We start from the raw sequence: 72,089 nt of genomic DNA on the forward strand, positions 1-72,089 counted from the left end.
GATACCCACAGAAACAGCTGATCTGAACTAGTGGGAGCTCACTGGCTCTGGACGGACAGTAGAGAACCTGCATAGCACCAACCTAGGCCTTCTAAATGTTGGTGACAGTTGTATGGCTTGGAAGTCTGTGCAGCCACTGGCAGTGGGACCAGGATGTATCCCTAGTGCTTGAACTGACTTTTTGGAGCCCATTCTCTTTGGAAGGATGCCTTACTCAGCCTAGATGTGGTGGTGGTGGGGGCTTAGTTTTGCCTCAAAATGATGGGCAAGACTTAGTTGACTCACCATGGGAAGCCTTATCCTCTCTGAGGAGTAGATGGGGTGGGGGATGGGTGAGGGGAAGATGGGGAGAACAGTAGGAGGGAAAGGGGTGGCAACTGTGATTTGTGTATAAAATGAGAAAAGGTTGTTTTAAAATTAAAAAAAGAAAAAAGTAACTATGAACAAAAAGCCAACAGAAAACCAAAGTGGGGTGGTGGTGGTATGGAAGTGGCAGTCAGAATAAAACTGAGTTGTCCACAACTCTTCCCCAGTGCTTGAGAACCATGGTTTCTGCTGCATTTTATCCCAGTTGTCCAAGGAGGACTCAGATGCTCTTAAAGATCCTTCTGTGTGGGCAACTTTCTATTTGTACTGGGTGTTTTCTTGTAGAATAGAGTCCCAGAGCATTGTTTTCACTATTTTGGATTGCATCTTTGAATTTCTTCATGGACATTTCAAAAATGTTTAACCTGCTAATTGGTTCTAGAGAAAATAATTGGAATGTGGACATATTGTAATTACCATTTGAGGCTAGTATCTAATTTTTGCATCTTCAGTTTATCTACATTGAGAGAGCAATGACAAAGTAAGTCTTTCCCTCTGACCTTGGAAGTGCTTCCCCCATCTACTTGAGCCCAGTGTGTGACATTCTGTATATAGTATCACAACATGATTATCAGCTTCAAAAGGAATTTGCCTCGATTGTTTTGTGATATATATATATATATATATATATATATATATATATATATATATACATACCTGCAGGGAAGTAATATTGCCGTTACCCAGCAGCTTGTCATTATTGTAAGTCCACACCTACTCTAAGTCCTGTACATCGGAATTTGCATGTTAATATTATCTGTAGGTATTTAGTAAGCATATTCAAGTTTGAAGTAGTGCTATAGAGCATTGAAGGAACATGAGGTGTGTGTTTGTCTCAGTAAGCTGATGGGCATTCAGAAGGCCCCTTTCCTGAGAACCAATCCTGATGTGCTTCTAGCAGAATGAAAAGCTTGTTACAGAAAATAATTCCTCCAAGCATGGATGTCCCATGTTTTCTGCATCCTGGCTCTGCTTTTGCTGTTCTTGTAAATACAAAACCTTGGAAAGTGTACTCCGGCAAAATGATAGCTGCAACCACTTCCCAACTCTTCAATCAGTCAATTAATGTACTAGTTTTGTTATATTTGGAAGAGACATACCATAAAAGAAAGTTTGATTGTGGTTTTCTGAGATGTTTGAGGTCATCCTAATGAATCCCAAGAAAACTAAGCTTATTAGATGTGGATATTTATTATGTAAGGTTGTTTTCAGCCCTTTGGCTGTTTTTGGCAAATGATTGCCACTGTGTTTTTTTTTTTTTTTTTTTTTTTTTTTTTTTTTTTTTTTTTTTTTTGTGTGTGTAGACTCTGCATCAGGGTTATGGAAATGTACATAAGATTAAATTTGTGTATTAGCAGCTTAGATTCTTAGGTTGTAAAAGCTTATTACACAGGCAAGCTAAGGAATGCAAGGTTAACTGTGACACTCTACTCTAGACCATGATTTCTGAGGCTCAAGGAGAAGAATTGGAGATAAAGGTTATAACCATTTTTTTACCCCTAACATGGACTCTTCTACTAAGTAAACTATGTAAATATGTATTATAAATTTTTGACATCATACAGAATGACAACTGGAGGTTTGAACATCTTTTTCTGTATTTGTTTTGTGTGTGCAGAGTCTTTATGCACTGTCTGAGGCTACCAGGGTCATGTATACTTAGGCAGAGTCTCATATAACATTAGTTCACGTTAATTGCCTTCTCCTGTGAGACACCTCAAATTTGTTGACTTTTCTCTGTGTAGACAGTAAGCAAAAGGGACAGAGTTGTTTCTTTCACTCAAATGATACTAGATATTAATTATAATTATTGTTAACCCATATGGTATATAACAAAAATTTTAAAAACCCTAGGCAATAACTTCTCAGTCCATATTCCCATGCACAATGATTCAGAATCCTAAGGCAGGACTTGCATATTTGATCTTTGTTAAATTCTAGCTAATTGTGCTTCGAAGATTGTGGTTAGTATTCAGTTCTGAAGCAAACATATCGAAGGTTAAGACACTATGATTTCAAGGATTTTAAGTTGGGTTGGACAGCCAAGCATGTAAATGATATACCACAGAAGAGAGGCAAGCACAGAGGACTCTAGAATGATTGTTGCCAGAAAAAGGCATCAAATTATTTATGGTCATATCTTTCTATGTTTTTTTGTGTGCTCTCAGCAAATTTGAAGCCTCTCTGAAAATTGGTGTGAGCTTACCCCTTTGAAGTCATACACTAACTCCTGATGGAGCCTGTATTTCTCTCCACAGCCACAGTCTCTAAAGTCATCTGATCTGCTTATTTCTGCTCTCACAGTTGTCCAAGGTCATGTCCTCTGTGTCATAAGCCTTATTGTTGAGAAATAATCTGCTTAAAAGTCCTATATTGTCTTCTCATGGAGATTTTTTGTTAGGAGACTTAAGAATGAAATTGGTCTTGGAGAGTGTCTGCTGGGACAGGGAGGCTCAAGTGAGTGTTTGTGTCTTGAGTGTGCATATGTGTGTATGCTCTACCTATATGCAGGAATGAGGATCCAAAAGCTTGTTGCAGTCCCACCAGTAGGCACTTCTTTTCTACTTTATTGGAGGTTGAGTATTAGGTTAGAAATTAAGTAGGAATGGAGCGGGGGAGTAGTGGGCCTCAGTATTAACCGCTGCTGATGGTTTATGGTAGCTATAAGTTTGAGAGGATGCTATAATGGAGAGAAATGTTGAATAAGGAGAGAGAAAATAATTAAAAGAAATGAAGATCTAACAAAGAGTTGATCAAGCCTTAATGAGCAGTAAGAATTGATGAGGTGAAAAATGTTGGCTGGCTCAAAATGATGTGTCCCTGGCCTTAAAAATAATCAGAGGGATAGCAAATCCATTCCACATTTTAGTGATAATTAGCATATTAGTGTTTTTAAAAATTCTTTTAAAATGATATTTTTACCTTATGCAAGGATGGGCTGAAGGGAGGTTATTTCTCCAAGGAAAAACACATTATTTTTGAATTTTCACCTTTAAAAATTGAAATAGATTTACAGCATTTTACTCCATATCTTTATCTATTTATTTCCTCCCCTAGACCTCCCAGCTGTCCTCCTCAAATTCCTATGTTCCATACTACTCTCAAGTAGATAGCTTCTTTTTCTTTGATTATTATTGTTATGTAATATATATGTATGTGTGTGCACAAATATGTAGATATTGCTGAATCTGTCCAATTTTGTTGCTTGTGTGTGGACATCTCTGGAAGAGGCTAATTTTCTCCTTTCCAGTAGTCATTGGTTGTCTGTAATTCTTTGTCTAGTTTTTGGATTCTATGAACTCCCTCTCTCACTACGTTAACATGTCCATTTGATATTGCCATTGTTCCTGTCTTATTTATGCAGACATTTTGAGGAAAGACTGTTTAATGAAGGGTTTTCCTGGTTTTCTGCCCCCTCTTGTAAGATGTTTCAAGAGTCACAGGTGCAGTTTTGATGTAGATGAATTTGTTGGGGCTGGGATTCTCGTTTTCTGTTCATTTCTTCTTCTTCTTCTTCTTCTTCTTCTTCTTCTTCTTCTTCTTCTTCTTCTTCTTCTTCTTCTTCTTCTTCTTCTTCTTCTTCTTCTTCTTCTCTTCCTCCTCCTCCTCTTCTTCCTCCCCTTCCTCCTTTCTTTCTTTTTAATTTGGGTCTCACTATATAACACAGGATGGTATCTAACTCACGATTTCACTGCTTCAGGATTGTGATAGCAGGAATTCATCACTATGCCATGGCAAAAACTGGTTCCTTACCAAGGTTTTAGGTTTCATGCTTTTTTGGATAGCAAAGCTAGGACTTCGATATCATTCCCTCACAACTACACCCTTGTCTATGAGATACAGCAATGAAGAGGTTATTAATATCATCCTTTAGTAAGACGAGGTACAGTAGTAGAGAGATCTTGGATCTTTTGAGTGAGTTACATGTTTTCAAACACAAGATTCTTTCAGTTTTTGATTAAGTTCATTTGGATGAACTTTTCATCTGGTGCCTTCCACATAGATTCAGGGAGGGAAAGCCAAGAAGGATAGGGCATTTCTTCTGTGAACTCTGTCTTCTATATGTAATGATTGCTTTTGGTGGGTAGGATGTTCAGGATGCTGAAGCTGAGCTCTTGGATGATTTTATCCTCATCAACTACAGGTGGTCCCTGATGTCTTCACTTCAAACTACACTGATAAAAGTAACCAACAAGAACTCACAGGAATTCCAGGATACTTTAGGATGTTCTTATTTGTGAAGTGAGATTAATATGCCTCTTTGGATGTTTCATTTGCAACAGTGATCATGATATTGTCCCTTGGACATGCTGCTACTAAAGGTGAATTATACAACACAGAATTTACGAGCAATTAATCTCACCTGCTCCAAAATATTTCTTTGAATTCTTCTACATTTGAAATCATAGAACCCGTACAAGAATCTTGGTAGGTCTGTAGCATGTGTTGTTTTTGCTTTCAAAAGGGCCAGCCACCATTTAAACTTGAACATGACTGATAGTGCAGTTTAAAAGCTGTGGGGAGTGTACTGCATGACCTTCTGATTTGTTTGTCAAGCTTGTCTGAAGTGACATGCAATTCTGTTTGCTTTTATGTGAAAGAACACAACACAGCTGGAATTCAGAAGAGATCAAGTGAAAGGTTTCTTGATTTGTTTTTCTTCTTTGCACTTTGAAATGGACAAAGCCATTTCTTTATAGTGTTGTCAGGAATTGAGAGCTCAGAAATGTAAGATGCAGGGGGTACTGGGGGATGCCCATGTATTAAACCATCTATTGAGCAGCATCCAAATCTTCTGTAGAACTTCTTATAGCAAATGTGACAGTCCTGAATTTCTTTCAGAATCTGGGTTTATCTTCAAAGTAAAAAAATTAATTCCAAATCCATGGCAAGATATAGGATTATACAAATCTAGGTTGCATGAAGCTAATTCCAGAGCTGTAGGAAAATAAAACAAATCAATCATATGTGAACAACACACAAAAGTTTGCAGTCTATCAATGAACACTGATGAATTGTATATCAGTGGCAACCTCAGAAAAATCAAAGCATTGATATACTATAGTGTGTGTAACACAAATTGGCTGGACTACTGAAAACCACTTCTTCACCATTTCCTGTGATCTATACAATTAACCAAATGACTTGTTGTTTGATTGCCTGAGTGCTAGCCTGGAACACTGAATCTCATAGATCATTAGCAAAAATTGTTAATGTTACAACTCCCAGGCATGGTGTTGTTTGAAACAAACAACCTCAGGAAGGTAGTAGATTAAGTAAGCAATTGAATTTTAAATGTTTTCTAATTAAAAGTATCAAGGAATATATAACATACCTTGTTTTGCTTAAGAACCCTGTTAATAAAATTTCTATGCTTTGATGTATTGTATGATAAATATTCTGTAGCACTGATTCTACCTATTCTTTGTCCGTGATTCTAACTATTCATTGCCAGTAGTTTAAAAATTCCATGTTACAGTTAGGCATATGAAGAAAAAAACAAACTCATATACCTTATTCTAGAAATGTGTCATAATTACCTTTATTATGATAAATACCTTGACAAAAGCAATTTAAGGAAGGGAGAATCCATTTTCCGTCACCTATGATGGTAGAGTTCATCCTGGCAGGAAAGTCATGTCTGCAGGTGCTTGAAGCAGCTTATCATCTTGAACGTACATTCAGGAGAATGACTCATGGTAGTATTCAGCTTACTTTCTTTTTATTTATTTTATTTAAATTAGAAACAAGTCTGTTTCACATGTCAACCCCAGCTCCCTCTCCTTCCCCTCTTTCCCCACCTCCCAAACTCCCTAACCTCCCAATCCATCCCCACCTCCGCTCCCTAGGGAGGGTAAGGCCCTCCATGGGGGATCCCCAATGTCTGTCATATCAGTCAGAGCAGGGCCTAGGCTCCCATGCGTCCAGGCTGAGAGAGCATCCCTCAACATGGAATGGGCTCCCAAAGTCCATTCGTAAATACTGATCTACTACCCGAGGCGCCATAGATTGCTGAGGCCTGCTCAGTGACACCCATGTCCAGGGGTTCCGGATCAGTCCCATGCTGGCCTATCAGCCATCAGTCTGGGGTCCATGAGCTCCCCCTTGTTCAGGTCATCTGTTTCTGTGGGTGTCACCAGCCACGTCTTGACCCCTTTGCTTATCACTCTTCCCTCTCTGCAACTGGGTCCAAGAGTTCAGTTTAGTGTTTAGCTATGGGTGTCTGCCTCTGCTTCTGTCAGCCACTGGATGAAGGCTCTAGGATGGGATATAAGGTAGTCATCAGTCTCATTATCAGGGAAGGGCATTTAAGGTAGCCTCTCCACTATTGCTTAGACTGCTAGTTGGTGTCATCCTTGTAGATCTCTGGAAGTCTCCCTAGTGCCAGATCTCTCCTCAAACCTATAATGGCTCCCTCTATTATGGTATCTCTCATCCTGCTCTCCTCTATTCTTCCCTGAATCAACCTTTCTCCTCCCCATGTCCTTCTCTCCCCTCCTCTTCTCTCCCTCTCTCTTTTAAAGATTCAGTCCAGGACCTTAGCGCACAGAGTTGTGCTACACATAGTTGAAGTGGGTCTTGCCATCTCAACCTAAAATAGGTAATCTTTCACTGGAACACCAAGAGGCTAATCTAATTCAGAAAATTCCTTACAGGAATTACAGAATCTGACTTACTCTAGGTAATTCTTCGGAGATATGCCATAGGGCTTGTTGTCTTCGGTGATTATAGATCCTGTCAGCTTAACAATATTAACCACAAAAGAGTAAGATCAACAGCTGTTAAGTTCTATTTATTGGAGAATTGGGCATATTAATCATGGTGGGGTGTTTATCTTCATCCTTTGTTTTGATCACAAAGCTTTGAAATCAGCTAAATGGGGCTAAACCAGACATGACTGAAGAATAGTTGTAAAAAGAAAGAAAGATCCTAGAGTTATATTTTGAATTGCCTGTTTATTGAAACAATGCCTTAATCAGAGTGAAGGGTAATAGCAGCTATCCTTAAATTCTATATTGTCAGAGAACAACTAATTTCCATTTGTTCTGTTTCAGTGGCAGCAGCAACAGTACTTTCTGAATTGTTGACTCTGTGTCACATACTATGTCAGTGCTTCATAAAATTGTTCTACCATCTGGAAATCCAAAAACCTACATGTACATTGTGCTATTCATTTCAATAAGGAGAAAAATGAATGTTTGAATGAACAGAGTTGCTACTAGTACGTCATTGGACATTTTTGTTCCTTCTCTACCTCATTCTTCAGCCCATGCTAACAGGCTCAGGAATCAGTAAAATGTGTAGGTGTGTACAATATGAGCCCATCGTAGTGCACATATATGACATTTTTGTGCATGATAAAAATTCTTCCCTATTTAAAATTCATTGTCCTGTATCATTAGTTTCTTTCAATAGATAGGTGCTTTGCTTATTTTAAAAGCAAGGATACAAATGGTGAGGCAAAGGGTTATTGCTCATGTAGTTATTCTTAGTGATTTCAAACAGTTTTTACTCCCTTGATTGTATTTACAAATATAAGAAAAAATAAGACTAATATGATAGGGCTGAAAGATGCTGATTATTTTATCCTGGGAATATGCATCTACACTATACATAGTAACAGTAAAGGAACTTTTACCACACTATCAATATGCAGTTGTCAGTCTGTGCATTAATTATAATTAATGCAGTTGGCATGATGGAGCTCCAATGCATATTAACAATAGTTTGCATCTCTTGCCATGGCATTTAAACTATCATAGAATGTATAAAGAGTATACATTAAAAAGTAATGAATCCCTTTTCAGCCAAATAATATTGACATAATGATGACATGTTTTTCTTTCTTCTTTTCCTAAAGTGCTTATATCCTCATTTATTTTAAAACTAATTAAGGCAAAAAAGAAAACAATTTTCAAGGACTAAGAAGATTATTGACTCAGTTTCCAAAATTCTGCATTGTATGGACTTGTCAAAACATTCTGTTAAAAAAACCAAAACCTGTCCTATATTCATTAGTACTAGGATTTTGCTTTTGTTGGCAAGAGGCTGAAGTTTGTAAAAGAAAATAATTTTTGGTAGAATGTTTACAGAGAAGTGATCAGAAACAATTGGTATACTTTGACAAATGTTTGTCTCTCTAGTTTGTTTTTCTTTGGGTAACTATCCCCAGAATGTGAAGATTTACTGGCTATTTGAGTGCCATCTTAAATATAGGGCATTTCTACTAACTGGCACAGAGGTAGGCAATTATCATTTCAAGTAAGTATACTTATTTGAAAAATCTTAGAAATCCCCACATCTATATCAGGTCAGTTTACTTTAGTGATACAAGCTCCTTTATCACTAAATTTCTTTCTATTCTTTGTAAAAAAAATGACCAAGCCAGGTTCTGCCATGTTTTAGGTCTCTTTGGTGCCCCACAACAAGAAATTGCTGTATTCCTAAGAAGTCCCTATCTTAGCTTCCCAATATTATCTGCTTGAGAAGTCCCAGAGAAGATAGATATTATTCAAGCTACTAGTTCTCTATACACTCTTCTCCGTGATAGTGTTGTTTGTTTCTTGGAAGAAAGTTAAAAGTTAAATTAATGGGTGATCTGTTTACTCTCTGAGAACTGCCCATCGTCTAGCATGGCTTCCTAAAATCCTCATTGGGAACTGAATGCTCTCCTGATCTTGCCTAGGCAACAAGCAGCTGGTTGCCATTGACATGAAGATCTTTACATGGAAGTGTAGGGGGACTTTTCTGCTATCTTTTAGCTACTGAGTTTTGTGTCATGACAACCTGTCACTGTGATGTGTTCCCTTTGCAGTGAAGTGTCACATGTTGCTTACTACCTCTAACCATGGCAGACCCCTCTAAGTACCTTCCAACTCTTTTCTTTGACACATGGCAGAATGGATCTGACAGTAGCACTCTCTCTTGAAGAAGCAGAACTTTCAATTCATGTTCTTATTTTCTTTTCTCATTATTACATTTTGGTAATAGGCTGGATATGAAAAAAATATATAGAAGACTAAGGCTAATGATTAAAGTACTTTAAACCTCTACTCATGGAAAGAAGGAAATTGCATGCTTGATCTGTCTGTTAGTACTATGATTAAATCTTTTTATTTGAATTATTGTAACAATGTACTCATAAGAATTATCCTCTCTTTTCACTCTTAAGTACACTTTACAATTAAACCTATTGCATTATACCAAGATTTCCCATTAAGGGACACAATTTATTCTTCTCTCCTATTCATGATATATTTAAACATCATTCTTGAAGCTAAATTAATTACAATTTTGTGTAGTCAAAAGTTTTTTAAAGGATCCATGTATGGCAAAGTAGATAATTTTGATTCCTAACAATTTTGAAAAAGATAAAGGAAGAATACTTTGGTGAATAAGTTTGTGGAAGTAAGGCTGCTTTTGTGTCTGTGTGGAGGTTACAGGACAACTTTGGATACCATTTTGTTGTTGTTGTTTCTTTTCAAGACAGGATTTCTGTGTATATCCCTGGCTGTTCTGGAACTCTGTAGAATAGGCTGGCCTTAAAGTCAGAGATCCAAATGCTTTGCTTTCCAAGTGCTGCAAATAAGTCATGTGCCACCAGTACCCTGCCTGGATATCATTCTATTTTTTATTTTTAAATTTTAAATTAGAAACAATCTTGTTTTACATGTCAATCCCAGTTCCCTCTCCCTCCCCTCCTCCCATGCCCCCCACTGACTCCCTATCTCATCCTCTTTTAGCTACCCAGGGAGGGTGAGGCATTCTCAGGGGATCTTCAAAGTCTTTCATATCATTTGTAGCAGGGCCTAGACCCTCCCCAGTGTGTCTAGACTGAGAGAGTATCCCTCTGTGTGGAGTGGGCTCCCAAAGTCCATTTGTGTACTAGGGATAAATACTGATCCACTACCAGAGGTCACATAGATTGCCCAGACTTTCAAACTGACATCCACGTTCAGGGGGTTGGGAACAGTCCTATGCTGCTTTCCCAGCTATCAGTCTGGAGTCCATGAGCTCCCCCTTGTTCAAGTCAGCTGTTTCTGTGGGTTTCTCCAGACTGGTCTTGACCCATTTGCTCATCACTCCTCCTCTGCAATTGTATTCCAGGAGTTCAGCTCAGTGTTTAGCTGTAGGTGTCTGCTTCTGTTTCCATAAGCTACTGGATGAAGACTCTAGGATGGCATATAATGTAGTCATCAATCTCATTGTCAGAGAAGGGCATTTAAGGTAGCCTCTCCACTATTGCTTAGATTTTTAATTGGGGTCATCCTTGTAGATCTCTGGACATTTCACTAGAGCCTGATTTTTCTTTAAAACAATAATGGCTCCCTCTATTATAGCATCTTTTTTCTTGCTCTCCTCTATTCTTCCCCTGACAGTATCTTTCTACTCTGTGCTGAACAGTCTAGAATGAATTATGCTTTCTTTCTTTCTTTCTTTCTTTCTTTCTTTCTTTCTTTCTTTCTTTCTCCCTTTCTTTCTGTCTTTATTTCTTTTCCTTTTTAGTTTTTTAAGACAAGATTTCTCTGTGTAGCTTTGGAGTCTGTCCTGACACTAGCTCTGTAGACCAGGCTGGCTTCGAATTTGTATAGAACCTCTTGCCCCTGCCTCCTGATTGCTTGAATTAAAGGCATGTGCCACCGCTGCCTGTTGTATTATGTTTTTTTAGGGGGATCAGGTTACATCTAATATGAGAACACAATTAATAACACACAAAGGCAATTTTCCATGGTTTCTGTCTTCATCTGTCTTTTTAACCTTTGAGATTTGTGCACATGCATAGGCAATGTTCCAATATCTCCTACCTGACCTTTTTTTATTATTTTGTAGTGAGAGAAAAACCAGAATTGGTACCTTGAGGACTTAATATTCTAATCTCACACTAAGATATACTTAGACTGTTACATCACTAGTCTTAGAGACTTCATGAAGTCCCACTATTTCAGTCAGCAAGAGTAAGAGATCCAGTTTAGTCATAGCTAATTTGACACTTCAAAATAAAATAGGACAGAAAAAGCACCTTCTTATGGCCTAATGGTCTGTATATAGCCTGAATTCTTTTCTATGGTGATATTTTATACCATAGAAAAGTGATGATTTTTTATGATGATTGTCATGTGGTTTTGAGACTTTAAAATTTCAGCTTACTGTATATTTGTTTGCATAGTAATAGATAAAATAGGCAATGTAGCATAAATATAGAGGGATCCTGGAGCCTTGGAGAGTTTAGAGCAGCCCAGATCCACTGTGCCTCAGTTTTTACTTAAGGCATTTGTGGCAAGTGGTTCTCTATTCACTTCAATAGAGATTGGACAAACACTAAACCTAGCTGGGAGGTGAACGCTGGTGCTGGGTACATGGTGACCATTTGAATAATCTTCAAGGTTGTCTTCATGTGGAAAGTGATGTTTCTGTTACTATTTTTTTCTATGCATGAACTACTCTGAAAGGCTAGGTGGATTATATAAAAAGAAAAGGAAAGAGGAGAGAAGAGAGAGAAAAAGAAAAAAGCAAATAAGTTTTCTGTGAGAGGTTTTATTCACATAGAATCTGAAGACAGAATAAAAGAAGAGCTAGTTGATTAATTTTAGGCATTGTGCAGTCTTGAATGACTGTCACAGATTTGTCCACTTCATAGCACAGAGCAGTCAGCTATTAAATGGTCATGGGCAGAAAGATTATACTGTGATCTTACCTTGCATAGGTACATACAATAAAAGTTCACTGCCCTTATTACTGCAGTGTGAATGATGATTAGGACCTACTCAAAGACCCTCAAATCAAAACAGTTTTCTCTTAGAACTTTAGAAAATAGTCATGGCATATAGAATATTATTTATCCTCAGAAAGAACTATTTCATTTTATATTTACTTTAGCTATTTTTATTTACCTTTTTACTTAATTTTATTTATTTGTTTTTTGCTTATTGCAAAAAAGAATCTTGGTAAGGAATCTTGGTAAGACAATGCCTTTACTTTCAAATCTTTGGCTTGCAATGCTTTTCTTCCCCCAAACTCTAGTGCAGGTTCACTCCATGAGGCTTCCTTTTCCATTCCCCACTGTTGCCTGTTCTAAGTGACTCAAACATGACTTTAGACCTTAGAAAAGTGATTGTAACTGTAACTTAGTTCTGTGACATTAAAAAAAAAGAACCACAGAAAGAAGGCCAGTGCAATTATCTTGTAGGCATATAGGAGGAGAGGCAGCCACCAAGTGAGTGTAATGTCTGACTGAGCTATAAATCAGCAGAGCATGACAGGCCAATTCCCATTATCAAGAACCTCATGGGATATCACAGTTTCATTGTACTGGAATTCTGTTATTTTCAGAACCCTGTTAAAATGATCTAGTCTTCAGGAATACAGATGACACATGGCATCTGGCTCCTCTGAAGGGCATAAGAAAGTAGAAAAGACTTGCCTTCTTAGAAGTAATGAAAAAGTACAGCAAGAGTTTTAGATAGCAGATCAGTATAGCAAAATCAACCACTTTCTTATGCACTGACAATAACCCAAATATAAAATGAAATAGAAAAAGGATTCCATTTAAAATTGCAACAAAATCTATGCCTAGTAAGGTTCTTCACAAAAAAGTACACATGCTTGCAGGAGAATTGTCCAATAACAAAGCAAGCTGTAAATTAATGTACCCACACAATACATTTACATTCAGAATTACCTACAAAGCATACAATTTTATTTCAATACATTTATGTAAAAACATAAAAGCAGACTAAAAGAGTATATGCCATACCCATCCTACTCTAGAAACTGGGATTGAGATTGGTATTGAAATGGCAGTTAATGGATATTTTAGTTTTATTTTTATACTGAAATAAGAATATAGTATTGTTTTTTGTTTTTTTATATTCATTTTTTAGAAAATATTTTATTTACATATTTCTTATTTATTGTAGTTTTCACCTTAAGAAAGTAACAGAATACAAATAAGTAGGTCAGAACAGCAATTTTTATGCTGAAAGTACTGGTGGCTCTTACACTTTTTTATTAAAAAATCCCAAATATTATATCTTATTACCTTAGGAATAAAAAGAACATGGTCAGAGAAATTTAGGCAGAAAGTATTAGAGATTAAAGCTATGATGCTAGGCAGAGATAGAAAGAGGCAGACAGGGTTCGACAGCATAGACAAGCATGACAAAACATTACTGAATGACATTTGGACACATCAAGCCAGCATCCAAGTTCATTGTCACTCTGCTGGGAAATATATTTCAAAGTGCTTAGTAAGGAGTAGAATTCCCTTCTTTTTGACTGCTTTCTTCACCCCTACAACTTCCAGATTTAAAATGATGCCCTGTCAGTCTTCTTTTTCTCTATCTAGAATGTTGTACAACATGGTTGATGTGAGTATAGTGGCCTATGCAAGTTGTCTAATCATTAGCAAAAACTCTTAGTTTATTCATGATTAGGTAACAGCACACCGGGCTTCATCTTATAGTAGATCTCCATTGCTGTGTGCCTGATAGGGGGGCATCATTGTTATCCAGGAAATATTGAGGCCATGACGGAACCTGTAGGCAGAAGCTGTGGGAGGGAAAGAGGCACCAAACACTATTTCACTTGAGAAGTAGCAGTAAGAGAACATATCTGTGGCTGGGCAACCTTGAAAAAGACAATATGTTAAAAGAAGTTAGTCGTAATACTTTTTTTTATTGGACAGCTTTATGTAGGCATCAAAGCAATTGGATTCTTGGGAAGACAGAGATGAAGCTGAAATGCCCAGAGTTTCAAGACCTCCTATCTGGTTAGTCAAAATATTAATGGAAGTGTTTATGGCTGTGCAGTGAAAATGGGTTTCATTTCTCTAATGCGGTGAGTCTCATAATTTGTGCTATCATTGTCATTCCCTACTTCCCAGCCTCTCTCCCTTTTCCTCCCTCTCTCCCCCAAAACATCTTCTTCCCCCACCCCCAGGTGCCCAGCATGGATAACTCTAGCTGCATTCAGAACCTTGGAGACTCATTTCAGTTCCCAGTTACCTTTGCTTGTTTCTCCTAAAGTGGAGACTGAATATATTTAAAGAGTTATTAGAATGACCAGTTCATTCACACAGAATCAAAAGCCTTAGATACACATTTTCATTTCTTCAGTTAGGAAGAAAGTATGGTCATGCTAAGTGAGTGTTACAGTAATTCCTACATTCCTCTGTTCAGATACATTTTCAATATGAAATGGATAAATCTTGTAGAGCACAGACATTAAAAATCAGTAATCAGTTTGCTTTTACCTATGATACACAAGTAAAGCCAGAAGCTTTCACTTTTATTTAAAAGAGGTTTTCTGTTTTCTAGACACAAATTATCTTTCTGAAGCTGGTCTTTTTTGACTGTAGTGAAAAGGAGGCTCCCAGAAGCAGACACCCACAGCTAAACACTGAGCTGAACTCTGCAATCCAGTGCCAGAGAGGGAGGAGTGATGATGAAAGGAGTCAAGACAAGGCTGGAGAAACCCACAGAAACAGCTGACCTGAACAAGGGGTTGCTCATGGACCCCAGAGTGATAGCTGGGAAAGCAGCATAGGACTGTTCCAGACCCCCTGAAAGAGGAAGTCAGTTTGGACAATCTATGGGGCCACTGGTAGTGGATCAGTATTTACCCCTAGTACACAAATGAGCTTTGAGAGCCCTTTCCACACAGAGGGATACTCTCTCAGCCTAGACACACTGGGGAGGATCTAGACCTTGCTCCAAATGATATGACAGACTTTGAAGATCCACCATGGAAGGCCCCACCCTCCCTGGGGAGCAGAAAGGGGATGGGATAGTTGATAGGTGGGAGGCAGGGGAGGAGGGGCAAAGGAAACTGAGATTGACATGGAAAAGAAGCTTGTTTCTTAGAGAGATATCAGGCACTAGGGAAATGTCTGGAGATCTACAAAGATGACACCAGTTAACAATCTAAACAACAGAGGAGAGACTACCTTAAATGCCCTCCCCTGATAAAGAGATTGATGACTGTCTTATATGCCATCGTATAGCCTTCATCCAGCAGCTGGTCGAAGTAGAAGCAGACACCCATAACTAATCACTGAATGTAACTGGAATCCAGTTGCAGAGAAGGAGGAATGATGAGGAAAGGGGTGAAACCAGCTTGTTCAGGTCAGACCAGGCTGGTGAAACCCACAGAAACAGCTGACCTTAACATCGGGAACTCTTGCTCCCCAGACTGATAGCTGGGAAACCAGCATGGGACTGATCCAGACCCCAGGAACGTGGGTTTCAGTGAGCAGGCCCCTGAAATCTATGGGACCTCCTATAGTAGTTCAGTACTTATCCTTAGCATAGGTGTGGACTTTGGGAGCCCAATCCACATAGAGGGATACTCCCTGAGCCAAAACACAAGGGTGTAGGCCTAGGCCTTATTCCAAAGGATATGATAGACTCTGATGATCCCCTATGGAAGGTCTTGCCCTCCCTGGGGAGCAGAAAGGATATGAGATAGGTAGGGTTTTAGTTAGGGGAGGGGGTGGTAGGGGAGAAGGGGAGGGAGAAGGAACTGGGATTGACATGTAAAACAATCTTGTTTCTAATTCAAATAAAAATCATCTGCAAAAATTGAAGCTTGTTTCTAGTTTAAATAAAAAAAAGAAAAAGAAAAGCAGGCTTCCAATGCACTCCAAAAACACCTTCATTTCCCACTATTTCCAATTTTCTAACTAAGAGTCCTTCAAGTGAACAGTTTGTAGTTGCTAATCATGAACCAGGAGCCAGGTCCTTGAGTTGTGAAGACTGCAGCACTGGCCATGTATTGATGAAGAAATTTCAGAGCAGCAAGTCAGGACTCTCCAGATCCGGAGGGCTTCTTGTCCATAAGTATTTGTGAACTCATTTATATACTGGGTGCTAGTACTTTAAAGAAACAAAGGCAAGTGGTTTGTTGATACCCATGGGTGCATACCCTTTTCTGACAAGAAATGGCTTTGGGGGGAGGGAAAGTTAAAAAAAAAAAGAGAGAGGTGGGCTTGGAAGGAGAGAGGGGAACCTTCAGTCAGGATGTAAAATAAATCAATAAATATTAAAAAAAACAAACAAAAGAAATAAAAGCAATTCCCTGGAACCATGTTCTAACCATTCCATATAGATAGTTTTCATAATAGTAATTAAAATAGAAGTCCTCTGGAGAATAATGGTATTATATGGAGGGAAGGTTTAGCTGACTATTTAGCTGTGAGTAAAATAACAAGCAGAGGATATTTAAATAAATCATCTCAAAATTATTCAGTGCTGGTTGGGTCTTTGAGAGTGCTGGGTTGAGTAGAATCTCATTTTCTCATTGCTCATAATTACATATGCACAGATTTATTCTCAGTCATTATTTTGAAACGCTGTCTTGATGAGGCCAAGAGACATCCATGAAAGAAATACTGCCCAGGAAGAAAGAAATCCTGCTGAAGGATCCCTGGGCCTGGTACTGGGGGCAGAAATGACTACAGGGAACACTAAGGGTATTAAGTGGAAGCCAGGACTCATGGAATGGAACAAGCTGTGAATTTGGGAGAAGGTGCATTGTTCAAGGACTGAAACCATGAGGGAGGAGTACAAATGTGAATGGATTCCTAAGCTAGAGCTGGACTCCCTTGGCAGGTTTATGCAGGGGAGGTGACAGGACAGAGGCGGAACACTCCACAGCAGGGAAATGAGATGCTAGGCTTATACTCACTCTTCCTTCGTGGGTCTCTCCAGAGGCTATAGTGACAAGTGACAAGGCTGTAGTGTTGTCAAGCTATAGTGACAACAACTCACCTGTCCATCTTCAAGCCTCAGGTAAAGGGACAAGCACAGGATTCAGGTAGCATCCTAGATCTGCCCTCTCTCAGTGACTTTGGGTGCAGGTTATCTGTGCACTTAGAAAAGAGCTTGAGGAAATGAAAGGCAAGTGTAGATTACTGACTTTTTCTAGAAAAAAATGCTACAAATGGGCACTGTTAATGATTTTTCAGACATTGGTAACTCGCAAATTATTCCCAGCCCAGAGAGCTTTCTTTGATATCACTGTTTTATGAATGGTTTGAATGTTTATGACATGAGCATTATAGTACTCGATAACTGACCTCCTTCACCCTTCAAATTTAGTGAGTAGCACACCACAGTCTGCAAAGATACAAACCACAGAAAGGGAGAGGTCATCCCAGAGTCCTTTTTTGTAACATGAAAAAAAAAAGGAAGACCCAGAGACTGATATTAGGGTTCAGACTTCAAGCTGGATATCAGAAAACCAAAGCAGCTGGCCCCTGGTTCTTACTTCTATTTTAGGCTGATCCATGTATGAGTTCTTCACCAAGTCTCAAACTGTTGCCTCTCCTCAGTGTGGCTGGAGAATGAATGCCTCTCTGAGACCTTGCTTTTGTCTTATATACTTCCCTAATGTTGGGATTAAAGGTGTGAGCTATAATTCTCTTTTAGACTGCTTCACTTTTGTGTAGATCTGGGTGGCCTTGGACTCACAGAGTTCCATCTATCTCTTAATTCTGAGTCCTAGGATTAAAGGTGTGTACTGCTACCTCCTAACTTCTGACTGCTGGGATTAAAGGTGTATGTCACCACTGCCTGATCTCTATAGCTTGAGGCTGACTTTGCTTTTCTGAATCCTCAGTCAAGCTTTAATAAATCATAAATAATATGTCACTGCACTTTTTTCTTCATTTCAAAGGGTCATATCGTCCGACAACTCAACTCTTAAATGCTATTAGTTTTCTTTTATATTCTCCAACTTCTGTTAAGTTATATAAGATTTACAGAACTTTTCCTCTGTGTATTTATCTTAACTTTTAAAACTGGCTTACCTCCCTTTTTTTATAATGACCTTGAAGTATACTTTTTTTGCACCATATCTGATCATACTGGTATACTAATATTTGTTCACAATCCTAGAACAATGATGTTGAGTTAAATAAAAAAACACAATTCTGAAGTTATTGAGAATGTGGATAACGTATCTGTCAGATGTCAAGTGATAGGATTTTTCTTCTGTGGTATACATGTGTTTGATGAAGCAATGAGCATTGTTATATAAATGTTAACTGGCAATATAAATATGTAAGCTTACACCAGGGTATTGTGAATTCTAGAATTAAGAGTAATGAAATAATAAAGCATACAAGGACTAATTGATATTTGAATTTATGTAACTCTTCCAATCAAGTGAATTAATAGATGGCTTTCTATAATATTGTTCGATGTCAGTCAATTAGACAAAAAGGGGATTGATTAAACAAAGCCTTATAATTCAATAATTATTAATATAAGGATTTATGGAATTGATGATCAAAAGTTGTGTTTACAAGGTTTTAGTTTTTGTGGAAGGAACTAGTAATTACTGTTCTTCCTAATAATGCCATTCTATTTTTTTATTTCACCAAAGTTATTTTTGCTTCAAACACTGATCTAAGTTTATTATTATTGTTGTTTTGATATTTATTGAGTTTTTCATATCAGCCAGGCCTGAAACTAGGCACATTGTGGATATCCTGGTAAGATATGGTTCCTATTCTCTAGTATAAACTAAAACCACAAACTTTCCAATGAGAAACAAGAACATGATTCTGCCTCTTACAGTGAAACTGTTCTTCACGTGTATGAAAATATTTCTGCAAAAGACTAAATAACTTAAGTTACTGTTTCACAGTGATGTCTACCCATTCTTCTACTTTGGTCACAGTCCTATTTTGACATATACAATATTTGGGTGAAAATTATAAACTTGTATAAAAGATGCATCTATAGCTCCCCTCCTTAATAGTTGTGCAAAATGTTAGAAAGGAATTCAGAAAATTCTAACTAATGTAAATGCAATTATTTTAATCTATTAAGAATATAGGGAAATGTGTGTTTTACAGTCATGTTTGGGGAACTGGTCATAAAGATTAAATGATTCTCTATATTATATATGACATGCCATGTTTGCTTTCTGCAAAGTCAGCACCTAAGTTGTTTTCTTTGTTTTGTTTTACCTGGCTTAGTCAGATGATGCCTGCTTTTCCATCATGAGGATGGACACAATTCTGCTTGTACTTGACCAACTCTTTGTCAGTGGCCATAACAATAGCAGAAAGTGGTACTTCCCAGTGTGTGTGTGTGTGTGTGTGTGTGTGTGTGTGTGTGTGTGATAAGGTATTACTTCTTGGCAATTGAGTAAATGGTGTATATGGCCACACAACTCATACTCTTTCTCAAAATATTTTATGAATTCAAATTCTGTGATTGTTCACGTGATTGCCTCAATTCCAAGTACTGTGTGATTATTACTTTGGCCTCTTCTCTAAGAAGTCTTCATTTGGTAGGAAGACAGCAAAACCAGTACAACCTAAAGTTTTGCCTGGTGAAAGAAACACACACACACACACACACACACACATATGTATATATATTGTAATTGCCTGTAATAATTGCTTTTTATGGACACATAGTTTCTAAGAAAAACTATACCATATAGTTATTTCTGCTTCAGAACATGTAATCATAGACTGTTCTCTACTAGAAGACTGTCCTGATTTTACAAGTTGTCCCTTAAAACCTGGCGCTATAACTAATCTTCTAGAAGCCATTAGACATGATATTCTATAATATCATCCCTATCTATGTTGATACATGAAAATAATAGGAAATATTGGAATCTGGATCTTTACTTCTTTATGTTTAGACTAAAATGTAGTCCTTCATTAGAGGCAAAGCTGCTTAGAACAGTGCAGATTAAAAACAATAGCAAAGCAATGAATTAAGCATGTTCATGGTGGGGTTGACAGAGTATCCATGGTAATGCAAAGTGCTCTTCCTTATGAAAGGTGTATATTACAGTCACCTGCAATCAGATAGCTGGGAAGTTGTACAAATATTATTATTTTTCCCTATGGTTTCTGAATAGGACACTCAACAGTCATGGTGAACAGAGATGACTAGAAAACTACTTTGGTTAATCCCATTCATTGACTTTCGTCACATCACTTATGGTCACTCAAATATGCTCCCCTGATTCATTACTGAAGTAGTAGAGAAAGGGACTGACATCTACAGGACATCTCAACTTTCTATATGATCGATAGTCTAGAGTGTTTATATGATTTACACACATACAATGCCAATACCCACTTATAATACATTTATGTTCTCTGTTCGGGGGTCCAATTACAAGATTCTTTCTTAAATCTTAATGTCACTAAATAACCATTAATTTCCAAGACATTTTCTATCTATCTATCTTGTGTTCAAATCTCTGATTCACATTTAAAAGTATCTCTTCTTTCAGAAGTGGTTATTAGCATACACCATTAATTTTTGTGTTCTGGTAGTAACTTTATTTTCCCCTTGGGAAAATATTTTTGTATTTTGTTTTTTTTAATTTAAATTAGAAACAAGTTTGCTTCACATGTCAATCCCTTCCCTCCTCCCATGCCCCTCACAAACTCTCCCAATCCCCCACCTCATGTCTCCCCTGCTCCCCAGGGTGAGGCCCTCCATGGGGGATCTCCAGTCTGTCATATCATGCTGGGCAGGGCCTAAGCTGAGAGAGCATCTCTCCATGTGGAATGGGCTCCCAAAGTTCATTCGTAAGCCAGGGATAAATACTGATCTACTACCCAAGGCCCCATAGATTGCCGAGGCCTCCTCACTGAGACTCACATTCAGGGGGTCAGGATCAGTCTCATGGGGGCCTCCCAGCCATCAGTCTGAGGTCCATGAGCTCCCCCTTGTTCAGGTCAGCTGATTCTGTGGTTTTCTCCAGCCTCGTCTTTCCCCCTTTGCTCTTCACTCCTCCCTCTCTGCAACTGAGTTCCAGAAGTTCAGTTCAATTGATAGTAAATTTTACAGTGTCCTCAGATTTGGATCTATATTTTTATCCATTCACATTGCCACTGTTTTAGAAGTGTTTTAATTTAGCTACTATAGCAATTTGTTCTTTGGCTTGATTATTGATATGTTGGTGGCCAGAAAAGTAGGTGTCTTTAAATTGTTTCCTAAATTTTTTGAGTGTATTTTTTTTTTTTTGAAAGGTAGCCACTCCAAGTTTTTCCAGGTGGGTGACCACAAATACATGGGAATGTGGACAGCAGTAATTGAGCTCAGTTAGTTAAGGAAATAAATAGAAAATAAAATAATGAAATCTCATTCATGACTGAGTTCTCCTAATTCTCTCACTCTCTGTACATTGTCCATTTGTGATTTTTTGTGTTAATCCCTTTCTATTATAAGAAGAAACTTTTCTTGTTAGGATGAGTAATACACTAAAACCCTTCCCTCAAAACTCAGGTATACAGGGGAAAGAGGAGGTGGAAGATTGTAAGAGGCAGAGTTGGTGAATGACTCTAATGGTCTGTGACTGGGAGTATATCAACCACACTCCATGGAAAGCCCTCCATCTCAGGAGTAGTTGGCCAACACAAAAAGACTTCATGGTGGATGTTTGTGTTTGTAGGGCTAGGATTTTTGTTTCCTTTTTGGTATTTTTGTCTTATTGTTTCTTTTTAATATTTTAGCTTATTTTTGTGTTTTGGAAGAGAGAGTGAGAGAGTGTGTGCATGCAAGTAAGAGAGAGTATATGAAGCAGTTGGATGGGTAGGAGGTAGGTAGGATCTGAGAGGAGTTGGGGAAGGGAAAAACACAATCAAATTACATTGTATGAAAAAACTTTTAATAAGAAATTAAAACAACATGAAGTTGCAATGATATGTGTTGATGTTCTGGGGAAAATTGAAGGTGATGGAGTGGGGGGTTAATATGATCTAGTATATTTGAATTTCTCAAGGAATAAATTATATACTATTTTAAAGGAATAAAATAGATTTATTTGACTTAAAAATCCATTGAACTATGCCTTATTTTAAAAAAGAATTTGAAAAAACTGACTTTTCTTTTGGGCATCTTACAAAATGGAATTTTAGCATATCTTAGAAAACTTTGGCAGAATAAGCCCAGTAAAATGCCCTCCATTTTCTTCAAGGATGAGTCATATGTCAAGTAAAATGTCTGAGCATATGACAACATCTTGTAGAGAAATTTTGACCTGTATATTGTGCTGTGGTCATGGGGAAATGTCCTACTTGGTATGGGTTTTCTTATTTCTCAAGAACATGACAGCTCCCATGTGTAAAACCCACTAGTTAGACTTGTAATCTGAAAAAAATGGCATTAGTTTGAAGGCATTGCATCATGAACTCAAATATGAATTCTAGCAAGATAAAAATGGAGACTTTTAATCTGATCTAGATTATCTTACTCTAGTGTTGCTTGTTTTCTGTTTATTGAGTTGTGTAGCTGTTTGAGAATACCAGTGAACTTATAGAAAGAAGGGCTACCATTGATAATATAGTCTCTTCAGATAATGACTTTTATTTATAAAACATCTTGATAAGCTGGGTGGGCTCACTGTTGTTAGAGTATAAATTTCTTTAATTTTACAAATACTAGTGGGCTCAAAAGATACATTTTCAAAAATGAAATAAAATTATACTAATGGAAACAGCTTGGCAATTTTATTCAACTCAGATATGTAGAAAATAGCATACAATTTGTTCTGCTGAAATGAATACATGTTTTTTTTAAATGCAGATTATCTCACAAGCAATCAGTAAATGGAGGGAAGGTGAAGTCACCAAAATATGGGAGGTGTTATGTCTCAACAAGTTATATTTTGCATCCAAACTTCATAATCAAGAAGAAAATCTCAGCAATTAGAGAGAGCTTAATGAAATAGCTAAATATTCTCTTTCTTGCCAGAAAATACTTTTGTGTACAGTGGCTCTGAGAAATACGATGCTTTCCACAGTGTGGTGTGTATATGGGTATGGAGGGAGCTAAAACCATACAAGTAGCATCCAGAGTATTGTTCTTACACAGTAAAACAACAATAGAAGATTCCTGTAGGTTGAGTTTTTAAAGTTTCTTATGATTGGCCTCACTTAGAACTGAATCCAGTTATGATCTGCATCCCCAAATAGATCTACTCAAATCAAAAAACATATGAATGCAAACGAAAGCCTGAAGATGATTTTCAAGAACAAAGCCATTGGAGGCTTAGTTTTGTTGTGGACTTATTCAGAATGTGGTTGGGTGTTTTGTCTTCTTTTTATAGAGTTCTTTATGCTTTGGTTGGTATGTAATTATCCTGTTGACCCCTAAAGCTCATTGATGTGGATGTTGCTTTTGTTGTTTGGCAAATAAAGATGTTTCAGCCAATGGCCAGGAAAAATATGGGTAGGTGGGAAATCCAAACAAAGATGCAGAAAAAGGAAGGTGGAGTCAGGGAGACACCATGTAGCTGTAAAAGGAGTAACATGCCGGAGCATCACCATTAACCCACAGTCTCTTAGCAATACATAGATTAATAAATATGGGTTAATTTATAAGACAGACCTATCAAGTATTATATCTGAGCCATTGCTCAAACAATTGTGTTTAATATTAGCCTCTGAAAATCACAAAAACGGTTGTTTAACTAAAATCCATGAAGGAAATAAACATGCAAAGCAAGAACACACAGTAAAGCTCCTTTATCTTTATAAAGCATCGAGGGAAGTTCCTCTGAGGAAGGGCCACTTGAATGAGATTAGTACAAAAAGCATTAATTAGTGAAGTGTGTGTGTATGAGAGATGGGGGGGATCATTCCACACAGGAGAGAATTTGTACTGAAATACTACAGCAGAAAAGAAGAGACCTAATTGAAGATTTGAAAGGTCAATATGCTTTAGGTTGAGGAATAGGCTTAGGGAAGAGAATATTAGGCAGGGCTATCCTATTGAGCAGTCTTATAAAATATAAAAAGAGAGTGCTTTCATGTGTTGGAAACCAGTAACAAATACTAGTTATTATGACTGATATTGAGTTAGTTTATACATCTAAAAACATCACCAGTTTCTGAGAAGAAATTTACATGATTCATGGTAATTATGATGTGTTTAAGCATAAGAGCAATGAAACTCAATAAACATTTTTAAGTGAGATTGATAAATTTGCAACCTGAAAAGTTATTTGTTGGCAGAAGAGCATATTATATAGAGAGAAGAGGTACTGCAGTCCAGTCAAGTGGGACCGTGGTTTTCTTTCAGAGGACCACATTATTCCCATCATTTGGAAAAGGACTGTGGCAGTGAAAATGCACAGATACAGGAATATAAGATCTGGAATAAAATAGACCAGCTTTCTTGAATATAAAGGTTGAATGGAAGCCAATAAGTTCACATATAGCTTCTTCCTTAAGAAAGAAACTGGTAATAGCACTCGCTACTCATGGAGTTAGTCATTCATTACATTTTGGTGAGAGAGTGAATTTGGTCTTAGATGTGAATCTGAGTTGTCTTTGGGGTTTCCAGGTGAAGATAATTAGTAGCAAGCTGGAAAAATGGCTCTGCACTTCAGAAGATAGAGTTGGACTGCTTTCGGGATATGCGATTATGAAACTCAATTGTGCTCATTGAGCCCTATACACAGATAAGCATGCTAATAGAAAGAACACATGGAGATGGAAAAAATAACACTGAGTTGCAGCTGACCTTCAAGGAATTTCTAAGAATCCAGTATAGGAAGGTCAGGGAGTCAGTGGAGAGAAGCTAGAGAAATACATGATATGGCACACTGTATTTGAAATTCTCCATCTCTTTCTTAAAATTAGAGCATCTTTAACATCTTTAATTCAAATAGAGGGGTGTCATGAATCTTGTGAGAAAGTTTTTTTTTTTTTTTTTTTTTCTCCCCGAGACAGGGTTTCTCTGTGGCTTTTGGAGGCTGTCTTGGAACTAGCTCTTGTAGACCAGGCTAGTCTCAAACTCACAGAGATCCATCTGCCTCTCCCTCCCAAGCGCTGGGATTAAAGGTGTGCGCTATCAATGTCCAGCTGAGAAAGTGGTATTTTTAAAGCTGTATAAATGCAGTGTTGGCCGTATAGATCATTTGCCATTAATTCTGACACATGTAAGCATTCTCTACCTTAGTGAATCTGTGAGAATTGTGCTTAGTGGTGGGCTGCCTTCTATTAAATATGATTTCCCTTTCATGAGTTTTAGATAAAACAAGGCTATATACAACTTTAGACAGTGTTTATCATTTTCTCAGGTTATTATCCACTTAGATATATTTTATAATTTAATGATGAATTATAAGCTTTATTACTATTAACATACTGAATATTATAGAAGCAGGAAATAATTTACATAGACATATGAAATACATAAGAAAAAGGCATATAACTCCTGTGTTTGTGTGTTGAACTGATCACATGGGACACTACATATTTATGGCTTCCTTCTTCCAGGATCAACTACATGTTTCTCTTCCTGTATCAGCACCTCAACTGCTTGGAATTTTTTTGTTGGAGCATTACAGTCTTTGTTTCTGAAGGAATGCTTTGCTGGGTCAAAGGATAACATTAGTAACACATTTATTGTAGTGATTTTAACTCAGAGGAGTCTACATATATTACTGCCTCTCTCCGCTATATAATAATAGCACAATTTTCCTTTGATAATAAAGATGAATTATCTCAGAAATAGAGTAATATCCTAGCTTACTTTTTTTATGTATGCCAACTCATACATAAATAATCAAACTGGCCAGGAAGTGACATTATCCCCTAGCTATTGATAACACAGGTTTTTATTATTTTCTGGAGGAAGTATTCTTGTGAAACAAGATAACTAAATCATCAGGCCATGGAGATATTGGACATGGAAAGCCATTATTTTTATTATTATAGATAATGGTAAAGTGGGTAATTTCCATTTTCAGCATCTAATTTACAGAAGCTATGCATTGTTTGCTGGTTTAAATCCCCTATTTCTTATTGAACAGCACTCACTGTGATATGATGGTATATTTCCTAAATCATCACTGAAAAATATACTCATATTTGAGGCTGCTGCTTCAGAGAAAGCAAGTCCCTACAAGTGTGGATTTGACCCTATAAACTCAGCTTGCTTACCTTTCTCCATAAAATTCTTTCTTGTAGCAAATACATTTCTTCTATTTGACCTAGAAATTGCACTGCTACTCTCTCTACCCTGAGCCATACAATCTATAAGCCTTGAAATAACGCTATCTTCTTCCTATTCTGATCTATCTTAGCACTAGGCCTAGCATATGAATGAAAACAAAAAGGCCTAGAATGAACCTAATAGCCCTGGTAATTAGTTTAATTAAAATCAATGATTTTCACTCATTAGATTATGATATATATCATAATTGCCATATGACAACCACAGTTTTCAACATCATGCTAGTGTTTCTAGGAACACACTTGTATTCCATTTCCATCTCATATCTACACTTCTATGCCTAGAAGGAATAATACTTTCTCTATTCATTATAACTACTATTACCTCATTAAACTCACATTCAATAATTATATTTCCTATCCCTATTGTAATTCTAGGATCCACAGCATGTGAAGCAGTATTAGGGCTGGCCTTACTAGTAAAAGTATCAAGTACATATGGAACAGGCTATGTACAAAACCTCAACCTTCTACAGTGCTAAAAATTATTGTACCCTCACTTATACTACTTCCGTTACCTTGATTCTCAAACAACAAAAAGGTATGAATAAATGTAACTACTTATAACTTCCTAATTCATATTATTGCCCTCACAACACCATGACAAAATAATGAGGGCAGCCTAAACTTTTCCAATGAGCTATTAACAAAGAGTCTTTAGCCCATTTCTAGGTTTACTTCAGCTCTATGACATTTCCTTTCCTGCAGTGCCAACTATTCTTCAGTACTACTATGTTCGGTTACTGGATAAGGTTAGATTATAAAGCCCCAGACATTATTAACTTAGCCCCAACCATCTCTGGATGGCCAGCCTTCCTTCCTTCCTTCCTTCCTTCCTTCCTTCCTTCCTTCCTTCCTTCCTTCCTTCCTTCCTTCCTCTCTGTCTTCCTCCCTTCCTCTCTCCCTTCTTCCCCCATCTTCCCCTTCTTGCCCCATTCCATCCTTTCTCCTTTTTCTCTTCTATTGCAACGTTAGCGGAGGCTCCCTTAGACTTGCATGGTAGCTGTACTTCTGTGTTTGTTCTGCCCTACTTCCTTCTATATGTTTTGCAGAATTTGAGTGACAGATATCCTACATGCTAACCTCATCATAAATTTTCTGAGAAACTCAGTATGCAATAGCCTCTGTCCTGTGAAATAAGCCAGCTGGCCACAGAACACAGTCCTCAATCAGTCAATCTTTTCTTCCATCAGATCAGCTTTGCTGGGCATTGGTGGCACATGCCTTTAATCCCAGAACTCAGGAGGCAGAGGCAGGTGGATCTCCGTGAGTTCAAGGCCAGCCTAGTCTACAGCGTGAGTTCTAGGACAGGCTCCAGAGCAATACAGAGAAACCCTGTCTTGGAAAACAAAAACAAAAAACCAAAAACAGATCAGCTTTTTGGGTTGACAGAGTAAAACCGAGGAATTCAGTAAATGGGAATCTTACTTTCTTCTCCTGAATGAATGTTCCCATGCCTAAAGCAACATGAAGGACATAGGATTTCCTAAGTTCATGTTTGATAGGAATGGCAAATCCTTTGCAGGCAGGAGAGACGTCTTTGCATCACTAGTACACAATCATGTGTATAGCAACATTTTGGTCAATGATGAGCTACTATAGCACCCACAAAAAACCATAGTAGGGTTAAATTCTGTTTCTTATAGCAGCATAACCTCACACTTCATCACTCACAGCTGTTTTGTTAGTGTTTGTGTAAGTCAGCTATTCCCAAAAGTATTAGAAAATTATCTTTGTCACTCACCTTCAGCAAACTTTGATAACTATCCTTCATTTTTTGAACTTAATTCAGATGAATTTCCCTCTGATCATAAAGATGAAAACAAACTGAGCCATGAAACTATATACTGCCCTCACCCCTCCCCTCAAAAAAGAACAAAGAAATATGCTGATGTCTTAGTTGATTGGTGGTGGGTTGGTGAAGCAAACCATAACATTCACCTTTTTGAAATTTCTGCTGTATGTAGGATTACTTTCATTGAAAGAAGATTGACTTACAAAAGGAAAGCTGTTCTTTTGTTTTCTGGATAGGGAATATGCTCCATTTTAAAATACTTGAACACAGACATTAAAAAAAGATGCCTTCCTTTCTCCTTATTCCTTTCCCAGCCAAGCCTCAGGTGGCAATTTACCATCTGTGTGCACAGGTGTAGCTGAGTGTGGCACTCAGACAGTTCCTCCCATAATGAGCTGCAGAGACACTTGGATATGTCTATCAATTTCTCTTAGGTTGCTGGGTATTCCCTTCCATTGCTAGAAGGCAAAATCATCTTGTTATATTTATTAATTGCCTAGGCAGTGATTTAAGAATATATTCATGCCCTTTTCATTATTCCTGTGAAATGATACATGATTTTTAATATTGCTTCAGTGTAAGACAATTACCTTGTTACTTTGTTAACACAATTACTGGAATTAATATTCATTTCCTTTATTATTTAATCAATCATGAAAATGGACTTGGTGCTTGATCTAGTATGATAGTTTCCTTCAGGGCTATGTAATTTCAGTATGACATTCTCTTTTTTCTTTACAATGGCTTTGTGTAAATCAGTCATAAATGAATCTTCATCAAGAGGCATTCCCAGGGAAGTGAAAAATTTGAATTTTTCATAAATTTTAGTTGTATATGATAAAAGCACAAGCTAAATGAGTGCTGCTATCTTAGGCTTGGGTTGGAGGTTTAAAAAGAATCTAGTGCCCATGCTTTAGGGCTGAGCTTGGGTTCCTATGCAAATTTGAAAGAGTCCATCAATTAATCAAACTACAGATCTTTTTTACTTGCTCTTATAGACTGGTCTTAATAACAGGTGATTCATTAACTTCAACTTACATTCTTGCCTTGTTTTTCAAATCCAGCAGTCTGACACTAAGCATATCCACCAAAACCAGATTATAGACATCCCCCTGCCCACCAACTCCCATGGCTTGATAAAATTTGATTGGCAGCATATCCTTGCCATGGAGAAGGGTTTGCCCTGAGACACAAAGGAGAATGTTCTTTTTGATCCACTTTATTCATTCCTGGGTACTTGGTCTCTTTGAATATGTGGAATGTGTCTCTCCCTTTATATTTTTAAGAGACACAGTTGGCAAGTCCTTACTGGGATAATTACTTTTTCCATTTGAAGATGCTGAAGCTTCTGAAACTCAACAAGCTTTTGTAAATAAAAAAAATAAATGGTTCATAGAACCCAAGGTCCCTCTTATAAAAAGTGGAATTTCATCAACTCTGTTGATTTCTGCAAACACAAAGGCAGCTGAATCCCATCATCCAGTTGAATGAAAAAAAGATGAGAGAGAATGAAAGAAACAACTGAAATCAAGTTTCGTCCTTGGCTGGGTAACAGGGTCAATGAACAAGTTGTTTTGTTTCTAGGAAGCACCACTTAATTACCATGGAATACACTATAACATTTTTTAACCCTATCCTAAGTTAACCTAGGTTTTTTACAAGGACTTTAACCAAGATGTACCACATCTATACAGAAATTGTATTGTTTGCTTTAAAATGGGTACAAAGGCTGTTAAAGTTCCCATCAAGTGAGAGCTGTAATAAGATATTAAGGTATTCCTGGGTTTGAACCAACCAGGACTCCTGGTGCCATTTTCCTTGGCTAGCATCAGGTTTTTGTTGTTGGAAAAGAGAAACAAATGGAGGCCACCAAGGAAGAGTTTTGAATATGCCAGGTCTTTGTAGCTCTGCTCAAGCAACCTGGGAGTCTGGAGAAATTAGAAATTGAAGACGAGAAAATGTAATTACATCTCTGTGGGACTGTGAGACTTTTAGTTGAGATTTCCCATTTTAAATTCAAGCCTTCTATGAGGCAGGCATTTAAACATTCTCACTATAACAAATTGCAGCAGAACACTGTTCTTGTGAAAATTGTATCATTAGTTTTTTCTTCTTCAAGGAAAGGTTTTTCTTCAGTTGACTAGCAGACTGAAAGCATCCGTTAATGTCCATTTTCATGATGTCGCTAAAATTTTGAACAGTGTCTTTTATCACCAAGTTATTAATTATGGAAAGGCATTTAAATTTAAACTGTCAGTGATTCACTGACAATGTGTTAATAAATGTTGATATCATAGAAAAGTAAGATGATGCAGAGGCTTATTTTGGGAGGTAGGCGTGAAAGGGAGCACGATGCATAGTGTGTGATAATTATAGTGGTCAATCCAACTAGACAGCCACAGAGTCTCAAGCCCTGGCTCTCAGTAGGAAAGTACAGCGTCTGACTTTGGGTATGGCTTCAAATGTGTGCCCACCACAGTGATGTGGGGGTAGGGCACTGGGAGGTTTCTTTGAGGAATGTTCAGAGTCAGAAACTCAACAAGAGCTATTAACCTTCAAAATGACATTAACAATGGCACATAATTCAACCTTGCTTTGTGCTACTCACACACTAAAACACCTTAAAACAATTTACACGTGTCCATGGGTAAGAGAAGGAAGATAACAAAGGGAAAGAAAAATGAGATGTGGGTAGGAAAATTTTAAAGTGAGATTTAGAAATACACATGAAAGCTGGCAAGAAGAACTTATTATTCACAGCAAAGCCCTGAATGGAGACTTTACAAAGAGGCATGGAGCTACTTTGAAGGTTGAAGCCCACAGGCTAACAAATATGAAACCACCTAGAGGGACATGATGGCAGAGTTAATCACTTCACCCTGACTCAGTCCTCATCGTGGAACTCTTAGCAGGTTTTATAAGTGCAGCTAAACCTCAATAGGAACATTATGCAAGGATTTCAGAGCCTGTACTGAGGAAATGAATTTAGTCGAATAGATGGAAGTGAAGATTATTTTCAAAGTCATTTACAATGTCACATATGCAAACAAAAAAGACAGGAACAAAGAAATGTTGCCTAGCAAAATATATATTTACATATATATGTACTTATTTCCTTTAATAATTTACAATGGTTTCAGTTCTAGCAGTTTCTACATTGATAGAAGTTTTGGAAATAGAATTAGGCAAGGCTGGCCCAGGTGATAATGAAATTGGTAAAGACCTTTGCTTTCTTGTCTCCTTATTCTGATCACATACCATCTGTGTGGACTTTGTTTTCAAGTGTCCAGTGTGTACATGTGTCCAGGTTTTCTCTGGTTAACAGTTGTAGGGCTTGTCTTCCTGTCCTCCTTATATTTGAGTCTGTTTGGTTCACTCACTCACTCACTCTATTCTTTCACACATAAAAAGAAAAATACTTCTATATATCCTTCCTTTTTCCCTTTATGCTCATATGCACCAGCTCATACATATTCCCTCATCTCTTTTATTTCACAAATTCTATGCAATTGTTAAGCTGGATGCTTTGATATATTAATCCACTAATGATATTTTTGCATACTAATGGTATTCATTTTTTTCTAAAGAATTCCAGAAGATTGCCTTATTCTCTAATTATGATAAAATGTCAATCCTTGATTCAGTAGATAGTTTTGAGCAGAGAAAGGTGTATGCATAACTACCAGTCACACACAGTAGTTAATCTTGTCCCTAGGAATAGGCCAGTGAGGATACCTATTGGAATATAGATCTTGTTCTTTGACTTCTCCCACACTTGGTGTAGTCAATATTTATCAAGTGTTCTTCAGGATTAGTGGGGTATTGCTGATTCTGAGTCCTGATAAATTTAAGCTGTGTAGGTAGCTTGACCATGTTTATTAGTTTGAGAATTCAGGAGAAACTGATTAGAGAGCTTGAAGAAAAAAAAATAGAGAAACTACAATTATACAGGATCAGAGGAATAAGGTAGTATGGTGGAACAGTTTTAAAATCACTAGCTTAGATGAACTCTCCTAGTTTACCCAAATCCATTATTATTGGGTTTGTGCATCAGCAGGTGTGTCTGGGGTAGAGAACATCATGGGTGTCATACTCAGGAGTTGTCTACCTTGATTTTGAGCTAGGGTCTCTTGCTTGCCTGGAGTTCACCAAATAAGCTAGAATGCTGGCCAGCAGGGACTAGGAACTCACCTGTCTCTGTCCTCAGCTCTGGGATTACAGCTGCATGCTCCCACCCCTGGACTTTTGTGTGGATTCTGGGCCTTAAACTCAGGTCTTCATCCTTGGTGGACAATCACTTTGCTAGATAAGTTATTTACCAAGTGTTGGGTTTGCTATGCTTCCCCATTAGAAATAAACTTGGGACTCAATAGGTCAACCGCAATATTAATGCAAGCTATTCTATGACCATACTGACTGTATCTTTTGACATATCATCTCAAGTCTCTGGCTTGAATTTGTGCCAGAATCTCCAGAATTTAAGATCCTCCAATCTATTTAATGAATATTTTGTATTTTTGAGGGACAAAACACCTCGGAAGAAGAGGTTGATGTTCCTGTTGACCTGAGGAGAGATCCTTACACAGCCGAATGTAGATTGTGGTTTTAGGATAGGAGCTTCTTTGGCAGGTTTGCCTCACGTTTCTCTGTGTTCTGGTTGGGCTGAGTGCTCATCCTCTTGACATTTCTTTAATATTGGGGGTGGGGGGCAGATTTCTGATGTCTTGGATTCATCTTAACATCTTACTTTTTTTCCAGTTATTTCCTGTACTTCCTGTGTGTTTCTTAACCCTTAAAGCCATCTCTCATTCTCTGTGATGAGCCCAGAGGATGCTTTGTAGCAGAGTCTCTCCAAGACTCCAAGGCAACCTGATTTTCCTCCCACAGCATTCACAGCCTGTGCTTCTTCAAAACAATAGCTCTGGGAAAACCAACCTGTATAAGTACCCACCATCATAGTCTTAACTGCCCCCTCAGCAACTTTCTATTTTTCTCCAAGGCAGAGAAATAGTCTGTTGAATTTTCCTGTGGCACAGAGTGTATTGCCAGATACTCAAGTGAATCCACGATGCTCCAATTCTCACTTTGTGGGGGATAATTCCTGGATCCGGGGAGCTTGGCAAACCCCTCCAGTTTATATTTACTTGCTCGGGAACAGCCGCACAAAGCGAATCAAGGCTCAACAACAGCTCTGGGTTTCTCAGCGTTCCCTGAGGTAATTATGCAAAGTAAACTCTAATAAAGATCATGGGTTATACACATAAGAGCAGCTTAAATCCATGCTTCATTTAAGCTCATTGTGATGAGCGGATATTTGGCTGTTTGTTGCCTTTTCTCTGTGGGCTAAGAGATTGGCATTTATTTCAGGAGAACATAATTTGTTCAAGGGAAGACAGTTAAATGCTAAACAAAATTGCATTCTAAGGGATGACAAGGGAATTATGCCTTGGATCCATCCCCCTTCCCACCCACCCCCGGCCCCTACCATTTGTGTTTCTCAATGTCTAATTCTTCAGAGCTGAGAGGTGGGAAAGTTCTCACAAACGATGTGTCTGTGGTGAGAAACCATGCACTCTCTACCTGTGATGTATGGCTAGGGTTTCTCTGAGGTCACCCGGGATATGCCATAGCAATCTTAAAAGAAGTACAATTCAAACTTATCACACTGATGAAAAGATTAGGAAAGAACATAATTTGATGTAATTTGGCAATTTGATGGTCAGATCAACTGTATTGTTAAAGGACTTCAAAGGCTTATTCTTGAATGGCCATTGATAGTAGGCATTGTCCTCCCTAGTTCCTTTCGTTGTCAGGCAGTAATCACTTTGCATAAGGTTCAGTCCTGTCTGTGCTCTGGGTTCATGTTATGGAAGACAGGAAGGGCGTATCAGTAGCCATTCTTCTCTGTGCCAGCAGGTGGAGTTTGTGACCCCGCCACACAAACACGGAGTGAAAATTAGACTCAAAACTTCTGACATGCAGCAGAAAGGGCTTCAAGCTATGACATCTGATTGGCACCCTCTGTCCTAATCTCTCCCAGGTGTCAGGTAATGCCAGTTAAACTCTAGCTTTATTTACTTTCATACTCCAGAGGCAAGCTATGAATCAGAACTCATTATCATTTCTGATAACCAAACTCAGGTGCCTAGTTTTCTAAAAATAGGGGAGAGTGACTATGAAATGCTGTCTTTTGGATACCATACAGCCATTGATACAATGATCTCAAAGAAGCCAAGGTTGCTGTCCTTGGGCCTGCATAAGAGAGTCAGCCATGGGTGGGGAAGAGCTCATGGAACTCCAGCTGCTAAACGCTTGGCTAAGGACGGAGTCTGGGAGAGAGAGAGAGAGAGAGAGAGAGAGAGAGAGAGAGAGAGAGAGAGAGAGAGAGAGAGAGAGAGAGAGAGTCATTTGTGTACCCACAGGTGCATGCAGGAGCTTCCAGAGGATAGCCCCAAACCCACTGTCATGCATACAGCCCCATTTACACTGGGGGAGGGATCACAAAACAAAACAATAAGAATGAATGTGGGGAAGAATTTTATGGAGGAAGCTGACAGAGGTTGGAGGGAGATGTGAGATGGTGTGTGGGGGATGGTAACCAGAATACATTTTATACATGTCAAAGAACTATTTAGTATTAATGACGACTTGGAACTCTTACCACTCTGATTTAGTGACATATAGGAATCACTTTTAATGCATCTTTGGGGGGAATCACCCCATTCTATTTTTCAGTCCTTCCACGTATAGCTCAACCTTGCAATAGGGCTGTGCAGTTCCCTGGCTTCAGCAAGCAGATAGAGAAGAAGACAGAGAAAGATAATGGATTTTTAACTAAGTTGCCTGGAAGGAAGTGATCCCATCATTCTGCTTGGCAAGTATTGTGTACACATTACTTGACTTATAAGTCAAGACAACTAAGACATGTTGGCGTGCCATCTGCTTTCTTGGAAACAATGTAAATGGAGTCAGGATCTTTGGTGGACAGCCAGCCTTTCCCTGGCATGTTAGGAGACATGTAGAGGTGTATGTTTGCAAAAAGGTTTGGTATAATACATGGCAAAGGGTCCAGAAATAGTTTCACAGCTGTAAGCTTGGAAACAGAATATGTGCCTGAGTTCTGGAAAGCTTCGTATCCATTGACCCAAGTTTCAGATGCATTTGGGCAGTTTATATGACTGGGCTAGATTTGGTATTAAGTTTAACCTTCCAAGCTTGGTCCTGCCAAAAATCCTGCTTGTCATTTGATACCTGGTATCTAGAGTGCCAGATTACAGACTGTGACTTTATACCTGCTGGCTGGGATCCTCTCCAAAGCTGGTAGAGCCCCTGGAACCATCACACTGAGCAGGAACATGAGTACAGCCAGTTCCTTGAGGCTTGATGCCAGGAGTCTCTATTGATTTCTCTTTTTTTTTATAGTTGTAATTAGACCAATTTTAAATTAGAAACAAACTTCTTTTACATGTCAATCCCAGTTCCGTCTCTCTCTCCTCCTTCCCTACCCCCCCAGCACGTATGTATCCTAATCCCTTTCTTCCCCAGGGAGGGTGAGGCCTTCCATGGGGGATCTTTAGAGTCTGTTAAATCATTTGGAGCAGGGCCTAGACCCTCCTCCATGTGTCTAGGCTGAGAGAATATCCCTCTATGTGGAATGGGCTCCCAAAGTCCATTCGTACACTGGGGATAAATACTGATCTACTACCCAGATCCTTCATCCAGTGGCTGATGGAAGCTGAAGCAGACACCCACGGCTAAACACTGAGCTGAACTCTGGAATCCAGTTGCAGAGAAGGAGGAGTGATAAGTAAAGGGGTCAAGACCAGGCAGGAGAAACTCATAGAAACAGCTGACCTGAACAAGGGGGAGCTCCTAAACCCCAAACTGATAGGTGGGAAACTAGCATAGGACTGATCCAGACCCCCTGAACAAGGATGTTAGTTTGGAGGTCTAGGCAATCTATGGGGTCTCTATTGATTTCTGATTCAATATTACTTTTGATACTCCTCCATTTACTATGAGCTCTTAAATACTGATACACCTAGTTGATTTATTTACTGGGTGTCTCTAATACATGTTGAGAACAATCTGCTTCATATCTCCTACCAATTACCAGATTGCTGACTGCATCGTGTGTGTCAGATGGTCACCACTAAGATAGAGCTTCATTTTGTAGATTTTCTTTATCTCTCTGTTGGCTGCTCTAATCTAGCTTCAGCTTCATTAAGTGTCTAATTCTAGAAATTGCATGTGAAAGTAACTTGGTCATTTCCCACTTTAAGTCCTCCCTTTCTTTATGAATAATGCTTTACAAGTTCTTAGTCACCAATTCTCAGTACCCATACCTGGCCATAAACCCAGAGCCCTACTAATTCCCAAGTTCAATGGTGCCTTGCAAGCATTTATGTTCGCCAACTTTTGGTTCCTATCTTTCAGAAGTCCAGACAGATCCTTATAGTGATAGCCTGGGGACGAACTTCTTAAGTCATATAACTCAGCACAGAGAAGTAGCCCAGGCTTATCTGAGCAATGTAGCATGTCATAGGAACTCAACATCTCAGTATTCCCAATGTGACGATCATAGAATATAGATGAATCAAGTTCACTTAACCTTTTCACATACCTGAACTCCCAAGTTAGGTGGTATTAACAAGTGTAAGTGGCTGGAAGAATAATTTATATCTCTCCTATCTTGTGGAAAAGAAGGCAAAAGTGAGTGAACAATATAAATTATCACAGCCTCATTGCTATTAGGCAGTTAATTTGTAAACAAACAAAAATCGGAAGCTCTGAGGAATGTGTAAGCAAATTACCCATTAAAGAGTTATTTCTTCTTTTGATGGCTATGCAGCAAGGAAGGACTATTAGTTATTCAGGCATCTGTACTGGCCTGTCCTTGGAGTTCTGACAGGATGCACCCTCAGCTGCAGCCACTAAGAGCACCACCATATTCACTATGCTACTTTTTAAAAGGGTCCTGTCCACCTCCCATCCCTCTCTCTCTCTCCTCCATTCCCCTCTCTCTCTGCTTCTCTGCCTCTCTCTTTTTTTCTTCAATTTTTATTTGAATTAGAAACAAGATTGTTTTACATGTCAATCCCAGTTCCCTCTCCCTCCCCTCTTCCCCTGGACCCCACTAACATCCTATCTCTCCCATACCCTTTCTGTTCCCCAGGGAGGGTAAGGCTTTACATAGGGGTCTTCAGAGTCTGTCATATCCATTGGGATAGGGCCTAGGCCCACCCCCATGTGTCTAGGATTAGGGAGTATCCCTCTATGTGGAATGTGCTACCAAAGTCTATTCCTATGCTAGGAATAAGTACTGATCTACTACAAGAGGCCCCATAGATTTCCGAGGTCTCCTCATTGACACCCACGTTAATGGGGTCTGGATCAGTCCCATGCTGGTTTCCCTTGTTGAGGTCAGCTGTTTCTGTGGGTTTTATCAGCCTGGTCTGGACCCCTTTGCTCATCACTCCTCCTTCTCTGCAACTGGATTCCAGTTCAGTTCAGTGTTTAGCTGTGGCTGTCTGCTTCTACTTCCATCAGCTGCTGGATGAAGGCTATAGGATGGCATATAAGTTAGTCATCAATCTCATTATCAGGGGAGGGCATTTAAGGTAGCCTCTCCTCTGTTGTTTCGATTGTTAGTTGGTGTCATCTTTGTAGATCTCCAGATATTTGCCTAGTGTCTGATTTCTCTTTAGACCTATAATGGCTCCCTCTATTATGGTATCTCTTATCTTGCTCTCCTTATTCTTCCCCAAACTCAACCTTTCTCCCTCATGTCCTCCTCACCTTTCCTCCTTCTCTCCTTCTCATTCTTCTAGCTCCCTCTCCCCTTCCCTCATGCTCCCAATTTGCTCAGGACATGTTGTCCCTTTCCCCTTCTCTGGGGGACCTCCTTGTTTACTAGCTTCTCTGGCAGTGTGGATTGTAACGTGGCAATCCTTTGCTCTATGTCTTAAATCCATATATGAATGAGTACATACCATGTTTGTCTTTTTGTGACTGGGTTACCTCGCTCAGAATAGTTTCTTCTAGTTCAATCTATTTGCCTTCAAATTTCAAGATTCCATTTTTTTTTCTACTGAGTAGTACTCCATTGTGTAAATGTACCACATTTTCTCTATCCATTCTTTGGTTGAGGGGCATCTAGGCTGCTTCCAGTTTCTGGCTATTACAAATAATGCTACTATGAACATCGTTGAACAGATGTCCTTGTTGTATGAATGTGCTTCCTTTGGGTATATGCCTAAGAGTAGAATTGCCGGATTTTGTGATAGACTGATTTCCATTTTCCTGAGGCTCCACCATATTGATTTCCAAAGTGGCTGTAAGAGTTGGCATTCCCACCAGTAGTGGGCTCCCCAGCTCTCCTTCTGTCTCCTTCCCCCCCTCTCTCTTCTCAGTCATTCTTGTCACAGAAGCTGGTCTCCTTTCTTCTCTCCCCTCTTTTCCCATCCACTTTCCCCCAAGAAAAATGCCTCCACCCAAACTCTGTCACATGGTGCCTTTCTCAGGAGTGCTGCTTTTTAAAATTACAACAGGAACACTACCTGAGAGCCATTCACCCTTTGGCTAGGGGCTCTGTTTTATTTTTCTCTCATGAAAAGCAGTATCACAGATGAAATTGGTTACTTAATAGGAATCAAGACTTTGCTATAGGTTTTAATACACTATGTATGATTGCGGGCCCTAGGTAAATTCTTTGGCATCTGGATCTGAGTTAATTCAATACTAAGTAAATAAGCAAAAATGTTAAAAGTATCAATGACGCCAAAAGAGTAGCACTAGGTGACAAGGTTTCCTCACAATCTTTAGGAATCTTCTTTATCAATGAGGAGGTCTCCCTGGCTACAACACTGAGAACTCCTAAGTGATTCTTAACAGTTGTACTCTGAAGCACATTGAATGCTGCCTTCTCATGCCTTATATCCTGCTATTGAATACTCAGAATTTCTATGGATTCATCTAGAATTATGTTCTCCTTTCTACCACAGTGTTCACCACTCCACAGGCTCTTTTATGCTTTTCAAGGGATGGGGGGTATTTTTACTTTGTAATTTCCCTTTAAAAGTATCTTGTGGGTGTATGTGTGTATGTATATGTGTATTTATGTAGGTGACTATGGGCATATGTGTATAGTGTAGCTCATGTGTACAGATTAAAGGCAACTTCAGGTGTTATTACTTGCCTCCCACCATGATTTAGACAAGGTCTCTTTCTCTACGTCACTACAATCTGTGTCAGGTTTGCTGGCTTGTGAACTTCCAGAGATTCTCCTGTCTCCACTTTGTATCTTGCCATTGAGTGATGGGAATACAGACATTTGCTACAATGTCCATATTTCTGTGGATTTTGGAAACTTGAACTCAGGTCTTCCTGTGCAAAGCGAGGGCTTTGTTCAGTGAGCCACTTCCCTGTTCCTAATTTCTGTTTGTTTTTTACTAAAGTGGATGCTTCATTGAACTCTGCTTTATAATGTCTATCGATATCATTAAACACAAAAGAAGTAAGAGAGCTAATATTTATTGAGCAGCTGCTTTCTTCCAGGTAGTATACTTGTGTATTATTTCAATTAATATTAGCCATTTGAAGAAACCAGTACCTCAGCTATATGCATGAATGAACCAATAGTCTATAAATTGATGTTATTTAGTCGATGAAGTCATAGGTAAAAGACAATCTCTAATGTTCATTTCTGGAACTTTTCTCTCTTCAGACTTTGTCCCCCAAATTTTAAAAGAACTCAAGGCAATATCATGCCTGTACTTGCTAAAAGGAATTGAGCAATAAATACTGTCAATGTAGTGAACAAAAATTCATTTTGAAACTAGGGCACAAGGCTATAAGCCTTTCCTTGTTTCCTTGAACAAAACACCCACTGATTTCAAGGACATTTTTGTGCCTATAAAATTTGTTAAGTAACCTGCTAACTCCTTGATTCCAAGTTACCGCCCTCTTTACAGAACAAAGCAAACTTTTCACATTCTGACAGTACAATAGATAAAGATAGGTATTGATTTTTCTGTTTAAGATGGTCATGTTTTAGCAGTACATAGGAATGCATGTTGTGATTTACATTTGAAAGCAACTAAGGACTAGAAACACAAATATTTTTCCTGTGAGAGAACTACCAATGCTGATATTTCCATCTGTCATAAAAAGGTGTAGGCATACTTAGAATAATGTAAATTCTAAATACTTAGCTCCATAATATATAGAGATACAAAATATGTCTGCCACATATAAAGATGTATGGGTATTTACAACTATACAAATTTTAAAGATTAAACACAATATAAATAAACAGTATCCATGTGCTATACATTAAATTATAGTCCCACATTTTTACTATCTCATACATAGTCTATGTATCACTTACACTTAAGATGACAGGGAGCTAGGGCGTAGTAACACTACACAGCAGAGCCACTGTCATCATAATATATAAAAAGCAGCAAGAGATAAGTGCTCTTATTATTGACTGAAGTAAAGCAGAGTGACCCTGTGCTTCAGATCTTATTGACTTAACTACTTCATTGCATATGGACAGTGTCAGAAGGCCCTCACGGAACAATCATTTGCCTTGAGAATGTTGTTTCCTTCTAAGACATGCCTCCAACCTTATCAGAGTGTCAGAGCAGGAGTCCTGGCAGTCGCATTTGTTGTCTGGCAGGAAACCCATCTGTAAGCCAGTGATAGGGGGATCTGGCATCTGTGGAATGTGATTTTATTTTACGGAAAATAAAGAAGCTGTATCCTTGGAAATGACAAGTGCTGAATTTGTCTGATAGGGAACTGCGACTGTTGTGCCTTTCCTCTTAATCAGCGTCTACCAGAACCAAGCAAGGGCCTGTTTCCTATAATTTAGCTAAAGAGAACTGGGGATCTGAACTGGGATCACAAACACATTTAAACCAGGGATTCTTAACCTTTTGCTCCTTTATGCTGCCTGTTGGCAGTTGGAGCTGTGGAGGCTTTCTCAGCATGTTTTTAAATGCTTGCAAATGGGACATCTAAGTTATAGGGAAACCACTATATTGAAATACAATTATGATGCATAAAAAATAAAGTTATAGTAAGTAAATCTAAGTATTCATTGATTAATTGGGCACTGGTGTGTGTGTGAAATACCACTTTGAGGTCTGCATGAATACTAGTACTTAAAATGAGTGATTTCTCCTAGACAAACTCCTACATAATTAACACTTCTGTCATTTGTTGCCTAAATTTACTATTGAAAGGACTTCTAATTTGTCCCAGATAGATACATAATTTTTGCATTCTTCAGCTCAAACTCAAAATTCCCATCTATAGATTCTTTGGGACATTTGTGCATACACAGTTATGGCAATCTGCTTCCGAATTGCCCTCTTGACTGGGGTAGCCAATGCATTTGGACACTTGAAGATACAGAAAAGAACACATTAGCAGAATCCATAAGGTAAAGGTAGAGTCTGCACACTTATTAACTTCTGTGAGAGATTCTTTGCACTCTAATATTGACTGCATAAAGAAATACTTAATTTCACTTCAATATTCTGTTTGTTGCACTCCAGTTTCTTTATAATTTGAAGTATAAAAATTGCTCCACAATTCCAATTAAAACGTTCTTGCTGTTTCCGAACTTCTCCAGCTATTTATCTGCACTCTGGCTGGCAGAAGCATCTGAATCATTTTATCAATAGTTGGCAATCATAGTCTCAGAGTGAAGATTTGAGAGATGGTATTTCTTGAGTGAGAGGTTGGAGTCTGTTGTTTAGACATTTGGCACTGAAGGAAAAGAGCTGCATGACTATAGCGTTGGAATTCCAGAGGGAGATGGATGCACATTCATGGACAGGGAGAGAAGCAATGGAGGGAGAAATGCTGAAGTTCCAAGTACAGAAATGATGAAAGTTGAAACACATGCTGAGAGCAGGCATAGCAGTCATCTGGAGCAGTCCATATTGCCTGTGAGGTTTATACAGTACCTGCCATATAGCTATGTAAAAAAGACATACAAATGCTTACTGGAAATAAATCATAAATCTCTCTTTAAACAGTTCTTTGATAGCCATGTAATTTTACAATTTATGAAAAGACACCAATAGGATTCGCTGAAGGAGGCAGAGGCAGGAAGATCATGAGTTCGAGGCCAGCCTGGGCTACACATTTTCAAAATTGGAAGAAATGGAGAAAAAGACAACCAAAAAATGCGAGAAGAAATGGAAGAAAAGACAAACAAAAATGGAAGGAATGGAGGAAAAAATGTAAGTAATGTTGAAGACAAATGAGACGAATGTTTATGTTTACACAAAGGATTCAATTTTGTCTCATCATTTGGTACTGTGAGCATCTTCCACCTTTATGAGAGGAGGTCCATATTTTGCTCATGTGGTTGTCACTAGTAAGAAGAATGTTGGTTAGTGCAAAACAGCAGAGGTACACTTAGGGTCCACTTCCAAAATTGTTGAAAATTATATCTCAACCCCAAGCCAAAATTTACTTAGTGGTTTAAAAAGAGGTTGAAGGCAATAATTCAAGTTGCAATTTTAAAAATCAAACATTCAAATGTATACTAATTCAGAAGGAATGGTGGCAGGAAAATATTAAAAAAACTTTGTTTGCTATCATAAAAATATTAAGAAGCTTTCTTTGATATAATTAAGCCATTGTTTTATAGGAGCAGAAATTATTGTATGTACATTAATTTATAGCCTGTCATAGGTTTGGTCTGAACCAAAGCATTTTTGGTTTTGTCAGCATCCAGTTCAGAATCAAGACTTTTGTGTAACTGCATGGGGTAGGGAAAACCTCCAGAAACACCTTGGACCCATTCTGTATTTGATTTTGATTGTCATATGCTCACTAAACTTTTACTGTTACCATGTTTGTTTTTCCAAGCCATACATTCAGCTATACAACCCACAGTTTACAAAGCTGAGATCTATATAGATGTGTATGTGAGTGTGTGTGTGTGTGTGTGTGTGTGAGAGAGAGAGAGAGAGAGAGAGAGAGAGAGAGAGAGAGAGAGAGAGAGACAGAGACAGAGACAGAGACAGAGAGAGACAGAGAGAGAGCTCTAATGTACTGTTGCTCAGTCACTAATGCCTGGGTATTAGACTTGTGCCTGAGGATCCTAGTTTGGATTTCTTTGGATTATACACTTTCTCACAGGGCCATGAGTTTGTTGGATATTCTTGCAGTCATCAGACCACACACCCTTTGCTCAGGACGCAGGAAGCTCTTGGTCAAGCCCAGGGGTTATAATGCTCCTTTTCTAGCACCATCTCATAGTTGTGTGTATATGTGTGAGCCTGAGGTTTAGCCAAAGGATTGTGCTTTGGAAGAGTGTGGAAGTGACTCATGAGTCCAGTGTCTAGAAGTGTGAACCTAATGGCTTTTGGGGCTCAGGCTGGAGTTGCATTGAGACAAAAGTTGGAAAAAGGTTAAGAGCTGGGTCCTTGGGTCTTCTGATACTCTTTTTCCTGCTATATTATGCAACTTGGAGGAGTCTGAGTTTCCTCAGTTTGAACTGGATCTGTGGAGTCATCATGAATGTGTAATTATTAAGGTAGGAGGGTAGAGTATATTTAGTAGTTTGTTATCTGTTTCAATGACTGCAAATCATATAAAATGTGAAAAATGAATCTTGATTTTTCTCTATTGCCCCACAAATGGAGGCTTGACTTTTGCCCTCTGTGAAAGATAAAACATTTGAAGAGAGAATTTATGCTTGATTGCCGCTTTGCTCTCAGCATTTCAGGGATGACCCTTTTGTTTTGAGCAAGGTACAGGTTAGAGAAGGGTGAGAGAGGAAATCAGCCATGATGGGGACTTCCGTGGGGTACTAGCATGGAAAGCAGTAGAGGGATAGGAAGAAACAGCGAAGGTAGCAGACAGGAGGTATGATAGACTGACTTAGTGTCATCCCCAATCAGGGACTGGTAGCACAATGCAGTTAACGTGACTCACTCATTAATCCATCTGTATTGAGAACCTATGCTTGCTGTGACAGCTATAGTTGTAGTGCAAGGGTAGAGCAGTGCATACAACTGATCAAGCTTTGTTCTCCTGAACTTAGTTTGTCTTTCTCAGAATCATTAGAAGCAATACAGCTTTTCTCATGTGATACAGAACATGGCTAGAAGTCAAGACATATGAACCATTTCCTAAGTAAATAACCTTTATTTGAATGTTATATTCTGAAAAATGTCATAAGTGACTAAACCATGTTTTGCAATGTATGGGTGCAGTCACTATTTATGGTCTGTTTTGAAAATCTTTCACCCCAAGTTGTCTTTAAGCATCTTATTTGGATTGCCTCAGAAACAAATTAAAGAAAATCCTCCTACAAAGTTTCCACTATTGGCTTCATGACTAACACTCACCTCCAATTGTAGCTAAGGGCTTGAATGTAGCTGCATCATAGGGTGTTTGTTTCTGTATAAAAAGGCATGACTATAACTGGCCTGTTTTTTCTCTTTAGTATTATAACTCACATTCTATTTTTTTTAATTTTATATGATCTAATGCAAAAGGTATATGTGAGACAATCTGTAACAATTTAATTACAGAGCTTTACCAAAACAATTTTTTCAGGAAAATACCATGGGCACTTCTAGCTGAAAATACAAGCTTATTAGGAATTGTATGATCCTGAAATAGGGCTCAGCTTCAAGAACTTACTTGAAATACACAATATAGTATAATTAATCTTCCTTTTTTTCAGATTAGTTCTGTAATAGATCTTGATATTTAGTTTCAAGAAATGTAAAATGCGTATGAGGGCATCCTAAATCACTGCAAAGAGAGAAGGAAACGATTATAAATACATGTGTATTTAACCAGCGGCCTGATACATGTGAAGCATCACTACTCCTGACCGCAGTAAATCAGCAGGTGTTCTCTTCCCCCTCTCACAAAAGAGGACCCTGTGCTCAGGATCATTCCTCAGCCCAGTGTTGCCCCAGCTGGAAGGCAAAGCTTATCAGGTTACCAAGTCCTAAACTCTCTCCCTCTGCCCAGTGTAGATCTCCAACAACACTGAAATCTTTGGCCAATATTTCATCAATACTCATTTAAAAACAGAACTTTTAAGCTGGGTATGTTGATGCATATCATTAATCTTTGCCCTTGGGAGGCAGAGGCTGGTAGATCTCTGAGTTCAAGGCCAGCCTGGTCTACAAAGAGAGTTCCACAACTATACAGAAAAATCCCATATTGAAAAACCATAACAAACAAAACTCAGACCTTTTGTTTTGCCTTGGCTAGGTGGCTGGTGTTCTGTAATTGCAGTTCTACCCCCACTATAACACTTGAAGGGGGAAATGTTATTCACACTTTTAATTACCCCCTTTATGGAAAGGAGAGAATAGGAGCACCTGGGCCTAAGTGAGTTTTACAAGCTTTCATGTAAAAGCTCTTGAATTCAGACAACTGTCCTAACAGAGCAGCAGCAGAACTCTGTTATGATAAATCTTTCCGCCAAAAGCCGCCTGAGCCCCACCGCCACGTGTGGGCTATACACCAGCCGCCTGCTGAGTTAGGGCCCAAATAAATACAGAGAGACTTGTATTAGGTACAATGTTGCTTGGCCAATGACTAGGATTCTCATCTGTTAGCTCAGTCTCAATTATCATATATCTATATATTTTATAAGACTTATCTTATCGGATACCTTATTGGCGTCCCTCCTTGCTGGTGAATCACATCCTGCCACTGGAGCAGGAACAGAAAAAGAGAGCGACACTTCCTTTTTCCTCCTCTTAAATATGAGTCTCCTTGCTATGTCACTTCCTGACTGGAACACCACTTCTCTACTACATTTCCCAGAATCCTCTTTGACTCCTAGTCCAGCCTAACTTGCTGTCTCATTGTGAGACAGTACTTTATTTAACAAGCAAGTACTTTATTTAACAATCAATAAGATAAACATATATAGAAGTATTTCCCCCATCATCTCCTCTTTTCTGTCTAAATAAAAAGAAGGGTAACTTATCTTTTATAATAACTGAAGAAAACTATAACCATAACTATCTGTCATCAACTCCATCAAAGACCACAGAAGGAAAATATATAAACTCTAGAATTGACAGGACATCCGCTACCTGGACAGTCACCCAAAGTTTCTCTGTAATGTTGGGACATCCATCTTCAGCCCATAGGCCACAGTGTGTCTGGCACACTTCTCCATTTTAACAGGAACCCTTCTGTACTGTCTTGTTTTGTAAGTTCAGCAGTCACTTTCTTGTGGGTCCTGTATGTCCAGTTTATACAGCAACAAACATTCCAGGCAAGAGCAGTTTCTTACCCAAATGGCTAATCTTGCCATGTTGAAAATAAATTCCATAACGAGTTTCTTCCATGCCCATCCTCTTTTCTGACGTAATTGGTTTGCCAGGAGCAGTTGTGTCTCACTGGCAAGAAAAATCCTAAACCATTTAAATGCCATATTTCTGTAGGTCTTTGAAAGGTTTGAAGAATACCTATCCATCTCAAATATATCTCTGTATATCTAGAAAACCTAACTAACCTATTTATAAGTTCGGACTATTATTGGTAAAAGATCTGTATAAACACAATACTTAAACAAAAGGAGACATATACATATCACAAAATTGACCTTAAAGTTGTGTCAATAAATGAAAATCTATACCAATGCAAAGTATTCATTCCTATATCCTATTCCCCTTTTATTTCTTTAAAAAGAGATTGACTATGCTCATTATTATTTATAAGTAACCCCATTTAAATGAAAACAAACATTTATAAACAATATTTGGGAATATGGGCATCGTTCTTTCTGAACTGCTTCCTGCTGATTTGGGGCGATGTTCATACCATTGGGAACATGATAAAACATAGAAACCTGACCAAGTCCTTGTTTTTGTAGTCTGTAAGGCTGTATCATCTCAGCTTCAGGGGGGTCTTGCTTCATCAAACCATATTAGTCTGGAAGGAATCCACAGCTTTTTATTTTCTGTGGAAATACAAGCAAAACCTTTATTTCTAAGTAGCCTGTCCTTAAACTTAAATTTTGAGGTTAGAGCATTTTAAAAATGTATAAGTTGGATTAATTTAGCAGCATTTATAATCAAATGTATTTTAGCAGCAGTAAGTCTTTCCTCAGCAATCAAACAATTTAAAGACAACAATATAGCATATAGTATCCAGATTCTCTTTGTATTTTCCATTTTTATGTGGCTTTTTTATTCCTTTCTTTTTTTTTTTTTCCGAGATAGGGTTTCTTTGTGGAAATCTGCTTGCCTCTACTTCCTTTAGCAAATCCTACCTGCATTGGCCATCATAACCAGCTACTATATTTCTTCCTGTTATTTTTTCTCTCACAAGCCTACATATATTTTTAAATGTAATGTAAACCTTTAGAGGTTTTACTTTATCCGGATCTGTCTTTATCATTTCAGAAATGCTGAGTCTAAACTCCAGAAGTGCCGGGACAGCAACAGCATATGGAAGCTGCTCCGATGCCTCTCAGTGGCCCGACAGGGCAGGCTGTGGCAGCAGGTTTACCTCTTTCTCTGGGAACCTTGGGGCATGGCTCCCGCCAGAGGTTCGGGTACTGACTTCAATCACGTTGAGGATTTCATGCGAGATCTTCAATCAAGTGAATCCCATCTAACATGGACTGGATACAATTCATTCAAGACTTTTACTACACTAATATTTTTTTCCCTCAGGACCCCACATGACTATCATCGTCCCATTTCAGCAGGAAGTAACTTGGAGGATGCTACGTCCCCTTTCCCCATTGTTGTCACTTAGGATAGTGTATATACCTAGTTAGGGATAGCTTCCTATTGTTTATGGTTGGGATTGGAAGGAGGTGTTCAGGCTTGGACACCTCTTTCAGATGACTTTAGAGTTTAGTTAAAATAGATAGTTAGGATGTGACATAAGCAGATTGTTGTATCTTCTTATATTTTACCTTTATGATTGTTAATTTTGGATACTTTACACTGTTTTTAATCCTCTTTTAGACTAAAAGGGGAATTGTAGGGGAAGCTGTAGCCATGCCTACTTAGGGGCTGGCTACAGGTGTGCCTGACCACACTTGCGAGGGCGTGGTCAGGGTGACGTAGAGTGTAGCTTTCAGGGGACTGCGTTTCTCTTTCGGTTTCACTTTTGTACTTGCTGGACAGACTGCTGCAGTGCTGGCTGGCTAGGTTGCTCTGTAAGTAAGGCTTTTCCCTATTAAATACCCTTATATTTCTACCTGACTCCGTATTGGTAATTTCCCACTATAGAACTCTGTTTAAGATAATTATCTTGGACCCTGCCCATAACAGTGATCGAAGATCCTAGCATGAGGCCTTTTGATTTATGAATGATGCTTTATTTTTGTGACTAAAATCCCTATTCACTGTGGCAGTGGTAGATTACAGAAGCCCCAAGAGAAGGCACTTCTTACACCTTTCTGTACCTTCCTGGGGAGCTCAATCCCAGTGTTTGGCACAAGTAGGCACACCAACCGACATCTGTTGAACTTGGAAAGTCAGTGACTGTATTTTCAAGATTGGTCCCACAGCATAGGCTCAAAGGCACCAGAACCAGTGTACTGAGATGCAGATTCATAAGGGAACCTGCAGATTTTAAAGAACAGACAACTAATTTGAAGGCACTAGTTCAGTTCCATTTAACAAAAAACTGGACAGAAACATAACAGTCATATACAAATACCACCAAAGTTTTTTTTTTTCTTTTGCACAGATCCATAGTTCATCAAAGTCTCTTTTACTGCTCTCTCTGCACAGCAACGGCAACACTGCTGAAGGACTAACATCCCAGCTTAAATTCCAGGCCCAGCAGAGGCAGGAAATAAACACATTTGTGAACATGGTGTTATTGTTTACGTCTCTTGCGTTGTAAAGACTGGTTAGGAAAAGGGCAAGAAGATTATGTGTATATTTTCACATCTGTATTTTTAATGTTTTCCTCATGCCAGGATATAGGAAAATATAAAGACATAAGAAACAATAAGGGGATGATCATTCTCATTGTAAAGGGACTGTCCATTTATTTCTATTAAATACTGCACTCCCTTGGGGCCATGAATTTGGGATGATTCTAAAGACGAACATGGGAGATACCAGAAGTGATAGATTCCCTGATGTTTTGGCACATCCTTCAACTATGTAATAGAGGTTTTTTTTTTTTCCCAACTTTTTAAAAATTTGAATTAGAAACAGGATTGTTTTACATGACAATCCCAGTTCCCTTCTCCCACCGGTCTTCGACTACCCCCCCCCAGCTAAAACCTTATCTGTCACATATCTTTTCTGCTCCCCCTGGATGGTGAGGCCTTCCATAGGGTGTCATCAGTGTCTATTGTATCCTTTGGGGTAGGGCCTAGGCCCACCCCCATGTGTCTTGGCTCAGGGAGTATTCCTCTATATGGAATGGACTCCCAAAGTCCACACCTATTCTAGGAATAAATACTGGGATCCTACAGGAGGTCCCATAGATTTCTGAGGTTTCCTCACAGAAACCCATGTTCCTGGGGTCTGGATCAGTCCCATGCTGGTATTCCAGCTATCAGACTGGGGAGCAAGAGTTCCCGGATGTTCAAGTCAGCTGTTTCTGTGGGTTTCACCAGTCTGGTCTGGACCTCTGTGCTCTTCACTGGTCCTTCTCTGCATCTGCATTCAGGTTCAGATCAGTGATTAGTTATGGGTGTCTGCTTCTACTTCCACCAGCAGCTGGATGAAGGCATATAAGTCAGTCATCAAACTCATAATCAGGGGAGGGCATTTAAGGTAGCCTCTCCTTTGTTGCTGAGATAGTTAGCTGGTGTCATCTTTGTAGATCTCCAGACATTTCCCTAGTGCCTGATTTCTCTGTAAACCAAAATTTTCTCCCTCTATTATGATATCTCCATTCTTGTTATCGTGCATTCTTCCCCTGACTCAAACTTTCTGCTCCCTCATGTCCTCGGCATCCCTCTTCTCCCCTTCTCATTCTCCTAGCTCCCTCCCCCCTCTTCCCGTGCTCCCAATTTGCTCAGCAGATCTTGAACCTCTCCCCTTCTCCAGGGGATCATGTATGTCTCTCTTTGGGACCTTCTTGTTTATTAGCTTCTTTGGCAGTGTGGATTGTAGGCTGGTAATCCTTACTCTATGTCTAAAATCCGCATATGAGTGAGTACATATCATGTTTGTCTTTTTGCGATTGGGTCATCTCGCTCAGAATGGTTTCTTCTAGATCCATCCAAGTTTTCCTGCAAATTTCAAGATTCCATTGTTTTATTTTCCGCTGAGTAATACTCCTTTGTGTAAATGTACCACGTTTTCTCTATCCATTCTTCAGTTGATGGGCATCTAGGCTGCTTCCAGTTTCTGGCTATTACAAATAGTGCTGCTATGAACATCGTTGAACATATGTCCTTGTTTTGTATGAATGTGCTTCTTTTGGGTATATGACTAAGAGTGGAATTTCTGGATCTTGTGGTAGACTGATTCCCATTTTTTTGAGGAGTCACCATACTGATTTCCAAAGTGGCTGTACAAGTTGGCACTCCCACCAGCAGTGGAGAAGTGTTCCCCTTTCTCCACATCCTCTCCAACATGAACTGTCATTGGTGTTTTTGATTTTGGCCATTCTGACAGGAGTAAGATGGTATCTCAGAATTGTTTTGATTTGCATTTCCCTGATGGCTAAGGATGTTGAACACTTTCTTATGTGTCTTACAGCCATTTTAGATTCCTCTATTGAGAATTGTCTATTTAGTTCTGTATCCCACTTTTTAATTGGGTTGTTAGGTGTTTGGGGGACTAGCTTCTCGAGTTCTTTGTATATTTTGGAGATCAGCCCTCTGTCAGATGTGGGGTTGGTGAATATCTTTTCCCAGGCTGTGGGCTCCTGTTTTGTCTTGCTGACTGTGTCCTTTGCCTTACAGAAGCTTCTCAGTTTCAGGAGGTCCCATTTATTAATTGTTGACCTCAGTGTCTGTGCTACTGGTGTAATGTTCAGGAAGTGGTCTCCTGTACCAATTAATTCAAGGGTATTTCCCACTTTGTCTTCTAATAGGTTCAGTGTACCTCGATTTATGTTGAGGTCTTTGATCCATTTTGACTTAAGTTTTGTGCAAGGCAATAGGCTTGGGTCTAACTGCAGTCTTCTACATGTCTGCAACCAGTTATGCCAGCACCATTTGTTGAAGATGTTCTCTTTGTTCCAACGTATAAATTTGGATTGTTTGTCAAAAATCAGATGTTCATAGGTGTGTGGGGTAATATCAGGGTTTTCAATTCTATTCCATTGGTCTACCTGTCTATTTTTGTGCCAATACCAAGCTGTTTTCAGGACTATAGCTCTGTAACAGAGCTTGAAGTCAGGGATGGTGATGCCTCCAGAAGTTCCTTTATTGTATAGGAATGTTTTGGCTATCCTGGGTCTTTTGTTTTTCCATATAAAGTTGAGAATTGTTCTTTAAAGCTCTGTGAAGAATTGTATTGGGATTTTGATGGGGATTCCATTGAATCTGTAGATTTCTTTTGGCAAGATTGCCATTTTTACTATGTTGATCCTACTTATCCAACAGCATGGGAGATCTTTCCATTTTCTGGTATCTTCTTTAATTTTTCTTTCTTTTTTTTTGGTTTTTTTGAGACAGTGTTTCTCTGTGTAGCTTTGGAGCCTATCCTGGCACTTGCTCTGGAGACCAGGCTGGCCTCAAACCCACAGAGATCAGCCTGCCTCTGCCTCTAGAGAGCTGGGATTAAAGGCGTGTGCCACCAATGCCCGGCTAATTTCTTTCTTTAGAGACTCAAAATTCTTAAGGTACAGGTCTTTCACGTTTTTGGTTAGTGTTACCCCAAGGTATTTTATGTTGTTTGTGGCAATTGTAAAGTGTGATGTTCCTCTGATTTCTTTCTCCACCAATGTGTCATCAGTATATAGTAGGGCTACGGATTTTTTTGAGTTAATCTTGCATCCTGCCACTTTGCTGAATGTGTTTATCAGCTGTAGGAGTTCCCTGGTAGAGTTTTTCGGGTCACTAATGTAGATGATCAGATCATCTGCAAATAGTGAGAGTTTGACTTCTTCCTTTCCGATTTGTATTCCCTTGATCTCCTTTTGTTGTCTTATTGCTCTAGCTAGGACTTCAAAGACAATATTGAAGAGGTATTGAAATTGTGGACAGCCTTGTCTTGTCCCCGATTTTAGAGGAATTGGATCTAGTTTCTCTCCATTTAATTTGATGTTTGCTGTTGGCTTGCTGTATATTGCTTTTATTATTTTGAGGTATGTTCCTGTTATCCCTGATTTCTCCAAGACCTTTATCATGAAGGGGTGTTGGATTTTGTCAAAGGATTTTTCGGCATCTAGTAAGATGATCATGTGTTTTTTTTCCTCAGTCTGTTTATATGTTGGATTACATTGATGGATTTTCATATGTTGAACCATCCTTGCATCCCTGGGATGAAGCCTACTTGATCATGGTGGATGATTTCTCTGATGTGTTCTTATATTCGATTTTCCAGTATTTTATTGAGAATTTTTGTATCAATGTTCATGAGGGATATTGGTCTGTAGTTCTCTTTCTTAGTTGTGTCTTTGTGTGGCTTGGGTATCAAGGTTATTGTGGCCTCGTAAAATGAGTTTGGCAATGTCCCTTCTGCTTCTATTTTGTGGAACAATTTGAAGAGTATTGGTATTAGCACTTCTTTGAATTTCTGGTAGAATTCTGCAGTGAATCCATCTGGCCCCAGGCTTTTTTTTTTTTTTTTTTTTTTTTTTTTTTTTGGTTGGGAGACTTTTGATGACTGCTTCTATTTCCTTAGAGGATATAGGTCTGTTTAAGTTGCTTATCTGTTCTTGATTCAATTTTGGTAATTGATTACTGTCCAGAAATTTGTCCATTTCTTTTAAATTTTCAAATTTTGTGGAGTACAGGTTTTCAAAGTATGACCCGAAGATTCTCTGGATTTCCTCAGTGTCCATTGTTATGTCCCCCTTTTCATTTCTGATTTTGTTAATTTGCATCATCTCTCTCTGCCTTTTGGTTAGTTTGGATAACGGTTTGTCTATCTTGTTGATTTTCTCGAAGAACCAACTCTTTGTTATATTGATTCTTTGAATTGTTTTCTTTGTTTTGACTTTATTGATTTCTGCCCTCAGTTTGATTATTTCCTGGCATCTGCTCCTCTGGGGTAAATTTGCTTCCATTTTTCTAGAGCTTTCAGCTGTGAGGTAAAATCTCTGGTGTGGCTATTCTCTAGTTTCTTCATGTGAGCACTTAGAGCTATGAACTTTCCTTTTAGTATTGCTTTCAAAGTGTCCCTTAAATTTGGGTGTGTTGGTCAACATTTTCATTGAATTCTAGGAAGTCTTTAATTTCTTTCTTTATTGCTTCCTTGACCCAGGAATGTTGCAATTGCGTTTTGTTCAATTTCCATGAGTTGGTAGTTTTTTTGCACTTTGATTTGCTTTTGATTTCTAACTTTAAAGATGGTGGTCTAATAAGACACAGGACATTATTCCAATTTTTTTGTACCTGTTGAGGTTTGCTGTGTTGCCGAGAATGTGGTTGATGTTTGAGAAGGTTCCATATCATGCTGAAAAGAAGGTGTATTCTTTGTGTTTGGATAGAAAATTCTATAAATGTCTGTTAATCCCAATTGGGTCATAACTTCTGTTAGTTCCTTTGTCTCTTTGTTAAGTTTCTGTCTGCTTGTCCTGTCCAGTGGTTAGAGTGGGGTGTTGAAGTCTCCCACTATAACTGTGTGATGTCTTATTTGAGATTTGAATTTTAATAATGTTTCTTTTACGAATGTTGGTGCCTTTGTATTTGGGGCATAGATGTTTAGAATTGAGACTTCTTCCTGATGGATTATTCCTGTGATGAATATGAAATGACCTTCTTCATCTCTTTTGATTGATTTTAGTTTGAAGTCTATCTTGTTAGACACTAGGATAGCTAATTCAGCTTGTTTCTTGGGCCCATTTGATTGGAGTATCTTATCCCAAACCTTTACTCTGAGGTAATGTCTGTCTTTGAATTTGAGGTGTGTTTCTTGTATGCAGCAGAAGCACAGATTCTGTCTTTGTATCCACTTTGTTAGCCTCTGTCTTTTTATAGGCGAGGTAAGACCATTAATATTGAGGGAAATTAAGGTCCATTGAGTGTTTATTCTTGTTTGTTTTTGGTGTGTTGTTGGTACTGGTATTGTACATGGAGATACCCTGCCTTTTATTTTGTGTTTTTGTAGAGTGGGATTATCTATTGCCTATGTTTATGCGAGTGTAGTTAATTTCCTTAGGTTGGAGTTTTTCTTCCATTACTTTCTGTAGGGCTGGATTAGTGATTACATATTGTTTAAATCTGGTTTTGTCGTGGAATATCTTGTTTTCTCCATTTATAGTGATTGAAAGCTTTGCTGGGTATAGTAGTCTGGGCTGGCATCCATGTTCTCTCAGAGTTGGTAGAGTATCTATCCAGGTCCTTCTAGCTTTCAGAGTTTCCATGGAGAAGTCTGGTGTAATTCTGATAGGTTTTCCTTTATATGTTACTTGGCCTTTTTCCCTTGCTGCTCTTAATATTCTTTCTTTGTTCTGTACTTTTGGTGTTTTAATTATTATGTGATGAGGGGTCTTTCTTTTGTGGTCCACTCTATTTGGCATTCTGTAGGCTTCTTGTACTTTCATTGGCATGTCTTTCTGTAGGTTGGGAAAGTTTTCTTCTATGATTTTGTTGAATATGTTTTCTGCACCTTTGAGTTGGGTTTCTTCACTTTCTTCTATACCTATTATCCTGAGGTTTGGTCTTTTCAAGGTGTCCCATATTTCCTGGATATTTTGTGTTATGGATTTGTTAGACTTCAGATTATCTTTGCTTGACGAGTTTATTTCCTCTAGTTTGTCTTCAGCGTCTGAGATTCTGTCTTCCATCTCTTGTATTCTATTGGTTATGCTTGCATCTGTGGTTCCTGATTGTTTACTCAGCTTTTCCACTTCCAGCATTCCCTCAGTTTGTGTTTTCTTTCTGAAGAACAGGAGGCATTTCCAAATCAGTAATAGAGGTTTTGTCTTGATGTTTAGTCTTGTGGTTTCATGATGGTGGAGTTGAGACAAAGCAGTTTGGTGATTCCTAGTTGGTGATTTTCAGAGAGTATATTACCAGTACCAATGAGCCAGAGAATCACAGGAAATTGAAAGCCATTTCTTAAAACTTAATTCAAAATTTTGATGTGATCTAGAGGGATGCTGGGCTTCAAGAGTACCTATGTGCCCTTAGTGTTTTAATTTCTTCATGTACAACATGAGTAGTAATGTCTGCCATAGGGATCTGTAAAATTTGCTTTGTGTTTTATCCTTTATGCGGCTGTGCAGTTACTTGATTCAATGTTGTAGTTCACATAACCATTATTGAGTCAATAATTTATTTGAGAATTTACTAGGTGATAGATATTTACTTATTGTATATCTTTTTTTTATTTAGAAACAATCTTATTTTACATGTCAATCCTAGTTCCCTCTTCCACCCATCCTCCCATGCCCCACACTGACCCCAGCATCCCACCCCCATCTACTGCCCAGGAAAGGTGAGGCCTTCCATGGGGGAATCATCAATGTCTATTACATATCTTAAAATTCAACAGTTGATGGGAGTCTGGATCTCATACAGCTCATGTGTGGCAATCCCATTTAATGTTTCTACTGGCAATATATTTAGTACAAGTATCTTGCGCTATTTTCTGAAGTTACTAATTTGAATGTGCTCTAAGTATAAACATTAAGAACTTTATTAGAAGCTTATGCCTGCAATCTCATCTAATTGAGGGTGAGGGAGTGAGGCAGGAGCATTTGAGGTTTTAGGCCATCCTAGCCAATTTATTGGGGCCTTTCTCAAAATAAAGTGAAAACAGGCTGCTTATACTACATTTTAAAACTGGTCATTATTTTTTGGTACTGAATTATGTTTCCTCAAAATTTAATCCCTTATCAGATGTGTGATGCAATTCTGCCCTCTTGCTGTTTGCTGACTTCTATGTAATTCTATTTCTCTCTCTCTCGCTCTCTCTTACTCACTCTCTTCTTTACAGTGCCTGTGATTTTGGTTTTCTATCAAAAATCACTATTATCTGTAAGAATAATATGAGGAATTTCAATTACCTTTTCTTCCAGTCCTACGTTTCAGGGTTAGTTAAAACCATTGAGTTCAAGGACTTTTCTTTGCCTTGCTCTTGGTGTCTCTGCTGACCATCAGTTTATCTAATGTTTTCAACTTTCTGCTTTGTTCCATTGACCTGCAAGTGTTGTCTTATTTAGCTTTGTAAAATCACCAAGTATACTTGGTCTAGGCTACGAATTTGGAGAGTCTTTCAACTCACATTTTGTAGAGTTTCTCTATTAATATTTTGTTTTTATTATACATTTTATTACCTTCTTTAAGGTGGTAATAAATCCCTTATTTCTTTTAATTTCTAACATTTTCTTCTTTTTGGTGTTATGAATGAGATTGTTTTTCTCATTTTTATCCTTTTCTGCTTTTAAAATTTTAATTCCTTCTCTTCATTTGGGTAGGCATTTCTATCAGTTTTCATAGGCACATCACATGATGTCAGCGTCTTTTGAAATGCTTTTGAGAAATACTCTTTTAGGTTCCAAGTGTCTAACTTTGATTTATTACATTTTAGTTTAAAATATTCATATACTAGAGGTTCACCTATACCTATTCATTAATCTGTATAGAATATTTTTACCATTTAGTTAAATTATTCATGCAAGTTCTCTCTGTGGGGAAGAAGCCTTTCCATTTCCTGTATACAAAACTTAGGTTACAGATAGACCTTGTGAGCTTCATCTCTTCCAATACTGCTGGAGTAATAAATAGCAGCAATTTTAGTAATTTCCTATAATGCAGTTAAATTACACTGTTGCTTCTGTGACTTTATATGTTAGAGTCCTTAAGAAAATGTAGCTATTTCTCTTTCCTAGCCACTTGCTGTTTGGGTTACAAATGTGCTCTATAGACTCGACATTGGAAATTGGAAGAAACCTTAGAAAAACTAGTCATACTAGTAGGATACCCATACAGCACATTTTATTTTTACAAAAATCACCACAGTCCTGAAGATCATCTCAAATGTATGAAGTAAATGCTTGTCTTATTTGGAATGTTGGCCTAGCAGTAAATAATCATAGCTTGTTAGGAAAAAACTATCACCTTATATAAAAAGTGAGAAAATACCCTACTCTTTGTAGATACGAGGTGTGAAGTTTTTGTCTGCAGAACTTCCTTGCAGAAGTTGTTGCACTGATAAGCTTCCACTGCGGTGGTTTGCTGACATCAGGGATGCTGTTTGCAAATACAGAAAGTTTGTCCTAGAAGAGGCAGTGGGCTGCATTTTTAGCTCAACTTCATAAAACAAAACAAAAACAAAAACAAAAAAACCCAAAAACCTTGGGAAGAAAATGAAACAGTACTTTTTGAAGATTATCAGTGGTCTCAACTTCATCATACTACAAGATTTAGCCAAGCTGAGATTAATATGGTTTGAAAATGATGATAGTCTTCTACTTTTGGCTGTTACTCTCTCTCTCTCTCTCTCTCTCTCTCTCTCTCTCTCTCTCTCTCTCTCTCCTGTCTGTCTGTTTGTCTGTCTGTCTGTCTGTCTGTCTGTGTGTCTGCTGCAGAGGCGATAAAAGGGCATCATTTCCATGGAGTCTGGATTCACAGGTAGTTGTGTGCCACCTGACATAGGTGCTTGGAATTGAACTGAAGTCTGAAAGAAAAACAAATGTTCTTAACTGCTGTGCCATCTCTCCAGTCACTAGTAAAATGAAGAGACCAGAACTTTGTCTTCCTCTGCTGCTTAAATACAAAAATAAAGATAAAGATTTAATTTTTTTTGGTATCATATGTGTGAGTGCCTGAATGAATGCATGTGCACCCTGTTTGTGTCACCTCTGGTGAAGAAGTCAGAGAGTGCACTGGATCGCCTGGAAAGAAGTACAGGTGATTACTAGCTGCCTTGCTGGTGATGAGAACCAAGCTGGTATCCTTTGAAGGAGCACTAAGTGCTACTGACCGCTGAGCCATCTCTTCAGCCTAGAACCTTTCCTCTTAAGCATCAATGTTTCCTCTTCAGATATTTCTAACAAGAATTTAATTTACATAGACTTATATTATTAGATTTTTAACTTAAAAGGTTTGTTGCCTTGTAGTTCTAAGACTTTAGTTTTCATACTCTTAATTAAAATTTATTACAGAATTTCCCCATTTCTTTTTTTCCCCTTCAGTCCCTCCAAATTTCTCTCCCTCCAACTGCTTCCATGATGCCAACTCCACTAGCACATTGGTAGCCTTTTTTTCTTTTATTATTAGTTACATATATGTATATGTATGCATAAATGTATAACTACAATCTGGTGATTCTCTTTTTTATATGTGTGTAAGGGTTTTAGGACTGAGACCTTGGAATTGATTAGCCAATTAGGGGCTCATCCCTGGGTGAAGCTAATTTTCCCTCACATTGCAGTTATTTGTTGCATGTAGTTCCTTGTCTAGGGAAGTGACCTGTGAGATTTGTCCCCTTCTGAATTAACATGCCTCTTGTTATTTCCACTGTTCAGGTCTTGCGTATGTAGCCATTTCTATGAGAGAATGTTTCATAGAAGACATGCTGGTATTCTGGCTCTTACAATCTTTCCAGTCGAACTTCCATGAAGTTCCCTGAGCTGTAGGTGCAGGAGCCATGGTAAAGATATTCAAATTGAGGTCAGGCTCCCACAGTCTGCTCTTCTCTGCATTGTGTATAGCTGTGATTTTCTGTGATGGTTTCCCTTGTCTGCAAGTAGAAGTTTATTTTATGAGGAGCAGTACCTACACTTATCTGTTGGTGTAATGATAAAATATAGTATAATGAAGATCTTACCAAAAGAAATTTATGGATTTAAAGCAGCCACACTCAAAATGCCCACAACATTCTTCACAGAAATATTAAAAAAATCCCAAAATTCACATGGAAACAGAATAGATCATAGACATTTAGAGAAATGATGAGCAAAAAGAATAATGGCGTTGGAGGGGTTGCCATTCCAGACTTCAAGATATAATATAGAGCTGTTGTACTGAAAACGGTATAGTGCTGGCACAGAAATGGAGAGGTAGAAACACAGAATGAAATGGAAGCCCCAAGGTTGAGTGATTGAGTAAAAAAGGGTAATGGAATATACAACCATCTGCTATTTTTTATTTTTATTTATTTTTTATTTTTTGCATCTTTATTATTTTTATTTATTTATTTTTTTGTATTTTTTTATTACTTCAAATTAGGAAAAAACTTGTTTCACAAGTCAATCCCTTCTCCCTCTCCCTCCCTCCCCCCCCTACTGCTGAACTACCCATTACCCATCCACCCTCCACTCCCCAGGCAGGGTAGGGCCCTCAACCGGGGGCTCCCCAAAGTCCACCACATAATCTTGGGCAGGGCCTAGGCCCTACCCCATGTGTCCAGGCAGAAAGTGCATCCCTTCACGTGAGATGGGCTCTCAAAGTCCCTTCTTACACCAGGGAAAAATACTTATCCAATACCAGGGGCCCCCTAGAGTGCAGAGGCCTACTCATTGACATCCATGTTCAGGGGTCTGGATCAGTCCTATACTGGACTCCCAGACAGCAGGCTGGGGTCCATGTGCTCCCGCTTGTATAGACCAGCTGTTTCTGTGGGTTTCACCAGCCTGGTACTGACCCCTTTGATCTTCATTCCTCCCTCTCTGCAACTGAATTCCAGAGTTAGGTTCAGTGTATATCTGTGGATGTCTGAATCTGCTTCCATCAGCCACTTGATGAGGGCTCTAGGATGGCATAAAAAAGTAGTCATCAGTTTCATTATAGGGGAAGGGCATTTAGGTTATCCTCTCCACCATTGCCTAGATTGTCAGTTCCTGTTATCTTTGTAGGTCTCTGAAAATCTCCCTAGTGCCAGATCTCCCCTCAGACCTATAATGGCTCCCTCTGATATGGTATCTCTCATCCTGCTTTCCTCTATACTTCCCCCAACTCAACATATTTCCTCATCCATTTCCTCATCTCCCCTCCTCTTCTCCTCCTCTCAGTCTGACAGATCTCTTTCCCCTACCCACATGCTCCCAATTAGCTCAGGAGTTCCTGCCCCTTCCCATTCATGAATCCAGATCTTTTCTCGGACCTATAGTGGCTCCCTCTGATATTTGTATCTCTCATCCTGCTCTCTTTCCTCTATTCTTCCCCCAACTCAATATTTCTGCTCCTCCATTTTCTCTCCTCTACTCCTCTTCTCTTGCTCTTATTGTAGCAGCTCCTTCCCCTCCTACCCTCATGCCCCCAATTAGTCAGGAGTTCATGCCACTTCCCATTCCTGGGGACCATTTATCCCTTAGAGCCCTTCATGTTTCCTAGTTTGTTTGGTGAAGAGGAATAAAGGCTGGTAATCATTTGCTCTATGTCTAAAATTCATACAAGAGTGAGTACATACCATGTATGTCTTTTTGTGACTGGGTTACCTCACTCAGGATGTTTTCTTCTAGTTCCATCCATTTGCCTGATAATTTCAAGATTCTGTTGCTTTTTTCTGCTGAGTAGTACTCCATTGTATAAATGTACCACATTTTCTGTATCCATTCTTCAGTTGAGGGGCATCTAGGTTGCTTCCAGGTTCTGGCTATTACAAACAATGCTTTTGTGAACATGGTTGAACATATGTCTTTGTTGTATGGACATACATTACTTGGGTATATGCCCAAGAGAGGAATTCCTGGATCTTGAGGTAGACTGATTTCCATTGTTCTGAGCAACCACCATACTGATTTCCAAAGGGGTCTTACAAGTTTGCACTCCCACTAGCAATGGAGGAGTGTTCTTTTTTCTCCACATCCTCTCCAGCATAGATTGTCATTGGTGTTTTTGATTTTAGCAATTCTGGCTGACATAAGATGATATCTCAGAGTTGTTTGGAGTTGCATTTCTCTGATGGCCAAGGATTTTGAACACTTTCTTAAGTGTCTTTCAACCATTTCAGATAACTCTGTTGAGAATTCTCTATTTAGTTCTGCAACCCTCTTTTTAATTTCATTGTTTGGTGTTTTGGTGGCTAGCTTCTTGAGTTCATTCTATATTTTGGAAATCAGCCCTCTGTCAGATGTGGGGTTGGTGAAGGTCTTTTCCCATTCTGTGGGCTGTCATTTTGTCTTACTGACTGTGTACTTTTCTCAGTTTCAGGAGGTCCCATTTATTAAATGCATATCTCAATGTCTGTGCTACTGGTGTAATGTTCAGAAAGCAGTCCCCTGTGCCAATTCATTCAAGGGTAACTCCACTTTCTCTTCTAGAAGATTCAGTGTGGCTGGATTTATGTTGAGATCTGTGATCCATTTGCACTTAAGTTTTGTTCATGGTGACAGATATGGATCTATCTGCAATCTTCTGCATGTCCGAGAATCCAGTGTTGTGCCAGCACCATTTGTTGAAGATGTTATTTTTCTTCCCTTGTATAGATTTAGCATCTTTGTCAAAAATAAGGTGTTCATAGGTATGTGGGTTAATATCAGGGTTTTCAATTAGATTCCATTGGTCTATCTGTCTTTTTTTGTGCCAATACCAAGCTGTTTTCAGAACCATGGCTCTATAACAGAGCTTGAAGTCAGGAATGGCGATGCCTCCAGAAGATACTTTATTGTACAGAGTTGTTTTGGATATCCTGTGTTTTTTGATTTTCCATATAAATTTGAATATAGTTCTTTCAAGGTCTATGAAGAACTGTGTTGGGATTTTGATGGGGATTGCGTTGAATCTGTAGATTAGTTTTGGAAAGATTGCCATTTTTACTATGTTGATTCTGCCTATCTAAGAGCATGGGAGATCTTTCCATTTTCTGGTATCTTCTTTAATTTCTTTCTTTAAAGTCTCAAAGTTCATACTGTACAGACAGGACTTTTACTTTTTTGGCTAGTGTTACCCCATGATAATTTATGTTGCTTATGGCTATTGTGAAGGATGATGTTTCTTTGATTTCTTTCTCATTGGATTTATCATCTGTATATAGTAGTGCTACTGGTTTTTTTTGAGTTAATTTTGTATCCTGCTACTTTGCTGAAGGTATTTATCAGCTGTAGGTGTTCCCTGGTAGAGTTTTTCAGGTCACTTATGTAGACTATCATATCATCTGCAAATAGTGAAAGTTTGACTTGTTCTTTTGCAATTTGTATCCCATTTGATCTCCTTTTCTTGTCTTATTGCTCTAGTTAGAACTTCAAGTACAATATTGAAGTGATATGGAGAGAGTAGACAGCCTTGCCTTGTTCCTGATTTTAGAGGAATCGCTTTGAGTTTCTCTAATCTTGAAGGTCGATTTAAACGGCTTATCTCTTCTTGGTTTAATTTTGGTAAGCGATATCTTTCCTGAAAATTATCCATTTCCTTCAGATTTTTGAATTTTGTGGAGTACAGGTTTTCAAAGTATGACCTGATGATTCTCTGCATTTACTCAGTGTCTGTTGTTGTATCCCTCTTTTCATTTCTGATTTTGTAATTAGTGTGCTGTCTCTCTGCCTTTTGGTTAGTTTGGACAGAGACTTGTCTATCTTGTTGATCTTCTCAAAGAACCAACTCTTTGTTTCATTGATTCTTTGAAATGTTTTCCTAGTTTCTACTTTATTGATTTCAGCCCTCAGTTTGATTATTTTCTGGCTTCTACTCCTTCATGGTGAGTTTGCTTTCTTTTGTTCTAGAGCTTTCAGTTTTTCTGCCAATTCTCTAGTGTCACTTTTATCCAGTTTCTTCATGTGAGCATTTAGTGCTATGAAGTTTCCTCTTAGTACTGCTTTCAGAGTGCCCCATAAGTTTGGGCATGTTGTGTCTACATTCTCCTTTAATTCCAGGTAATCTTTCATTTCTTATTTCATTTCTTCCTCAACCCAGGAATGGTGCAATTGGGTGTTATTCAATTTCCTCAAGTTTGTAGATTTTCTGCAATTTGTATTGCTGTTGAAGTCTAGCTTTAAAGCATGGTGATCTGATAAGATACAGGGGGTTATTTCAATTCTTTTGTATCTGTGGAGGTTTGCTTTGCTGCCAACTAGGTGGTCAATTTTAGAGAAGGTGCCATGTGGTGCTGAGAAGAAGGTATATTCTTTTGTGTTTGGATGGAGTGTTCTATAGATATCTGTTAAACCCAGTTGGGTCATAACTTCTGTCAGATCCTTTGTTTCTTTGTTAAGTTTCTGTCTGGTGATCCTGTCTTGTTGTGAAAGTGAGGTGTGGAAGTCTCCTACTATAACTGTGTGTGGCTTTATGTATGGTTTGAGCCTTAGTAATGTTTCTTTTACAAATGGTGGTGCCTTCGTATTTGGGGCATAGTTCAGGATTGAGACTTCTTCTTGATGGACTTTTCCTGTGATGAGTATGAAATGCCCTTCTTCATCTCTTTTGATTGATTTTAATTTCAAAGTCTAATTTGTTAGATATTAGGATTGGTACACCAGCTTGTTGCTTGAGCCCATTTGATTGGAAAATCTTTTCCTAACCCTTTACTCTAAGGTAATGCCTGTCTTTGAAGTTGAGGTGTGTTTCTTTTATACAGCAGAAGGATGGATTCTGTCTTCGTATCCACTCTGTTAGCCTGTATCTTTTTTATAGTCAGGTTACGACCATTGACATTTAGGAATATTAATGTCCACTGATTGTTGGTTCTTTGTTTTGGATTTATTGTTGGTGGAGTCATTGTGTGTGGATTTTGCTCTCCTGATTGTTTTTTGTGTTTGGTAAAATTGGATTATCTATTATATAATATTATCTATTGCCTATGTTTTTATGAGTGTAATTATCTTCGTTGGGTTGGATTTTCTTTCCAGAACTTTCTGTAGTGCTTGATTTGTGGATATGTATTGTTTAAATCTGTTTTTGTCATGAATATCTTGTTTTCTCCATCTATAGTGATTGAAAGTTTTACTGGGTACAGTAGTCTGGGTTGGCATCCATGCTCCCTTAGTGTTTCTAGGATATCTATCCAGGACCTTCAGGCTTTCAAAGTTTCCATTGAGGAGTCGGTTCTGATTCTGATAGGTCTGCCTTTATATGTTACTTGGCCTTTTTCCTTTGCTGCCCTTAAAATTTTCCTTTTATTCTGTAGGTTTGGTGTTTTGATTATTATGTGTCGAGGGGGACTTCTTTTTGTGGTCCAGTCTGTTTGGTGTTCTATAAGCTACTTGTACTTTCATAGGCATATCCTTGTTTAGGTTGGGGAAGTTTTCTTCTATGATTTTGTTGAATATGTTTTCTGTACCTTTGAGCTGTATTTCTATACCTTCTATACCTATTTTTCTTACGTTCGGCCTTTTCATGGTGTCCCATATTTCCTGGATATTTTGTGTTAGGTGTTTCTTGGACTTGAGATTTTCTTTGGTCGATGACTGTATATCCTGTATCGAGTCTTCAACAACTAAGATTCTCTCTTCCATCTCTTGAATTCTATTGGTCATACTCACATCTTTAGTTCCTGATCATTTATCCAGCCTTTCTATTTCCAGCATCCCCTCATTCTGTATTTTCTTTATTGTGTCTATTTCAGCTTTCATGCTTTGAACTGTTTTGAGTGCTTCCTTCACTTGTTTGGTTGTTTTTTTCTTGGCTTTCTTTAGATTCTTTAAGAGATGTGTTTACTTCTTGAATTTTTTGGTTTGTTTTTTCCTCCATTTCATGTAATTTTTTGCTTGTTTTTTTCTTCTATTTCTTTAAAGAATTTTCTTGTTTCCTTTTTAAAGGTCTCTATCATCTTCCTAAGATAATTTTTGAGGTCCATCTCTTCTTCATCCTCTGTGTTCGGCTTTTCAGATCTTGCTGGTGTGGAGTCCCTAGATTCTGGTGATGTCATATTGGTTTTTCTGTTATTGAGTGTGTTCTTACTGTCTTCTTCCCATCCCTTCTTCCAGTGAGTGCAGGTAGGGTTTCTCCCTCTCTCCAGTGGCCTTCCCAGTCTGGGCAGGTCCATTCTTGCCTGAGTGTACTCAGGCAGAAGCGAGCAGGGGTTTATGGGGTAGGTTGTGGAGCAGTGCAGCCCCCAGACTCACCTGAGGCTAGGGTGCCTGCTGCAGGACAGAGGGCAGAGTGTGGACCTGGGTAAGGTGTGTCCAGACTTAGGGTGGGCCTTCCAGTCTGGGCATGTCCATCTTGTCCGGGGATGAGTTCAGACAGAGGGGAGCAGGGGTTGATGGGGGAGTTTTGGAGGGCAGAGCAGCGCCCAGACTCACCTGAGTGTCAGGCACCCACCGCAGGACACCATCTACTGTTTGACAAAGAGGTCAAACACATATACTGTAGAAAAGAACATTTCCAAAAAGTGCTGCTACAAAAACTGGATGCCCTCATGTAGAAAAATGAAACTAGACTGGTATCTGTCACCTTGCACAAAACTTACCTCCAAGTCCATTAATGACCATCAGTTTGAAAACAGAAATACTAAAGCTATTACATGTAAATGCAACCCATATCCTACATGATATGGGTATAGGATAAGAGTCTCTAAATAGGGCTCTATCTACTCTGGGATTAAGGACAACAATGGACAAACTGGGACTTCATAAAACTAAAAAGATCTGTACTGTAAGGAAACAATTAATGAGTGAAGAAGAAACCCACAGAACTGATAGAATCTTTGCTAGCTGCATATCTGACAAAGGACTGATATTCAAAATATCCAAAGAACTCAAAAAAGTAGAGTCAGGGAAACAAAGGATCCATTTTTAAAAAATGCCTTAGGGAACTAAACAGAGACTTCTCAAGAAAAGAAGTTAAAATGTGCAAAAAAAAAAAAAAAAAACACCTCAATAGTATTCATTGTTCATAGCAGCTAGGAAAATGTAAATTTTCTTTTTTTAAATAAATTTTATTTAAATTAGAAACAATTTATTTTACATATCAATCTCAGTTCCCTGTCTCTCCCATCCTCCCATGCCCTCCACTAACACCCCATCCCATCACCCATTCACTCCCCAGGAAGGATGAGGTCTTCCATGAGGGAGCATCAAAATCTGTCAAGTCATTTGGGGCAGGGCCTACGCCCTCCCCTGTGTATTTATGTTAAGAGAGTATCTCTCCATGGGAAATGGGCTCCAGAAGTCCATTTGTGCACTAGGGTTATATCTAGGTTCCACTATCAGAGGCCCCATAGATTGCCCCATACTCCTAGCTGACACCCATGTTGAGGGGGCCTGGTTTGTCCTATGTTGTTTCCCCAGCTGTCAGACTGGGGCCCATGAGTTCCCACTTGCTCAGGTCAGCTGTTTCTGTGGGTTTTCCCAGCGTGTTCTTGACCCGTTGTTCCTCACTCCTCCCTCTCTACAACTGGATTCCAGGAGTTTGGCTCAGCGCTTGGCTGTGAATATTTGCTTCTGCTTCTATCAGCTACTGGATGAAGGCTCTAGGATGGCATTTAAGGTAGTCATCATTCTCATTATAGAGGAAGGGCATTTAAGGTAGCCTCTCACTATTGCTTAGAATCCTAGTTGGGGTCATCTTTGTGGATCTCTATACAATTCCCTAGTGCCAGATTTCTCTTTAAACTTATAATGGCTCCCTCTATTGATGTGTCTCTTTTCTTGCTCTCCTCTATTCATCTTCCCACTCAATCTTCTGGATCCCTCATGTTCTCCTCCCCCATCCTCTTCTGCCCTCCTCTTTCTCCTACCTACCCCTCCCCTACCCCCATGCTCCCAATTTGTTCAGGAGCTCTTGTCTCTTTCCCCTTCATCAAGGGACTATGTATGTCTCTCTTACAATCGTCCTTGTTTCCTAACTTCTCTGGAGGTGTGGACTGTAGTGTGGTAATCCTTTGGTCTATGTCTAATATCTATATATGAGTGGGTACATACCATGTTTATCTTTCTGTGTCTGGGTTATCTCACTCAGGATGGTTTCTTCTATTTTCATCCATTTGCCTGCGAATTTCAAGATGTCATTTTTTTCTTCAAAATAATTCTCCATTATATAAATGTATCACATTTTCTTTATCCATTCTTTGCTTGAGGGTCATCTAAGGTTGCTTCCATGTTCGGGTCATTACAAATAATGCTGCTATGAACATAGTTGAATAGATGTTCTTGTTGTATGAGTGTGCATCCTTTGGATATATGCCTAAGAGTGGAATTGCTGGATCTTGAGGTAGACTGATTCCCATTTTCCAGAGAAACATACATATTGATTTCCAAAGTGACTGTATAAGTTTGGACTCTTACCAGCAATGGAGAAGCATTCCCCTTTCTCCACATCCTTTCCAGTATAAACTGTCATTGGTGTTTTTTGTTTTTGTTTATTAACTAAGAGACAAGATTTTCTTAAAATATTTTATTTATTTATTATGCATACAACATTCTGCTTCCATGTATATCTGCACATCAGAAGAGGGCACCAGATCTCATAATGGATGGTTGTGAGCCACTATGTGGTTGGTGGGAATTGAACTCAGGACCTCTGGAAGAGCAGTCAGTGCTCTTAACCTCTGAGCCATCTCTCCAGCCCCTGTCCTTGGTGTTTTTGATTTTAGTCATTCTGACAGGAGTAAGATGGTATCTCAGAGTTGTTTTGATTTGCATTTCCCTGATGGCTAAGGATGTTGAACACTTTCTCATATGTCTTTCAGCCATTTTAGATTCCTCTATTGAGAATTGTCTATTTAGTTCTGTACCCCATTTTTTAATTGGGTTGTTTGGTGTTTTAGAGACTAGCTTCTTGAGTTCTTTGTATATTTTGAGATCAGCCCTCTATCAGATGTGGGAATGGTGAGTATCTTTTCCCAGTCTGTGGGCTGCCTTTTTGTCTTTCTGTCTCTTTTGCCTTACAGAAGCTTCTCAGTTTTAGGAGGTTCCATTTATTAATTGTTGACCTCAGTGTCTGTGCTACTGGTGTAATGTTCAGGAAGTGGTCTCCTGTAACAATTAATTCAAGGATATTTCCTACTTTGTCTTCTAACAGGTTCAGTGTAGCTGGATTTATGTTGAGGTCTTTGATCCATTTTGACTTAAGTTTTGTGCAAGGTGATAGGCTTGGGTCTAGCTGCAGTCTTTTAGGTAAGTGAATGGACCTAGAAAAGGTTATTTTTGGTCAGAAATACAAATTCCTTATTTTCTCAAATATCTACACTTCCTAGACTTTAGATCTTTACATGTCAGTACATAGTATGGAGTAAAATCAGAGACTGGGAAACGGTAACAGGACCACATAGTCGGTCTTGATAATGTGTAGCAGGATATAGAAAATGGACAGAAAGTGAGGGAGATCAAACTGAAGAAAGAAGGAGTTTAACACAGAAGGAGGGATACAGGCTGCCAAAGTTATGTGATAAATATCAAGGAATCTTATTATTTTAAATTTCACTAAGATTATATACAATGCATATATGTTTGTGCGTACACACACACCTTAAGGTCTGTTATGTAACAGGGAAAGCAATGGTTCCTATAAGAATGACAGACCAGCATAACTCTGATACCAGGCACAACAAATCTCCTTTTGATTGGTTGGTCAAGGTAGCCTAAGTGACTCCCAGAGAAATGTTGACCATAGCTGTTGCCCTAATTGCCTGTCAGAGGTTCAACTGAAGCCCCAGTTGCTGCAAATGCCACACACTAAGGACACAAGATTCAGATAATGCAGCGTGGATGCAACCTGAATGCCTGCCTCCCTCCTAAGGTTTAGATTCCATGGTATCAGAAAACAATATGCATGTTGCCAAGGAAGGGAAGCAAGTAACAGTCCTATGTACCAGTGATACCTATGAATCCCAGCAATGAGCAGGATGGCAGATATCCATAAAGGTTCAACCAGTGATAAGCACATGTTGGTGGCAACCAACAGCTGTGCAATTGGACTTAAAGTCCACTCAACAGGAGGTTAATCATCAAAACCTAGCCAACTTTCTGCTGGTAATGAGGACATAGATCTTAGGGGGAAATCTAGTAGTGCCACTTAACAGTTTTAAAAACTGTACTTGAACATAGTTCACTACTAGTTTAAAAGTTTTGAATGTGTTTCCTTTCATTCAACCATTCTTTATTGAGTCTTTACTGAATGCCAAGCACTGGGCTGAATGCTTTTCAAAGTGATAAACATATATATAACCTTAGCCTGTGAAAAGTATTATTTTTGGAACTTTTGAGTTATCTGAGGTTAATAACCAGTATAATAGCAGTGTAGTGATGAATACATAGAATTAGAAGGCATGAACCTGCACTTTTATCAAACATAGCTAACCATATGAAAACAATAGCCCTTCTGCTTCTGCAAAATCCAGTGCACTGAAGAAGCTACATGGTGTTTTCTTTAGGTTGGTAGCAAAATTCACAGGATGCTCCATTTACTGACTTACCTTTCTTGCTGAGCCTTACAGTGAATGTAGCATAGCTAACACAGCATTATGGCGTTTGCACAGTAGAGGTTTTCTGTATTCAAAACACACCTTGAAAATGCCCCAGGACTCCCTTTTGAATTCCAGGTGCACATGGTTACAAAAGATGTTTCTGGGTGAGTTCAGACCATCTCATCTCAGAGAATCCCTGTCTTTTTTAAAAAATAAATTTTAAAACAATCTTATTTTACATTTCAATCCCAGTTCCCTCTCCTTCCTGTCCTCCCCCTCACCCCACCATTCCCCCACCCAACCACTCCTCAGAGAGGGTGAGGCCTCCCATGGGGAAAACTTAAAGTCTGTCAAATCATTTGAGGTAGGACCAAGGCCCTCCCCCCTGTAAAGCTATCCCTTCACAGGGGATGGGCTTCAAAAAGGCAGTTCACACACTAGGAATAAATACTGGTTCCACCACTATTGGCCCCATAAACTGCCAAGCCCCCCAACTGTCAACCACATTCAGAGTACATAGTTTGCTTTTATTAAGGTTCCCTGGACGTCAGTCCAGAGTTAGTTAGCTCCTGCTTGCTTGGGTCACTTGTTTCTCTGGATTTCTCCATCATGGTCTTGACTCCTTTGTTCATATTACTGTTCTTCCCTCACTACATCTGGACTTCAGGAGTTTGGCCCAGTGCTTAGCTGTGGATCTCTGCATCTGCTTCCATTTTTTTTTTTTTTGATAAAGGCTCTATGATGACAATAAGGTATTCATCAATCTGATTGCAGGGGAAGGCCTATTAGCATAACCTCTCCACTATTGCTTAGACTCTTAGCTGGGGCCATCTTTGTTGATTCTTGGAGATTTCCTTAGTGCCAGGTTTCTCTCTAACCCTACAATGGCTTCCTCTATCAAGATATTTCTTTCCTTGCTGCTCCTCTCTGTTCTTCCCCCAACTAGAACTTCGGATGCATCTGTCATCATGTTCTCTGCCCCCTCCCTTCTCCCCTTCTCACTCTCCTACCACCCTCCCCCCACATTCCAGTTAACTCTGGAGATCTTGTCTAGTTCTGCTTCCCGGGGAGGGAGCACTCCACGTATGTCTGTCTTGGGTCCTCCTTGTTTCCTGGCTTCTCTAGAGTTGTGGACTTTAGGCTACTTATCCTTTGCTTTATGTCTAATATCTACTTGTAATAAGTACATACAATGTTTTTCTTTCTGTGTTTGGGTTATCTTGTTCAGGATGGCTTCTTCTAGTTCCATCCATTTGCTTTTGAATTTCAAGATGTCATTGCTTTCTTTCTTTCTTTCTTTCTTTCTTTCTTTCTTTCTTTCTTTCTTTCTTTCTTTCTTTCCTTCTTTCTTTCTTTCTTCTTTTTCTGCTAAGTAGTACTAACTATGTAAATGTATCACATTTTATTTATCCATTCTTCAGTTGAAGGTCATCTAGGTTGCTTCCAGGTTCTGATTATTACAAATAATGCTGTTATGAACATAGTTGAACAAATATCCATGTTGTATGAGGGTGTGTCCTTTGGATATATGCCCAAGAGTGATATTACTGAGTCTTGAGGAAGATTGTTTCCCAATTTTATGAGAAACCACCTGTCTTTCAACAAGAAACAGTCAAGTAAAGACCAAATATTTATATGTCCTTGGGATAAGCAGAAATGGCATAACTCAGCCTCATCTTTACTACACAGAACATTGTGTAACATGGGCTTTTTTGCAGATTTTTTATTTGAATTAGAAACAAGATTGTTTTACATGACAATCCCCGTTCCCTTCTCCCTCCCGTCGTTCCCTACCACCCCCCCAACTAAAGCCCTACCTATCACATGTCATTTCTGTTCCCCCCAGATGTAATATGGGCTTTTATAAAAAGAAATGGTTGGGTCATATTTCATCATCATCATTTACTAAATGTGTAAATTTGAGCAAGTTATTATTTCCTCTGAATATCCTCCTTCTTTTAAATGGAAGAGCATGCATGAAGCTTTCTACCTCTTATATTTGTTATGTGATCCAAACATCTTGGGTGGGATATAGAGAGTCAGGCTGCCTTCATTTAGAAATTTAAATAATTTTTCCCTTTGCCATACTGGCAGAATTATTCATGCATGCATTCAGACACTGAGTCTGATAGACCATTAAAGACTATTGTGAAAAATTAGGAGGAAAACAAATTTGAAGACAAGCTAAAGAAAAAAAGTGTCTCTGGGGACTATGAAGATGTTCTTAGGACTATAAAGTACCAGAGTAAGAGAAGAGTGGGAAACAATAGTTTTGGATCATTCTAGTCTTCAGGCTAGACTGTGTAAGAGCCAGAAAGCTGATTCTAGGAAAGTGGTCTGAATAAATAATGTATTATGATCTGGGAGGAGTTTATTTGGGAGGATAGATTTGGGTCCTTTTTATTTACATACAAAAGGCCTCACATTCAACATCCTACTAAAGGGGCCAGATCCTACTGAAAAAAGTCTGAAGACTTACAGAACAAAGAGTTCTGTTATTTAAATTTTTTTCTGGTTTTTAGAAGTTGAAATCAATCTATTATCAGGACATTCCTATTGCCTTAATATTTAATACTTTTTTCCTACC

At 38.7% G+C, this 72,089-nt stretch overlaps 1 long non-coding RNA gene across 1 annotated transcript; it reads right to left on the reverse strand.

Moving 5' to 3' along the window:
* Positions 1-39,679: 39,679 nt before the first annotated feature.
* Positions 39,680-45,885, reverse strand: LOC103159228. The gene is made up of 2 exons (XR_003480890.2): positions 45,832-45,885; positions 39,680-42,153 (listed from the first exon to the last, which is right to left on the reverse strand). It is a non-coding gene; the product is annotated as an uncharacterized LOC103159228 (long non-coding RNA).
* Positions 45,886-72,089: the final 26,204 nt, after the last annotated feature.

Source organism: Cricetulus griseus, assembly GCF_003668045.3.
Source record: "Cricetulus griseus strain 17A/GY chromosome 1 unlocalized genomic scaffold, alternate assembly CriGri-PICRH-1.0 chr1_1, whole genome shotgun sequence".
NCBI lineage: Eukaryota > Metazoa > Chordata > Mammalia > Rodentia > Cricetidae > Cricetulus > Cricetulus griseus.